Below are 72,089 nucleotides of genomic sequence, written 5' to 3' on the forward strand. Positions count from 1 at the left end.
AAATGGTGTGAAGGCAGGGGAGGAGTAGCCTCCCCCAGCCTCTGGAAATGCTTTCATGGGCACACATGGTGCCCATTTCTGCATAAGCCAGTCTACACCGGTTCAGGGACCCCTCAGCCCTGCTCTGGCGCGAAACTGGACAAAGGAAAGGGGAGTGACCACTCCCCTGACCTGCACCTCCCCTGGGAGGTGCCCAGAGCTCCTCCAGTGTGCTCCAGACCTCTGCCATCTTGTAAACAGAGGTGCTGCTGGCACACTGGACTGCTCTGAGTGGCCAGTGCCAGCAGGTGACGTCAGAGACTCCTTCTGATAGGCTCCTTCAGGTGTTGCTAGCCTATCCTCTCTCCTAAGTAGCCAAACCCTCTTTTCTGGCTATTTAGGGTCTCTGTCTTTGGGGATTCCTTAGATAACGAATGCAAGAGCTCATCCGAGTTCCTCTGCATCTCTCGCTTCACCTTCTGCCAAGGAATCGACTGCTGACCGCGCTGGAAGCCTGCAAAACTGCAACAAAGTAGCAAAGACGACTACTACAACTCTGTAACGCTGATCCTGCCGCCTTCTCGACTGCTTTCCTGGGGGTGCATGCTGTGGGGGTAGTCTGCCTCCTCTCTGCACTAGAAGCTCAGAAGAAATCTCCCGTGGGTCGACGGACTCGTCCCCCTGCAACCGCAGGCACCAAAGAACTGCATCACCGGTACCCTGGGTCTCCTCTCAGCACGACGAGCGAGGTCCCTTGAATCCAGCAACTCTGTCCAAATGACTCCCACAGTCCAGTGACTCTTCAGTCCAAGTTTGGTGAAGGTAAGTCCTTGCCTCCCCACGCCAGACTGCATTGCTGGGAACAGTGACTTTTGCAGCTACTCCGGCCTCCGTGCACTTCCGGCGGAAATCCTTTGTGCACAGTCCAGCCTGGGTCCACGGCACTCTAACCTGCATTGCACGACCTCCTAAGTTGTCCTCCGGCGGCGTGGGACTCCTTTGTGCAACTTCGGGTGAGCACCGTTTCACTCCACTTTGTAGTGCCTGTTCTGGCACTTCTGCGGGTGCTGCCTGCTTCTGAGAGGGCTCCTTGTCTTGCTCGATGCCCCCTCTGTCCCCAGACGCAATTGGCGACATCCTGGTCCCTCCTGGGCCACAGCAGCATCCAAAAACCTTAACCGCACGATTTGCAGCTAGCAAGGCTTGTTGGTAGTCTTTCTTCAGGAAAACACTTCTGCACGACTCTCCATGGCGTGGGGGATCCATCCTCCAAAGGGGAAGTCTCTAGCCCTTGTCGTTCCTGCAGAACCTTCAGCTTCTACTGTCCAGTAGCAGCTCCTTTGCATCCACAGCTGGCATTTCCTGGGCATCTGCCCATCTCCGACTTGCTTGTGACTTTTGGACTTGGTCCGCTTGTTCCACAGGTACCCTCAGCTGGAAATCCATCATTGTTGCATTGCTGGTTTGTGACTTTCCTGCAGAATTCCCCTATCACGACTTCTATGTCCTTTGGGGAACTTTAGTGCACTTTGCACTCACTTTTCAGGATCTTGGGGTGGGCTATTTTTCTAACCCTTATTATTTTCTAATAGTCCCAGCGACCCTCTACAAGGTCACATAGGTTTGGGGTCCATTCGTGGTTCGCATTCCACTTTTGGAGTATATGGTTTGTGTTGCCCCTATCCCTATGTGTCCCCATTGCATCCTATTGTAACTAAACATTGTTTGCACTGTTTTCTAATACTATACTGCATATTTTTGGTATTGTGTACATATATCTTGTGTATATTTGCTATCCTCATACTGAGGGTACTCACTGAGATACTTTTGGCATATTGTCATAAAAATAAAGTACCTTTATTTTTAGTATATCTGTGTATTGTGTTTTCTTATGATTTTGTGCATATGACACTAGTGGTACTGTAGGAGCTTCACTCGTCTCCTAGTTCAGCCTAAGCTGCTCTGCTAAGCTACCATTATCTATCAGCCTAAGCTGCTAGACACCCTATACACTAATAAGGGATAACTGGGCTTGGTGCAAGGTGCAAGTACCCCTAGGTACTCACTACAGGCCAGTCCAGCCTCCTACACGGACGATCGACTTACCTGGTCTGACGATCCTCCGGGAGGGGACGGGAGCCATGGGGGCTGCTCCGCCGACACCACACCGTCAACAGAACACCGCCACTCTCCGAATCACAGGACGTGATTTGGTGGGCACTGTTCTGTTGACGTGGTGGTGAAGCAACCTCCACTTCCCCGCCGCCCGCCAGTATGGCTGTTGGTGGCTCTCCGTCCGAAAAAGGACAGAGAGCTGCCAACAGTCATAATACGCCGAGCGGAAAACCGCCACCACTGGCAGTCGTCAGCACAGCGGTCCCTCGCCGGTCTTTGAAAAAGACCGCCGAGGTCAAAATGACCCCCAGTGTTACTTTACATTTAAATGTTTTTGGATGTAATCTGTGTTGCAATGGCATGCTGATATTTCCCACTCCTATGCCCACTTATTGTTCCCTCTGGCAATTCATTTTGCAGATGTTGGTGATATGACATATACTCCTGGTGTGATCACTACAGCCAGCTACAGGTCATTAATCTAAGCACATTCTATGTACAGTTCATTTTCAATGTGTGTACCTGTTTCAATCAATACATATTTGATATACATGACATACTCCAAATTGATTTTTTTTAAAGGGTGTTTATTGAAGTGCTAATATATAGAGGGAAAAATGCTATGGGATGGGGTGAGGATGGAGGAAAATCCAGGGTATTGATCCAATCTGTTTGTAGCACAGGTGCATTGTCCAAAGGGACATAGGAAGGGGAGCAATGGCAGCTCAAGGTGGACAGGGTGACTGAGTGGGACACAAGGGTGACAGTCAGGAGAGCCTAATTTCCAGACGGGGGTCTTGGCAAGTGTCTCTGGCTTCTGTCTGGATTGCAAGGAACGTTTTCGGGGTGGTTCACCTTCTGCAGGGGGAGGGGGTGTTGGTGACCTGTGAGTCCTGTGGTGGGGTCTCCTGGCTACTAGCGGCAGCGGAGGTGAAAGGCTGTTCGGATGTCTGGCTAGTGGCTGGGGCCCACTGGTGTGACACTGCCTCCCTCATAATGTTGGCCATGTCTGCCAGCACCCCTGCTATGGAGATCAGGGTGTTGTTGATGGCCTGCAAGTCCTCCCTGATCTCTTGGTACTGTCCCTCCTGCAGCTGCCTGTTCTCCTGCACATTGTCCAGGATCTGGCCCATCGTGTCCTGGAAATGTTGATAGGCTCCCAGGATCTCGGCAAGTGCCTCCTGGAGAGTTGGTTACCTGGGCCTCTCCTCCCTCTGACACATAGCAGTTGTCCCAGTTTCCCTGTTGGACTTTGCCTCTGTCCCCTGAACTGTGTGCCCACTGCCACTGACCCCAGGTCCCTGATTATCTTGGGTGAGAGGTGTGGCCTGGGGTCCCTGTAGAGGTGGACACACTGCTGATGACGTGTCCTTGGGGCAGAGGTGTGGGTACGCTCGGTGGGTGCTGTGATGGTGTTTCCAGATGGGTGTGTGACTGGGCCTGTGTAACTGGCTGTCCAGTGGTCTCTGATGGGCCAGGTAGGTCATCCAGATCCTAAAGACCATAGTTGCTGTCATCACTGTGTGCCTCTTCAGTTTGTGGGGCTAGATAGTGCTGGCACCTCTTCTCCGCTGACGTTGGCAGGGGTACTTGTGGGAATGTAAATGATGTGTTATGGTTTATGTGTCTGACATATTGTACATCCGTGGCTTCCCCTCTATGGTTGGATTTGCCCTGTCAGCTTTCACTTGTGTATGTTAGTGTATGGCGGGATTGTTAGTTCTCTCTGCTATGCATGCTTTAGTGATGAGTGTCCATGCAGGGCTGTGAGGGGTGTCCATGCATTGGTAGAGCATGCAGGGCTTTGCATTAGGATGAGTGAGATGAGATGGTGGGTGTGCGGGATGTAGTGGAGTGATGGGAGTGAGGGTGAGGGTATGTGATGGCATTCAGGTAGGGGGGTGATAATAGTAGAGAGTTGACTTACCAGAGTCCAGTCCTCCTCTGACTCCGGCCAGGACCTCAGGATGCAGTACTTCCAAGACTTGGTCCTCCCATGCTGATAGTTTTGGGGGAGAAGGTGGGGGTCCACTGCCAGTCCTCTATACAGCAAGCTGGTGTCTTGCTGCTATGGAACGTACCTTCCCCCGAAGGTTGTTCCACCTCTTCCTGATGTCATCCCTAGTTCTTGGGTGCTGTCCCACAGCTTCGATCCTGTCCATGATTCTCCACCATAGCTCCATCTTCCTGGCTATTGAAATCTGCTGCACCTGTGCTCCAAATAGCTGTGGCTCTACCCTGACAATTTCCTCCACCATGACCCTTAGCTCCTCCTCTGTGAAACGGGGTGTCTTTGTGGTGCCATGGGTGTTATGTGAGGTGTGTTGGTGAGGGTGTGTTGGGTATTGTGTTGGGGTATGTGATGTGGAGTGCGTGAGTGGTGTATAGGTGTGAGTAGTGTGTGGCTCTAGTTATTTCAGTGGTCTTGGTGTCTCTCTGTTGGCAATGCTTTGTAGTTGTAAAGGGTTGTGGGTAATGTGGGTGTGTGTTTTATAGCAGTGTGGGTGTGTGGGTTTGGTGTGTGTATGGGTGTCAGGTGTGTGTTGTTTGAATTGTCCAATGTGGTGTTGTTTTATATGTGGGTGTACATTGTGAGCGCGGCGGTATGTACCGCCAGTGGTTTACCGCCGTTGAATGTGTGCCGCGGTGATTCGTGGGTCATAATGTGATGGGCATTGTTCTGTTGGCGTAACAGTGTGGGTTTTGATGCCGCCAGTTTATCACTGACCTTTGGTCTGGCGGATTTGTGCATGTGGCTGAATTCTGTCGGATTGGTGTGTGTGTGTCATAATACGGATATCTGCCTCCGTGGTGGTAAGTTGGCGGCCGTTAGCGTGGCGGTAAGTGGGAGTTACCACCAATGCCATAATGAGGGCTATAGTACTTAGGTCTCATCCTGAGTGGACAGCAGGTATGCTTGTAAGGGTCCCCAAAAGTATTTGGGCCTCTAGGGCTCTGGTATTTCTTCAGCATACAGTTCCAACACAGATTGACAGTATGTCAAGTCTCGGACTCAGAGTTTCTTAGTGGGAATCACTCAAGCACCCCAATAAAATGCTACTCTTCGTTTGACCATCAACAGGGCTACTGCCACAAATCTCCAGTTTATTGATTGTAGTTCTTTAACCCATCCCAACAGATAGACCTTGGGTTCACACTCCACTCGGACATCTATCTATCATACTAGTAAGCGTATCTGCTATTTCGGCCCAGCATCATCGAACCAGGTCACATATCCTTGCTAAGTGCAAGAAATTACTGTCTGCCGTCCCACAATGTTTACAATTTGTATCTGTACTCACCCCAAATTTATGTGGCTTAATCAGTGTATAATACACTTGATGTAGGTACTTGAAAAGTATAATACGCAAAATTGATGTGAGGGTGTGCATCTGCGTACAACAAAACCTCCAATATCCGGGCTCCAGTGGTGTATCAAGAAGAGCATTCCATCTCTACAATGCCTTGCAGGGCAACTCTGAGCCGGTACTTTTTAAACGTTAATAGCAAAGTGTGCCGCTGTGTACTTGCGACTTCCGCGAGGGGCACAAATAAATTGTTTGTGAATGCATCCCCCACTGATGTGATGCCCACACTCATTAGTATCCACAGCGTAGTGTCTACCCTAGTCGCTGAGATTGCTGGATGATGGGGCAGCACCAGCAGCACAGGTGCATAAAGAGGGTTTTTCCCTGCTTTGGTCCCTAGTTCTCACCAGGCTGTTGTTGTGGTATGTACTGAATTAAACTCCATACGCTCCAGTCTCTCTCTCTTCTTTAGTAGTAATGCTTTGAGTGGAATGGGCTGAGCATCATCATGCTTCACTGTCACATGGTGGTGTAATTCTAGGGCGCATACCAGTAGTGGGCAAAATATGCCTAGGCACATAAATAGTAGAAGCAATCATTGGGGGCATTGAATCCCCCATATGTCTGCAGTAATGTTAGAGTGTCCCAACTAATTCTAGGTTTTTTCCCTTCCCACACCAATGACAACAGATGTGTCTGGAGCTTCTTGAAGGAATATTGTGATAATACAATTTGCATATTTATAAACAGGTATAGACACTTGGGTAAAATCACCATTTTTATGATTGCTATTCTGTCCACCAGGGACTGGGGCAGTCTTGCCCACCGAATGACCTGGTCCTCTATTGTTGTGATTGCCCACCATAGTTGGTTCTACCTACCAACTCGAGTTCCCTATGTGTCCATATCCCCAAGTATTTAACTGGAACAATGATCCACATCAGTGGAAACTCAAATCAGCACTCCTGAGTGGTTGGCACTAATGAAATGTGGGCCACTGGGTTTGTGTACAGCAGTCGTATCCACCATAGTAATGCATCAGACATTCATGTTCTTGCAAGCACTGTCAGCATGTGTCTCCATTCAATGGAGTTGAATGCCTTGGTAGTGTGCAATGGGACTACCACTGCCTGCAGGGAGGGATCCAAATAATTAAATAGTGCACAGAGTGTGCGCAGATTACGTGCGGTCGATGTGGATGGTATGAACAACGACTGATCGGGTAGAATCAGCTTATGGATTAGTGGCTGAAGCCTGGGTTGTTATGATTTTGGCAAGAATTTTGGCATTTATGGGGGAGAGCGATCTATATACCTCACAATTTTCAGCTGCTTTGTCCAGCTTTACCAGGCTCAGAATTAGGGCCTCACACAGAGTTGGTGGCTGCTGGCAGCTGCTGATTAATGAATGCTTCCTCATACATAGCATGCAAGTGCAGAGCTACCAGGTCTACAAATTCCTTGTAGAATTCCCCAGTAACCCCATCTGAGCCAACGGCCTTTACCATTTGGAAGCTTATAAATTGTGTCTTTGATCTCATGTATCGTTACATGGGGAACAGGGTCAAGACTGATTTGCATATGGCTGGGTCCAAACTGGAATTGCATGGCAAGCAAAAAGAACTGATGGATTAAACCCAGATCTGTGACTGGGGGATGAATGTTTGATTTGTTCTGCATTCTATCCATCATCTGTTGTTTTTGCATTCGTTATGAGTTGTAGCAGGTATTCCCGCTGTCCATTTAATAGCCATGCTGATGCTACATCATCCAAATAAGCATGGATCTTGGTTGCATGGGTGACACGTGAGTGCTATCTAGTCTGATAGTACTGTGTGAATGCCTCTAGAATGGAAGGTGTGTTACATCAAGTCAGGAGTGATTTTTGATAAGAACTGTATCCCTTGTTTGACAAGATCATCATAGGTAGTGAGATGTTCTCTAATCTCTGCCAGAGTGACTGGCTTTGGGTCATCAGTATATCTCTCTCAAGTGTACGTAATATAGCTTCAGTTTGGAGTAGGCCTCGGCACAGCACTCCACTCCGCTGGCAGAGTTTGCAATATTTGAGTTCTTTGCACTATGCAGAGTAGTGCAGAGTTCATGAATTCTGCACTCCGTCGTGGAGCGGAGTTTGCTCATGAGAATGAGTTTTGGCACTCTTTCGTGAGTGCGATGATACTCCTGGGCCTCTAGTGAGCGCATGCAAGACTTTGTGTTCACTTGCGTTGCTTCCAGCCATGCCGGTGGCAAAAAAAGGCCGCTGGCAAGGACAAGCTCACTTCTGAAGTAGATTTTCTACTCCAGAGCCACTAAATCTAGTCAAAAAGAGATTTTGACAATTGATTCAGATTGAGAAACCTTTTTTTTTCAAACAGGAAGGAAGTGTGCCGAAGACTCCAACTTCCTGTTCCTGTCCAGCAGGCTCCTCGCAGTGCTTTGCCCATCTCCTGGTCAATTTTCACTTGGATTTCTCTTTGTCTCCTGGATATACCTTTAACCCCTTCGCTGCCAGGCCTATTCCCCCTCAGGTGCCAAGCCTTTTTTTGGTTATTTGGGGCAGTTTGCGCTTAGGCCCTCATAACTTTTTGTCCACATAAGCTACCCACGCCAAATTTGCGTCCTTTTTTCCAACATCGTAGGGATTCTTGCGGTACCAAGACTTTGTGGGTTCCCCAGAAGGAGGCCAAGAAATTAGCCAAAATACAGTGAAAATTTAGTTTTTTTCAAAATAATGGGAAAAACGGGCTGCAGAAGAAGGCTTGTGTTTTTTTCCCTGAAAATGGCATCAACAAAGGGTTTGTGGTGCTAAAATCACCAGCTTCCCAGCTTTCAGGAACAGGCAGACTTGAATCAGAAAACCCAATTTTTTCAACAAGTTTGGCATTTTACTGGGTCATACCCCATTTTTACGATTTTTTGTGCTTTCAGCCTCCTTCCAGTCAGTGACAGAAATGGGTATGAAACCAATGCTGGATCCCAGAAACCGAAACATTTCTGAAAAGTAGACAAAACTCTAAATTCAGAAAGGGGTAATTTGTGTAGATCCTACAAGGGTTTCCTACAGAAAATAACAACTGAAAAAAATAAATATTGAAATTGAGGTTAAAAAATCTGCAATTTGTCTCTACGTTTTACTCTGTAACTTTTTCCTGCAATGTCAGATTTTTTAAAGCAATATACCCTTACGTCTGCTGGACTCTTCTGGTTGCAGGGATATATAGGGCTTGCAGGTTCATCAAGAACTCTAGGTACCCAGAGCCAATAAATGACCTGCACCCTGCAGTGGGTTTTCATTCTATACTGGGTATACAGCAATTCATTTGCTGAAATATAAAGAGTAAACTATAGCTATCAAGAAAACCTTTGTATTTCCGAAATGGGCACAAGATAAGGTGTTGAGGAGCAGTGGTTATTTGCACATCTCTGAATTCCGGGGTGCCCATACTGGCATGTGAATTACAGGGCATTTCTCAAAAATAAGTCTTTTTTACACACTCTCTTATATTTGGAAGGAGAAAAAGTAGAGAAAGACAAGGGGCAATAACACTTGTTTTGCTATTCTATGTTCCCCCAAGTCTCCCGATAAAAATGATACCTCACTTGTGTGGGTAGGTCTAGCACCTGTGACAGGAAATGCCCCAAAACACAACGTGGACACATCCCATTTTTTGACAGAAAACAGAGGTGTTTTTTGCAAAGTGACAACCTGTAGATTTTGGCCTCTAGCTCAGCTGCCACCTGGGGAAACCTAGCAAACCAGCACATTTCTGAAAACTAGACACCTAGGTGAATCCAAGATGGGGTGACTTGTGGGGCTCTGACCAGGTTCTGTTACCCAGAATCCTTTGCAAACCTCAAAATTTGGCCAAAAAAACACTTTTTCCTCTCATTTCGGTGACAGAAAGATCTGGAATCAGAGAGGAGCCACAAATGTCCTTCCACCCAGCGTTCCCCCAAGTCTCCCGATAAAAATGGTACCTCACTTGTGTGGGTGGGCCTAGCGCCCACGAAAGGAAATGGCCCAAAACACAATGTGGACACATCACATTTTTTCACAGAAAACAGAGGTGTTTTTTGCAAAGTGCCTACCTGTGGATTTTGGCCTCTAGCTCAGCCGGTCCCAGGGGGGGCAGACATGGCCTAAAATGAATTTGCCCCCCCCCCCGGGGAGCGACACTTGCATACGGGGTCGCTCCCCTTGCGTGACGGCGCAAAAAGAAGGATCCCCGTGCCTAGTGGTTTCTGCCCCCCTTGGGGGCAGATTCACCTAAAATTGGCCGATTTGGGGGCAGAAATGGTCTAAATACAATGTGCCCCTCCAGAGGAGCGACCCTTGCCTAAGGGGTCGCTCCCCATCTCTAAAAAAAAATTAAAAAAAAAAAAAAAGAAAATGAGCCCTGGCGCCTAGAGGTTTCTGCCCCCCCGGGGGCAGATCGGCCTAATAACAATAGACCGATCTGCCCCCAGGGGGGCAGAAATGGCCTAAAATAAATTTGCCCCCCCCACCCCCCTGGGGAGCGACCCTTGCCTACGGGTTTGCTCCCCTTGTGTGATGGCACAAAAAAAAAGATCCCTGGTGCCTAGTGGTTTCTGCTCCCCTTGGGGGCAGATTGACCTAAAATCGGGAGATCTGCCCCCAAAGCGGGCAGAAATGGCCTAAATACAATTTGCCCCTCCAGGGGAGTGACCCTTGCCTAAGGGGACGCTCCCCATCTGTAAAACAACAACAAAAATCCCCGGTGCCTAGTGGTTTCTGCAGATCGGCCTATTTAAAATAGGCTGATCTACCCCCCTGGGGGGCAGAAATGGCATAAAATAAATTTGCCCCCCAGGGGAACGACCCTTGCCTAAGGAGTCGCTCCCCTTACGTGAAATTCACAAACAAAAAAAAAAACTCCCTGGTGTCTAGTGGTTTCTGTCCCCCTTGGGGGCAGATTGGCCTCATAAAAATAGGCCAATCTCCCCCAAAGGGGGGGCAGAAATAGCCTAAATATAATTTGCCCCCTATGGGAGTGACCCTTGCCTAAGGGGTCACTCCCCACCTCTAAAACAAAAAAAATAATAATAATTATCCCTGGTAATAATAGGCCGATCTGCCCCCGGGGGGGGGAGGAAAAGGCCTTAAAAAAATGCCCCCCCTGGGAGCGACCCTTGCCCAAGGGGTCGCTCCCTTATGTCAATTTCATTTTTGAAATAAAATCCCTGGTGTCTAGTGTGCGTTTGACAGACGGATTGCTTTCAATCCGGCTGCCAAAACGCTTCGAGAAATAACTTTCCTTCCCTTTGAAGCCTCTCTCGGCCTCCCCCTTGTGATGGGAAGAGAAATGCAAAGCTGAGGCTGAGGCCCTGTGACAAACAGCGTGCGATCGTGCGTTGACGTCACAGGGGGGGTGGGGGGGTTGGTGGTGTAAGGGGAAGGGATTCCCCTTTCAGCCCTGGCCTGGGGGGGTAGCCCTCGGGGGAGCGCTAGCACTTCCCCCGAGGGCCGGTCCCAGGACGTAATGGTTACGTCCATGGCACCACACGGACGCAGCCATGGACGTAACCATTATGTCCTTGGTGACGAATGGGTTAAATAAGGACTTTGTTTTTGTTGAATCACACAAGTAAGTTCAAAACTATTGCATAAGGGTGTTGTGTTTGTTTGCTTGGGCATGCACCAATATTCCTTTTCACTTTAATTTGATATTTGATTTTAAAACTGTATAGTGTTGGGTGGGATGGAGTTTAAGTAAGGACATGGTTATTATTTATTTTTCAATTCGTTGATTTTTCACCTTTTATAAAGAAAAATTGTTGCACAGCTCAGTACTTTTTCTACATGTTTGCAACATTTGCAAAATTATTTTACTATGTGGCCTAGATTTCCAAAGGGCCATTTAGCCAGTTGGTCTAGTACTGGTAGTCATTGGTGCATCAAATACATATTTCAATGGTATATGTTTTTACAACTGTATTTAGGGCAGGAATGGCATTGTATTAAATTTAAAATGCTGGCTATTGTTTACATTTCATTCTTTTTTTGTAAAAAGCGTATATATTGTGGGATAATAATATTCGATGGCATAGGAGGCTGCTGTTTGACTATGTGGCTGACAGCCATTTTGTGCATGCAGTCAGTGTCCCTTTGCCATAGGCTTGCATGTGTTCCTTGTTTGCCATGCCTCTTTGCTTCTTCTTCTTGTTTGATCATGTGACTGACAACAATTTTGTGAATGCAGCGAGTGTACCTCCCTCTGCCATAGGCTTGCATGTATTCTTTGTTTGTCATGCCTCCTTGCTGCTGTTGTTTGACCATGTGGCTGGCTGGCAGCCATTTTGTCCGTCCAGCCAGTGTCTCTTGCCGCAGGCTTGAATGTGTTCTTTGTTCTCCATGCCTCCTCCTTGCTCTGTGTTGTTGCTGTTTGATTATGTGGCAACCATTTTGTGCATGCAGCCTCTGTCCCTCCCTTTGCTATAGGCTTGCATGTGATCTTTGTTTGCCGTGCCTCCTTGCTCCTTGTTGTTGTTGTTTGACCATGTGGCTGGCTGGCAGCCATTTTGTCCATTCAGCCAATGTGTCTTGCCATAGGCTTGAATGTGTTCCTTGTTTTCCATGCCTCCTCCTTTCTTATTGTTGTTGTAGCTTGTTGTTTGACCATGTGGCTCGCTGGCAGCCATTTTGTGCTCACAGCCAGTGTGTCTTTGACATAGGCTTACATATAAACATCATAATTATTGATCATTTTTATTTTTTCCTATTTTTATTTTTTACATTTTAATTTAGTTTTTTATGCCATTTTCATTTCTTTTTTATTCCTTTTTTATTTTAGGTTTTATATTTTAGTTTTATGTTTTATAATTTTAAAAAATGTTTTACTTTTTTATTTTTTCATTTTTATTTTTTATTTTAAATGTTTTAATTTCTTTATTTTTATTCTTATATTTTATTTTTTCTGTTTTTTTATTTTTATTTGTATTTAATTCAGGATTTTGCCTTGCTCCATCCATCCACATCTATCTGATCCATCCTGTGTCTCCATCCATCCATCCACCAAAGATGCACAGCTGCACTACATCATTCAGTTTCTTAGGTGTAATTCCATTTCCTCCAGGACACCCTGACTGCATAAACAGCGTAATTCATTTTGTTAATGATTATTCAGTTTCCCCTGGACCACTTTGCTGCCAAAGATTATTTAAAGGATTATTCCATCTACCCATGCACCTCTCTCTGACTACCCCAGGTGTCTCCTTTAAAACAGATTGAGATAAAGCAAAGGGCTAGATCATCCTCTTGTGCTGTCTGATTTGAAATGTAATTTTTTATAGTACAGTGGTGTGGTTTGCCTTTACAATGTTTGATTAAATAAGTATATTACATAAATAACCAACACACTAAGATAGCATTTCTCTGTACTATGTTCAACCTGCAGCAATGCCACATTTCACTGACTACATGTTTTTCTTGCTTGGCTGCTTTAAGGTGCACAGAGAAGAGACCCCACATCACTTACAGTACTGCCAAAGAGAAGGCCTTACAGTTACTTCGGTCCACAGGCACCAAACTCTTTTTCTTGTGCATCTTAGTACCACTGCAATCTAGTGCTTAAGCTGGCCCCAAGGAAAGTTGCTCCCAAGAAAGTGGCCAGTGAGAAGAAGCAGCTTTTCCCCAGTGGCATGCCAACCACAACCTCTTTCGGGAGATGTGTGTCTGCCACACCAGCCCACGGGGAGGAACTTGGCAGCAGCACTCCTGCATCAACAGCACCACCCCAACCGAAGCACAAAACCTTGTCTGTGTGTGAGGCAGCCACTCCAATTATGGTAACGTCGACGAGCAATGATATTGAATTGGATTTGTCCCTTGTACCCGATTGTTTCAGGAAACAGCAAAGTGGACAGCAGCCGCAGCGGGATCTTCTTAAAGTTGGAGCAGAACAAGAGGCCGATCTTCCTGCTGAGCAAAACCCTTTTCTTTTAGAATCAATGCCTTCCAAATCTCCAGAAAGAAACATATAAGGGTACTACTCTGCCATCTTCTCCAAGCACCAGTTCTGATGACGATGACAGGGACATGGAGTGGACCCCGACAGAGTCCGGGAGATGCCAGGAGAGGCAAGGGAAAAGAAACTTCCCAGAAAGACTTAGAATCATGGAAGGGGATGATGATGAGGAGAATGATGATTATGACGAGCTGGTCATTGTGGGAGCTGCCACAGAGAAGTCCACAATTACTATCCAACCTGCTTCGAGGGATGTGGCACAGGCAGCACCACCACCTCCCATATTTGTAAGGTCCCAGCAGAGACCTGCACCAACCTGTACCTCAGTAGAAGTATGCCTGGCAGAGAGGCAATCAACACACCCGCCTATATCTAATTCTTCTTCAGGCATTGGCAGTAGCCCAATAAGACAGTACTCCTCCCCAGTTTGGGACGTTTTTACAATTAGCAAACAGGAGGAGAACATTGACACATGCTCCATTTGACACATGAGTGTTTGTCGAGGTAAGCCTGGTTTACATTATGGTACTGGAGGCCAGAAGACCCATGTGAAAAACATTATGCAATCCGGTAGGAGGAGCACCTTAAAAAAATGGGTCAACATGGTCGCAGTGGTGAAGGTAAGGAGAGCCAGGAAACATCAGCTACAACTGGTCAAATCATGATGGAAGGTGAGGAAGAGGGTGATATCCTAATGCAAAGTAGCCCTGTCCCCAGAACACCAGAATCACCTGCCTCAGTGACCTCACAATGGCAGAAGAAGACTCAGAGTCAGATGGAGTCACCACAGTATACGGTGACAGCACTACAACGACACGCATTGAGTTTATCACCACCTACATCTCAAAAGTCACCTGTGTCAGTGGCCCCACCAAAGAAGAAAATCGAGGCTACAATTACGGGCATGTTTAGGCAGGAGGGGCCCTATGACCACAACCACCCAATGGCACATTTGTACAATGGGAAGCTAGCAAACATTTTAGAGCTGGGCCTCCTCCCTTTTTCTTTTGTGGAAGGAGTAGGATTCTTAGAGTTTGTGGCAGCTCAAAATGGAAGGTTCCAAGCCGGACCTATTTTGCCAGAGTTGCTGTTGCAGCACTGCATCAAGATGTGCTACAATTGTCATGACTTGAACGCGTCTTACCACAGTAATCTGCCAGTCTCTGTGCACCACCTGGTTTCTTGCTTGTTTTAGATTGACCAAGGTAGGGGTGACCCTTTCCAGTTGCCACAGTGTTGCTGATAATAAAACACCAATCAGGCTGTAACCTTGAGAAGGAGTCCCAGAGGAAAAAAATCGAGCAGGGAAAACCTCTATCAAGGAACTCCTGACAGATAAGAAAAGAAAAAATATTGAGGCACAAAAAGGACTTGAACAAAAACTGAAGTCAGGAAAAAAGGTAGAACCAATCACGGGATACAGGAGCGAGGAGCACAACTGGAACAGAAGTGTTTGCAACACAAGGAACAGAAGACAAACTGTGCTTTTACACAGACAAGACAGGAAGTGACACGCAGGAAGTAATGAAGACACCATCTTGGACTGGGAAAATCCACATAAAGGTAAATGGGAAAATGACGATAGTATAAGATAGGAAGCAAAGCATGTAGGGAAAGAATTCAGACTTCTGGGAAAGAGAAAATATGGCCAAAGAAGAAACAACAATAAAAAAGGGAAAAAGAAGAGAAGAAGAAAAAGAACAAAAAAAAGGTAAGAAAAATTAAGGGGGCCAAAGGTGGCTGCATTGAGAAACTGAGCCAAAAGAAAAGGTCTCAGGTAGCGCCTTAGCCTGAATAACAGGTTGTGAACTGAAAATCGGCCCGTGGCAGAAACGGCTGTCCGAGATGCGGACCGCAGATCTGACCACAGCCCACGAGTGGGGCACAGCTGGTCTGTGTGGCATCACAGCAATTGATTGGAAAAGCTTTGCAGTAAAGTGTTGTCCACACTAACCACCTGGCCGACAGACATGTGGACCACTTGTCAGGCGACTGTTTACATTTGCATCACTGCACACTGGATTTCTTTTCTGGGTGAAAAGCAAAAGCTATTTCCAGGTCTTGGTCCTGAAGAAATTTTTAAGAGCGTTCGGCGGATTGCAACAGTAGCCATGTTTGCCATGGCGAAATCACATACAGCTGCAAACATCTTAGAGGAATTTAATAGCGAGGTGACTGAATGGCTGCGACCCAAAGGTCTTCGAGTTGGATTTGTTGTCACAGACAATGGCAGTAACATAATTAAGGCCATGGCAGATGGTGGCTATTTCAAGGTCCTGTGTTTGGTGCACTGCATCAACCTGGTTGTGCAAGACTTTTTTAAAAAGGAAGACATAGGGGGTCATTACAACATTGGTGGTAAAAGCCGCTTACCGCTGTGCAGAAGACCGGCAACACACCGCTGCAGCCGCGGAATTCCGCCACAGCTATTATTACCCACATTTCGGAATCTGCCAAAATTCAGACACCCACACAAGTCTGCCACACCAAAGGTCAGTGATAAACTGGTAAAAACAAAACCAACACCGTCACGCCAACAGAAATATCCCCACACTATCACGACACACGAATCCATGCAGTGGTCTTTCAACTGCGGTATTCCATTGGCGGTACACACCGCTGCGCTCAAAATACGCACACTCTTCCAAAAAACAGCCACATTGGACAATTCAAAATATACACACCTGATACACATACACACACCACTCCCACACACCCAATACAATATAAAACACACACCCACATCACCCACAAACCCTTACGACCACAATTACAGAGAGAAGGCCAGAGAGAGAGCACCAGCAAGAACAACAGCATCCACAGGCACACAACACCATCACCCACAGAACTTCCACACACCTCACACAACACACCACTACATATCAGAACACATATCACCACACACTCCACCCCACACATCACCTACACCACCCCATGGCACGGCAAAGAAACCCCAGGTTCTCGGAGGAGGAGCTCAGGGTCATGGTGGAGGAAATCGTCCGGGTTGAGCCACAGCTATTTGGATCACAGGTGCAGCACACCTCCATTGCAAGGAAGATGGAGCTATTGCGAAGAATAGTGGACAAGGTCAACGCAGTGAGACAGCACCCAAGAAATCGGGAGGACATCAGGAAGCGGTGGAACGACCTACGGGGGAAGGTGCGTTCCGTGGTCTTAAGACACCACCTAGCGGTTCAGCGGACTGGCGGTGGGCCCCCACCTCCTCCCCCACAACTAACAACATGGGAGGAGCAGGTCTTGGCTATACTGCATCCTGAGGGCCTCGCAGGAGTAGGTGGAGATATGGACTTTGGTAAGTCAAATCTTAACTATTACAAGCCCCACCCTACCTGCATGCTATCACATAGCCCCACCCTCACCCCCCAACTCCTCACATATGTCCCAATATCACAAACCATCCATCCCAACACCAAGCCCTGCATGCAACAACAAAGCATGGACACCCATCACTAAAGTATGCCCACTGCACATACCAATACACCCCCCTAAACCATCCTCACACAAGGTCTCACACAGGAATGCAAGCACCGGGGTACACGGTCACCCATCCATTGCACACCATGACACACACAGATGTAATAACCAGCCTTTTAAACCCCTGCAGGACCCCTACCCAACGTCACCGGACAGGAGGGTCCACACATGCCCGCACCACCAACAGAAGAGGCCCACAGTGATGACAGTACCTCTGTCCAACTGGATCTAGATGACCAGCCCGGCCCATCGGGGACCTCGGGACAGTCGGTTCCCATCACCCAGTCACAGGCCACTACAGACCTTCCACCTTCTGGAAACACCAGCACAGCACCCACCCAGCGGGCCCATACCTCAGTCCCCAGGACACGTCAATCAGCTGTGTGTCCACCACTACAGGGAACCCAGGATAACCCACCACCCCAACAACAACAGGGACCTGGGGGCAGTGGTAGTGGGCACACGGTCCAGGGGACGGAGGACCAGGAACACAGGGGAACTGGGAGGACTGCTGTGCGACAGGGGGCAGACAGGCCAAGGGAACCCACTCTCCATGAGGCCCTCTCCTCCATCATGGGAGCCTACAACCACTCCCAGGAGACGATGGCAACGGTACAGGCCAAGTTTCAGGAGACCCAGCGCCTGCAGAAGGAACAGTATATGGGCTTCAGGGAGGAACTCAGAACCATCAGCTCCACCCTGGGCACCATCGTAGGGGTGCTGAAGGAACTTGTGAACACCAGGAGGGACACTGTGGCACTACAAGGGGCCCCTGACACTAGCATGGACAATGAACTGCCCACCACCTCCGCCGGCGCTAGTGGACAGGATGCCCCGCCACAGGACCACGACACCAGCACCCCACCCCCTGCAGAGGGAGAACCACCCTGCAAATGGTCCCTGAGATCCAGGACAAAGACAGAGCACGATGCCAAGACCCCCGCCAAGAAATGAGACCACCCTGATTGTCATCCTACTGTCCCACTTTGTCACCCTGTCCATACTGAAACTGCCCCAGCTCCACTTCCTATGCCCATATGGGCAATGCACCTGTGAGACTAATGGACTGGACTCTGCCATGGACATTCCTCTGCCGTCATCCCTCACCATTTCACTACCCCCTCCAATATTGAGCACTTAAATAAACACACTTAAAGCACAAAACAATCTGGAGTCTGTCTGTGATTTCGAAATAGTGTATTAGCAATTACAGTGACAAAATGCTCTTTCAAGTGTTATGTCAACATACCTATGTCACACAGCTCTAGTCCATGAGGAATCTAAGACAATGTCACACAGTGGGACCCATATCTGTGAAATCGTAAGGGAAAGTGACAATTCAGTGACCATACACTGGGTGAAAACGACACACAGTAGAGAGGTAGTAGTGTTAAAGTACATGTGATAGGCAGGTTTGTATTCTTACCTGTGTCTCACTGGAAATATTGCTGGATCATTGAGTCCCTGTTGTGCATGTCTTCTTCCCCTGCTTCCTTGTCTTCACTGTCCACAGGCTCCACAGCTGCAACAACACCACCATCTGGACCATCCTCCTGCGACAAAAGGCACCTGTCGTCGCAAAGCCAAGTTATGTAGCATACAGTAGGCCACAATGATCTGGCACACCTTCTTTAGTGAGTAGAATAGCGATCCACCTGTCATATCGAGGCACCTGAACCTGGCCTTTAGGAGGCCGAAGGTCCGCTCGATCACCCTCCTAGTTCGCCCATGGGCCTCATTGTAGCGTTCCTCTGCCCTTGTCCTGGGATTCCTCACTGGGGTCAGTAGCGATGACAGGTTGGGGTAACCAGAGTCTCCTGCAAATGGTGAGGGACAACTGTTAGACATGCACTAACCTGGAGGGATATCCTCAGACCCAGACAACCATTCCCACTGACTTGCTTCCAGGGGCTCACCTATTAGCCACTCACGGTGCCTCTGGAGTTGACCCATCACATAAGGGATGCTGCTATTCCATAGGATGCAGGCGTCATGCACTGAGCCAGGGAACTTGGCATTCACATGGGAGATGTACTGGTCTGCCAAACATACCATCTGTACATTCATAGAATGGTAACTCTTCCGGTTTATGTACACCTGTTCACTCCTGTGGGGGGGTACCAAAGCCACATGTGTCCCATTAATGGCACCTATGATGTTGGGGATGTGTCCCAGGGCATAGAAATCCCCTTTCACTGTAGGCAAATCCTTCACCTGAGGGAAAACAATGTAGCTCCGCATGTGTTTCAGAAGGGCAGACAGCACTCTGGACAATACGTTGGAAAACATAGGCTGGGACAGTCCTGATGCCATGGCCACTGTTGTCTGAAAGGAACCACTTGCAAGGAAATGGAGCACTGACAGCACCTGCACTTGAGGGGGGATTCCTGTGGGATGGCGGATTGCTGACATCAGGTCTGGCTCCAACTGGGTACACAGTTCCTGGATTGTGGCACGGTCAAGCCTGTAGGTGATAATCAAATGTCGCTCCTCCATTGTCGACAGGTCCACCAACGGTCGGTACACCGGAGGATGCCGCCATCTCCTCACATGTCCCAGCGGACGGTACCTATGAAGGACAACAGCGAGCACAGAGTCAAACAACTCAGAGGTACGTACCCATAGTTTACACAGAACACCTATCATACACAAAAGGTGGCCTGTATGTGTGTTGAGTCTAGGCCTAGGTATGAGTGACGCAGTTGGAAATGAAGCCATGTGGGCCCCTGAAATGGCGGCTGCCTGACCTGTAAAGTGGGACAATGGGATGTGAGGTAACTGCACTGGCGTTGTACACCGTCGCGGTCGGCGGTCGAAGACCGTGGCACAATGCTGCATTGGTTAACATTGGACCCTATGGGTCCCAGGAGCCAATGGCGATGTATACCGGCGGTGACGGTACGCACCTCTGCGGACGTGACCGCCATTTTCTATCACTTCAATCACTCGATACCTGATCTTTGACAGGATAGGACCTACACTGCAAGTGCTGCTGTGACCTCGGTCTGGAAGAGACAATGGCTCGAGTGTCTGGGGAAAGGGCCCCTGCCTTCACATCGGAGGAGTTGGAGAAACTCGTGGATGGGGTCCTCCCCCAGTACACGCTACTCTACAGTCCTCCAGACAAACAGGTAAGTACACTGGGAGCATGCTGTATGGGCTATGCCTGTGTGGAGAGGGCTGGATGTAAGAAGGAAGGGGGGAGAGTGCTGCGTGCATGAAAGACGGTGAATGCATGTGCCACATGGCAAGGGTAGGGATGGGGGCCAATCACTTCGACGGTGCAGTTGGTAATAACTTTTCTTTTTCCCCTGTACATTTCATGTAGGTCAGCGCCCACCAGAAGAATGATATTTGGCGTGCCATCGTCAAGGATGTCCGGATCCTGGGGGTCTACCACAGACGGAGCACCCACTGCCGTAAAAGATGGGAGGACATTCGCCGCTGGAGCAAGAAGACGCCGGAGGCTCAGCTGGGAATGGCCTCATAACGTGGGAGGGGTGCCCGTCGCACCATGACCCCCCCTGATGTTCAGGATCCTGGTGGTGGCCTACACGGAGTTGGATGGGTGCTTGAAGGCATCACAGCAGCCACAAGGGGGTGAGTACATTCTCATTCTGCTGACTTTGCGTGCAGTGGAGGTGTCTGGGTGGGGGAGGAGGGCTGTGGGTTTCCCTAGGCCAGGGCGAGTTCCGTAGGCAAGGCCCCTCCGTATGTCAGGCTATGTGGCGCCCCAGCCCACCTCTGTAGAGTGCCAAGTACAGCTAGTCATGCCCCTGTGTCATCTATGTGTGCAGATGTCATCCAAAGCCTTGTAGGCCATTTCCCAGAAATTGAACAGTGGAGCCCAAGAGCGCGGCGTAGTGCCGGGGGCTTCTGAGTCTGTTGTGTCCGCCAATGGTAGCGGTAATGCATGCAGTCAACATGTCTTTCTTCTGTCGTCCCCCCTTTTTGTGGCCTCCCTGTTCTTGTGTGCATTAGCATCATCTGGCGGAGGAGCAGTGGCAACGGAGCACGAGGGAGCTGCATCCAACATGGCCGTGGAGGGCGACACTACGGAGTCTGAATTCACCAGTGGGAGGGAGGGCGAGGGGAGCTCCACGGCGGGGACAGGAGCTGACACCAGCGACACGGACTCGTCCTCTGATGGGAGCTCCCTTGTGGTGGCAGCAACGTCTGTGCCCCCCGCATCTACAGGTACAGCCGCCACCCCCGCTACCAGCACCACCCTCCCAGCAGCCCCACAGCCTTTGCCCCATGCCCGCTCACCCAGGAGGGTGGACATCACCTTCGCCCCAGGCACCTCAGGCCCTGCCCCAGTCACCCCTGCTGCCCTCAGTGAGGAAGCCATTGACCGACTCAGGTCCCTCACTGTTGGGCAGTCTACCATTTTGAATGCCATCCAGGGTGTAGAGAGGCAGTTGCACCAAACCAATGCATTCCTGGAGGGCATTCATTCTGGTCAGACGGCCCTTCACCGAGCTTTTCAGGCTCTGGCCTCAGCACTGATGGCAGCCATTGTCCCCGTCTATAGCCTCCCCCTCCCCCTCCAACTTCCTCAACCCCGACCCAATCCCCTGTACCTCTGCCTATCCCAAGCACACCTACAGATCAACATGCACACACCTCAACACACAAGGGAAGCTCAGGCAAACATAAGCACCACACATCCCACAGGCACTCACCCAAGCATCACACACATGCAGACACACCAACATCCACTGCCTCCACTGTGACCCCCTCCTCCTCGTCTCCCTCCTCCCTCCCAGTCTCGTCTACACTCACACCTGCATGCAGTACCTCTACAGCCACTACGTCCCTCTCCAGCACACCCACCACCACACCCCGTTCACGTGCAGTCACCACCCTTACTACCATTCACAGGTCCCCTGTGTCCTCTCCCAGTGTGTCTGTGATGCCCCCTCCCAAGATACACAAACGCAGGCACACACCCACCCAACAGCCATCCACCTCACGACAGCCTCCTGCGCATGCACCTTCACCCAAAGTCACCAAATTTACACCTCCTACAACCACCACCTCTTTCTCCACTCCCAAACCCCCTCCAGCTACTCATCCCAGTGTGTCCAAAAAACATTTCCTGTCCAACCTTGACCTCTTTCCCACACTTCCCCCACCCCGTCCGTCTCATAGGTCCCGAACTAGCACCTAAGCCACAACATCTCCGGGACCAGTGGTGCCTGTAGTCACCGGAATGTGGAGTGCACCGGCCACCAGGGCAGCCAGTGTGGCACGGAGCCACAGCACAGACAGTCCCCCACCTGTGAAGCATCAGAAGTTGGCCAGTGCCCGGTGGGAGAGGGTGAAGACTCCAGCCACCAAAGCCGCTCCCAGGGGTCCCGTTGGGAGTGTGGAGTCAGCTGTGACACCTTCCAAGGTGGGGAAGGGCCACAAGAAACCCGGCAAGTCTGGGAAGAGCTGCACGGCGGAGAAGACCGCCATCATCCCATTTGCCCAGGAGGCCACCGTCAGCACCAGCCCTGCTGCCCAGGAGGCCACCGCCAGCACCAGCCCAGCTGCCCAGGAGGCCACCGCCAGCACCATCCCAGCTGCCCAGGAGGCCAGCACCAGCCTAGCTACCGAGGAGGCCACTGCCAGCACCAGCCCTGCTGCCCAGGAGGCCACTGTCAGCACCAGCCCAGCTGCCCAGGAGCCAACCGCCAGCACCAGCCCTGCCGCCCAGGAGGCCACCGCCAGCACCAACCCAGCTGGGCCATGAAGGACCGCCAGCAGCTGAGACCCTGCAATGGAGACCGTCATCTGAAGCACCGCTGAACAGGGCACCGCCTTCTGAAGCACCACTGAACAGGGCACCACCATCTGAAGCACCGCTGAACAGGGCACCGCCATCTCAAGCACCGCTGAACATGGCACCGCCATCTGAAGCACCGCTGAACAGGGCACCACCATCTCAAGCACCGCTAGCCCATGGATGGACGCAACTGAGTCCATCACGGGGTGAATGATGCACTCTGGGCACCATGCCCCCTCCAGAACCAGTGGAGACTGAAATCCACTACCTCTGTCCTTAACAGGATGAAGCACTCTGGGCACCATGCCCCCTCCAGAACCAGTGGAGACTGACATCCACTACCTCTGTCCTTAACAGGATGAAGCACTCTGGGCACCATGCCCCCTCCAGAACCAGTGGAGACTGATATCCACTTGTGAGACTGTGGCTTTGCACTCCCCAGGATTGAACAGTGGGCAGACCACCCACTGTAGAGACTTGAGAGACTGTGGCTTTGCAATCCCCAGGATTGAACAATGGGTAAACCACCCACTGTAGAGACATGAAAGACTGTGGCTTTGCACTCCCCAGGATTGAACAGTGGGCAGACCACCCACTGTAGAGACTTGAGAGACTGTGGCTTTGCACTCCCCAGGATTGCACAGTGGGCAGACCACCCACAGTAGTGACTTGAGAGACTGCGGCTTTGCACTCCCCAGGATTGAACAGTGGGCAGACCTCCCACTGTAGAGACTTGAGAGACTGTGGCTTTGCACTCCCCAGGATTGAAAAGTGGGCAGACCACCCACTGTAGATACTTGAGAGACTGTGGCTTTGCACTCTCCAGGATGTAACAGTGGGCATGTGGCCCCCTCGTGGATTTGGCGTTGTGCACTCAAGCGGCTGAGGTGTCCCCCCTTTTCCTCCCCCTGAGGTGCCTGTTTTCTTGGTATCTGATGCCCCTGCAGTGTTCTCTCCGTCATGGTCGGGGATCTTGTGTGGGCCTCGCCCATACCGTGTGATCCCAGTGTTCCACGGACTATCTTAGTGCACTACCTGGGCTACTATGCTTGGTATATATTTTGCACATGGTGTATATATATATATTTCTGCCTACTTGTTTTTAATATATTACAATGGTTACACTAATTTTCTACTGTCTTTGCATTCTTCTGGGGGGTTTGGGGGGGTGTTACGGTGAGGGTGGGGGTGTTGCGTGTGTGTGTCCCTGTTTTTTTCCTCCCCCCTCCCCTGTGTCGTAGGTGCAGTACTCACCGTGGTGTTCGCCTCCAGCGTTCGTGCTCCTGGTAGAGGAGCAGGAAGACTATCGCAGGTAGAATTTGGAGTTCCGGGCCCATGGTGTCCTCATTCCTCGTGGGGTGTGTAGAGGTGAGCGTTTTCCCTTCGAAATTCCTGTTTCCGCCGTGTTTTTATCCGCAGTGAATCCGCCCTGGAAAAGGTGGCGGATTGGCCTGTCATAATAGTGTGGGCGGTACATTGTCTCCCGCCTGTCTGTTGGCCGTGACCGCCACGCTGTTTGTTTGTACCGCCGTGGCGGTCGGAGTGTTAAAGTGGCTGTTAAAGTCTTTGTTGGCGGTTTCCGCCACGTCGTAATTGCAATTTTTTTACTGCCGGCCTGTTGGCGGTTTTACCGCCGCTTTAACACCGTCCGCCAGGGTTGTAATGACCACCATAGTCTGCGACATACTGACCACCTGCAGAGGTGTCTGCACTCATTTCACCCACTTTTTTAAAGCCTGGAAACAGTTGTGAATTATTCAGCGTGATAACAGAGTAACAGTTAAAGCCCTGATACAAGAGGTGCCAACACGTTGGAACTTAACCTATTATATGTTGCAATGTCTGTTTGAGCAATACAAACAGATCAATGATTGTGTCATTGATGATGCAATTGGGAAAGCTATGACCATGGATGTGGACAAATGGGGCCTAGTCACATGCTTCACACAGATGCTGCTCTCTTTTGAGGTTTTCATGTTGAAAGTTAAGAAGGAGGACAGTACAATGGGCCAAGCTATCCCGTAATTGCATCTGCTACAGGATCAGCTAAAGAAGGAGTCTGAAAGGTTTGCCTTCGGGGGTGCAAACAAAAACCAAGACACGCATGCCTTGGTTAATAGCTTTATCGTTCGACTTGTAATGCAAGGTTGCAAAATGACATGATCACATCCGAAGAGTACATCTGTGCCAGACTACTTGATCCACGCTACAAAAAAATCTTTCTGCTATCATTCCTTTTTCAGAAGGGGATGTTTCACAATACTAGAGCTGGATTATTGAGCATGCAGGAGAACTGGAAGAAGAATGGCTGGAACTTAGAGTCCCACTCCACAGTTCTGGGGTGCCGCCTTCAACTTTGAAAGAGGGCAATCTTGTCTTACATCTGCCAACCCCACCAAAAAGAAAACCAGTGACAACAGAAACAGAAGAATTAGACCCAACCTCTGCATTGGCTTGGTTTCAAGTGGCAGGTCTTAAGTCCAGTGCAGAGGTGAAGGAAAAAGCAGCCGAGCAGGTGGCAGTACCGATGACCATTGAGAGGATGTTCCAGAAGTATCTGGATGACCCGAAAGAGGTGTATGTTGATCAAAACCCATTCGTGTATTGGTATTGCACCTTGCACAATGACTAGAGCTCAGCAGGCTGGCAATAAAGTTTCTGGCTTGTCCTGTAGCCAGAGTGTCTGCTGAACATGTGTTCAGTGCAGCTGGTGCAGTTTTTACGTTTTCGCTTCAAAACATGGAGAGATTGACCATGATCAAAATGAACAAGCATTTTACATCACCTGAATACACTATTCCTGAATCACCACAGGATGAGAAAGAGGATGATTGGTCAGAACCAAGCGTGTAAGCTGACTAACTTATGGGAGAACCACCAGAGTTTGAGAACGAACTCTAATTCCCAGTTTGAGTATGCCAGTGCCACCATAGAACTTTTTAATTATTTCTCATTCAACTTATTTTTCTCTTTCTTTCTCTGCAAAAAACAAATGAAAATATGCTAGTCCAACATTATATTTGTGTTGGATTTAGGCTTCCCCGCCATTGATTTTACAGTCACAAATAAGCCTAGATTTGAGTGGATCCATGTGCAGTGAAGACGCCCCCACATACCCTTCAAGACATTGGAAATGATGCCTGCCTCCCTCAAATGCCATTGCCTATCCTATTTCTATATCACATAGTGGTGCTGCCCTAGGAGATCATTGATTAAAAGACTGCCAGCGCCGGTGCCTAGTTCCAATTTGTGGATACCATCAAAGAGGATTTGTTTTGTTCAACCACTGTGCTTGAATTTGAAGAGGTAACTAACCAACTATTGCATCAGTGAATGGTGGTATATTGATTGATTGCAATTGTGAATTTGTCAGTGATGACTGATGTATGTGGTGGCTGACAGTGAGGGGGGGAGTTCAACAAATTTGCAAACTTGTTTCCGATGATTTGCAATGTTTAGGGGTGATGGGTGACCATTTTTTCCAGAAAGTGATTGGCCTAAGCTATAGGGTATACTCCTTTTTTTCTGGTTCCTCATAACAAACCAGCTACTTTAGTTACCAAACACAAATCTACACAAAAAATACTCTGGCTCTGTTTTTGTTTTTGTTCTTCAACAACAGTACCCCTCGCAGGTCTGCCTTGCTCGGTTTGTGACTGGGACGGAGTTACTCTGAATCTGGAGGAGGAAGATGGAAGGACACAGGGCGGGACTACATCAACAGGTAAAAAAGAGATACTTTTCGACTTCAAAGAGAGCCCTTGACAATGGTGAGTACTAGGACTCACTCAGCTCTGTGAACTGGAGAGAGGTGTGTTGATTTGGAAATGCTGCTGAGTATGTGTTTGCTGCATTGCTAGCTCAACTGTGAAACTCCTCTTATTTTCTTGCTCTGTCTCTGAGTATTCTTGGTACACTCCTGGCTCCTCATGAAGCTTATCTTGCTTTCTTTTGTCCTTTTCTTTTACTCTATAATACAGCTACTGTTTTTTTTTAATGCACGGGCCTTCACCTAGTCCTCTCCTGTCCAAACTAAACTTGGAAAGCTTAAGACTCCATCTTACCTACTGGACAGGTTCAGACAGGCACCAGAGTGAATAACCCCCTCCCCAAAAAGTCCTATGAAAAGTCCAAAGTCCAACCCCCAAACCAAATCCCTCCCCACCTACCAGTCCCTCCCACCAAAAAAAAAAACAATATGGGTCCAGAGCTGGTGGAGGCTCTGCTCAATGCCAGCGAGCCAGCTCTCCATCCAGTTCATCCATTGCAGGATGTGTCATAGCAATGCTTTGGTGGAGCAGGAGGGTGCAACAACAGATGCAGTCAGGGACCCTGACTACTGGCTGCAGTGCTGGTAATGTACTGGCTGGGAGGCTGGAGCCCAGTGTGCTGCTTTGCTGGGTTCTGGGTCTGAGAAAGCTGTTTCAGCCTCTTCATCCTCCAGGATCACTGGGCACTGATATTGTGCCTGAATGTTCCCCAGCCTGTGCTGCCGCAGATGGGCCACTATCTCCTGCCTGGTTGGTGGGGATCGGGCAGGAGTAGCTATATCGAGAAAAAGAAGAATAACAAAAAACAAGTTGTAAACAATTCCCTGAACAAATACTTCTTCAAATGATAGAAAGTGGGTGGCACAGTAGCACTACATTTCTGGTCCTCTAGGGACATTGGCATTTGATGTGATTATTTATGATTAGTAGAGTCACAGGGCCAATGTTGTATTTATTCACTTACACATGCCTCACATGAGAAGCACTTACTATCTGGTAGAAAAGAATTAAAGCAGAATAAGATGAGATTTTAAAAAATTGTGATTTCATTTTTTTTCTTTTAAAGGCTTTTCTAGTAACTAAGCAGACACATTTAGTAGAAAAATAAAAAATCATTTCACTCATTAGGATGAGTAAGGCATTATGCACTACGGAGTACAAGTTGCTGTGCCAAATAATTGGACACATGCAAGCCAGTGCTTTAAGTACATTGCTACTGTCTGCAGCTTCGGCAGCTGTAGCTAACAATTATCTATCTTTAATACCAATGGACCTGCTCTTTCCCACATGCCTTTCACTTAATTTAGTTTCTACCATGACTCCAAAGAGTTACATGAATAAATAAGACATGTCACACATCCAGATATATTTATCCTGTCTGATGTAAGTAGACGGGAGAAAAATGATGCACTGCACTACAGGGAAAGGGATGGGCTATATAAATTGTATTTGGCACGTTCATCACAGAGTATCTCCTATGCCAAACCTGAAATCAATCGGGCAAAAATATCACTCGTGTATTTTGTCAGAATGTTAGAAAGGCCAGGTAGTCAAGCTTTGCGTAATAGGGTGGCAAACCTATAGCCAATGATTGACGTTGAATTGGAATCATTGAAGAGCAATGAAGGGGTGGATGGTCAATGAAAGACAGAAAACAAAATAATGCAGGGATAACAGGAATTTGAACTAAACTTGGATAGGGGAGTTGGAAAAAAGGGAGACAGTCTAAAAAAGTAAACAAGGCAAAATAAAAAGTAATATGAAAGTGGGGAGAGGTAAAAGTTAGGAAAATAAAAATAATAATATTAAATAATAGGACTTAGTGGGATGAGCAGAGCCATCAGCATTTGTGCTGATGGTCGGCGCCTCACAAGCTACTGCTGGACTCGCTGCTGCAGTGCCCCTCTTTTTGCCCTTGGGTACTGATGTAAAATTAGAAAGAAGATTAAAAAAATGCAGTAGTGGTACCGTAAATCTCCAACAATTATTATATAACAGGCAAAAACTATAACATTATACTTAAATCCGATCTCCTGTGGTACTATAATAGTATGATCAACTGTTGTTGAGTTGGCTATACTCCTAATATCCCTATTCCAAATTTCCTTAACAAAAACTGCATTTGGAACTAATGCATTGCATTTGCAATGAATGATCTTTAATTCTATCCTCATTTCTCAAGCCCCTTGATGGACCAATTCAGTCTCCATTTTTTGCAATGCATGCATACTTGCAGCACTGTGAAATTGCTTGGGACTGAGCTACCTAAAGTCACAGAGAACGCTAAATCACTGATGTCACTAGGGGTAGGGTGAAGAAGAGAAGAAAAGAAACAGGAGGAAAAGGAAGGAAGAACTAAGGGTAAAGTAAACAAAAAAACAAAAAGTCACAAAAAGCACAAAAATTTTACGTAAAAAAGCGACGCAAATGGGTGCAACAGAGAACTCCGACTGCTCCCCAAATTCGGCGTAGCACGATGGAGTTTTTAAGCCATTTTGCGTAGTTCCGCACAGTGCTACTCTGCCCAAGTCTAGTTTGGACTAATTGATTTCGGATGGATTCCAGCTTTCGTGCTAATATACATGCCCCGATTATGACATTGAAGGCCTCCCAAAGGACACCCTTGCTTTCCTCTGAACCCACATTAGTTGCAAAATATTTTATGAGAGCTGCTTTTACCCCCTCCCGGAAGGCAGCGTCTAAAAGAGATAATGGCTGAAATCTCCATGTATATGGAGTGGGTAGTGTGGAGGTTAGGCCTAGTTTCAACTTCACTGGGGTGTGGCCTGATAGTGTCTTGGGCATATGTGAGATCTCATCCACTCATGTGCTCAGTTCCTGCATAAGCAACCGATAATCCAAACTGGACCATGACCCATGCACTGTCAAGGAGAATGTGCTCTCACAACGTAATGGCAGGTGTAGCCTCTATATATCTATTAGAATATATTCCTACAGCCTCTCCCTTATGTCCCCGGCTGCCAAGTCTGGTGTGGAAGATTCATCTAATGTGGAGTCTAAATATTTATTGAGGTCTGCAATCCATAATATATTTTTGTGGCTTCAAAGTGTGGACCTACCAGACAGTCTCATAAATTCCTGGATTATCAACGTTATGGCCATAGGTAGTGATCAACTTTACTGGCGTGTTGCATATATACACCTATGCAATGGCAAATCTTTCTTGCTCACCCACTACTGTACGGATCAATATAAACTGCACTCCTCGTTTAACCAGTATCATTATCCACATGGAATATGACAAATATAATGACATAATTCAATAGATTGCTCATCTGTTTCCAATGGCATGTTCAGTGCTGTGTGTCAGATGGGTCTCTTGTAAAAAGGCAATTTTTACCCTTTGTCTATCTAGGTATGCAAGGACCATTCTGTTTTTTGTTTTTTTGAGCTCTCTTACACCCCATCCAACAATTTTACGTGCTCCTCATGCTTAGACATTTAGCTGGGATATGTGCATCCTCTCGTTCACCATCAGAGATGACTGATTGTCAGAGTCAATCATCTTTTCCCCGTACACCTCCATTTTCCCTGTGTTGGTTGACTCTGGGACCCCGATGATGCACAGATTATTGCAGCATGGTCAGACTTCAACATATTCATTTTTTGCTTGGCTCACTGCTAGGACTTTCTCTATGATGAGACAGTTTGTTCTCATGGATTGAAGTTCATCTTCAGAGGTAGACATTGTATGTTCCCCAGCTGCGATATGTGATGCCTGTTTGTCCATTTGTGACGCCATGTGGTCAATGCAAATGTTCAAGGAGTCTATTTTCCAATTGACCAATTGGAGATAGTATTGCATGGGCAGCAAGGTAGTTTCCAGAGTGGTTGCGCTCTGTGTCTCTGTATCTTGCACTGGATCTGGCTGAGACTCATAGTTCGCTCTTGCCATGCACCCAGCTTAAAAACTGAGGCGTGATTGAGTTTTGTCAGCCCCCCCCCATATTGATTATAATACAGGTGCTAATCATCTCTTGGAGGCTAACAGCAATGGGAAGGTACAGTACATCACCCAATTGGTCCATGACTGATGTAGGGCAGTCAAATAAGATACTTAGTGCTATCTGTGTGGTTACTTTATATTACAGTATATGCTGTTCGTTCCAGTCTGTGGGTACCCTACAATAGCAGTTCTCCTGCATCGAAGACAACCCCCACTCATGTGGGTATTAAGTCAGGGCATTTATCAGTACCTGATGCATCTCCAGTCCATCAAACTCTGCTGTCCAACCAGCAATGTCCCAAACCATAACCCACCAGGACTATCACTGCACAGCAAAGTTCCCTGTTCAGGGTGATTCTACCGTCAGATGCATTCCAGCATTGCTAGCCTTTTTCCAGATTACCAAAGCATACCTTAGTTGCAGCAATGTCTGACCAGGCTCTCTCTCCTGCGTTTGGCCCTCCGAGAAACAGCAAAATGGTTAATGCTTGCTGCATATGGTCATTTCCTGTTGTGTTGGTCAGACGATCCAATTTGCACTGCCTCCAACCTCGGACTCTCACAGCGGTCACTCAGCTCCAGCATCATCCTTATTGGCTTCTTTGCCCGCCTGTCACCCGCAGACACCACATTCAATTAATTGGCCTCACGGGCCTCTTCAGCACCCCAGGGCAATCTTTGCTCCCGTCCAATACTGGCCAGCTCTCTTGCCCGACAGCAATTATTCTCTGTGCTGAGGGGATACTATGAAAACAGGATCGCTCGGTCTCCCAGCCATTCCCCGTGCACTACACAGCCTGCTGGCAGACAGCAGGCGCCGGTGTCAATTACTTGGGTTGCAGGCCTCTTCTGTGCCCGGGCGCGTTTCCCTCACCAAATCCAATATCATCCTGGAGTCTTCTACAGTAGAAATTACTCACTGTTTGGGGGGAAATTGCTAATTACAGGAGTACCCGGACTTTAGTCTTTTGCATTGTTACCGGGTTCCAGCACTGCCATGCAGTGCGGTCCAGGGCATCTCTGCCTATGCCACCCGGGTCACAGGCTCAATCCCCACCTTCTTGTGTCAGCACCAGGGTCGGTGCTAAATTCTGTTGCAGTGGGTCAGTGGCTTACCAGTGGCCACCCTGATGTCTCTGCTACTTTTATATGTACAAATTGTAGGCAGATGGCAGGATACTTGATGGATTATTGATCCTGACTGACAAAGCTGCACTATAGTGTGGCCATCTTGCCATAGGCTCTCTGGTGCCCCCCCTATATTTTGTGGACAAAGTTAAATTTGCTATGGTAATTACAGCTGTTTGTACTTGCATGTCACGTAGTTACACAAATAGCTTTGTGAATCTTGTGCTCACTGTTTGCAATGACACTCAGCAGTTTATGATTCCTCCTAAACCACTGATTATAGTGAATCAGATATGCTTGTATTCCTTTAGGAAGCTATGATATTGTGAAGTGATCTGATCTTCCAGGAGAACATCCCAAATACCTAACACGTTAACTAATCAGAACTTCCCAGTGGTTTATTTCAGAGTCTCAAGACAAAAGGGGGAGTAGCAGTGGAGAGTCCCGGCCTTACCCTCCTCAGTGACTATGTAGCATAACATAAAAGCCCAGCAGAAAAAGAGAGTCTCCACCAGAAAAAAGCAGGAAAAAGTTATACATTTTCCTGTAAAAACCCTCACCCACCTGGGTTACCTCTTGTTGGCATGCTTTACCATTTGGTTCTTCCTGTTCTGCTACAAGGTGGGGCGTCCTGTGGGAGTGCTTTGGAATCTATAAACTATATCACTAGGATGGAAGAAGAGATAAGATGGGGGGTCTTAAAGTGGTTAAAAATACCTGCCTACTAGGGACCTACCCTAGTGGCGGTATGATTAAAAATGGGTATAAGGAAGTCGGATAGTCTTCCAGTTCTACATGTTTCAAAGCCTACCCCGAGGCTTATTATCACGACCAAGGAGATCGCCTTGGTTCGACTCCTTAAATAGGGTATAGGAAAATGGCCCTTGTTGCAGTCACCCCCCCACTTTTTGCCTGATATTGATGCTGACTTGACTGAGAGTGTGCTAGGACCCTGCTAACCAGGCCCAAGCACCAGTGTTCTTTCACTGAAAATGTACCATTGTTTCCACAATTGGCACACCCCTGGCACACAGATAAGTCCCTTGTAAAACGTACCATGGGTACCAAGGGCCCTGTGACCAGGGAATGTCCTTAAAGGCTGCAGCATATGTTGTGCCACCCTAAGGGACCCCTCACCTAACACATGCACACTGCCATTGCAGATTGTGTGTGTTGGTGGGGAGAAAAAGGCTTAACACACCAAAATCCTCATGATACGGTAAATACTGTATGCTTTACCCCTGTTAAATTTCAGCAGGCTTGACCTGCCAAAATTTATCAAGCCTTGAGGTATGTTATTTTAAATACATTTTTTAGTTTGGAAATGCTTTCTTAAGTAAAGAATAAACTAACATGGGTCTACAGCAATTGATAAGAACATGTAAGAGCAGAGAGTACAGAGAAGTAGTCAAAACATGTTGCGTTATTGAAAAATTCAAACAAACAACTTAGCATTTTATATTTTGTTTTTGTTTTTGGGAGACAAGGGAAATAGAAGAGGAGAAAGGAGAGAGAAGGGGAAGGAAAGAAGAGAAGAAGAGAAATAATGGATCCTCATTAAGGCACATACAAGCAAATGTAAATAAGAGATACATGATACATAATATACCAAGTATATTAATAATGATATTTATGGGTCATGGAAGGTCAAAATGAGTAATTGTGGTTGGAGGAACAACAGATTGTCTAGGAAAGAAGGACATAAACCCCATCACAGCAAATCCAGCCAGACCATCTGGTGCATGGAAAAAGCATTTGCTCTATTAATTAAGTCTATGATTGTGACAGATCACACTCTATCACCCAACAAACAAGATTTTAGTAGTGTCTTTTCAATTATACATAATATTCTGTAATGCAATGAATATGTCAACAGGTGTTCCAGCATTTGCTTGAGAATGCCACATATGTAATGAACCTCCCAGAAAAATGAGTTTTTTGTCAAAAGGTATATTTATAGAACAGATATCAGATATATTGTGCCAAACTTGTAACCAAAAAGCATGTACATGGCGGCACTTGAAGGACATATGGAAAATGCTGGTTTCCCCCTTTCTGACAAATCCCACAATTGATATTAGTGGAAAGTTTACACGTTAAGATATGTAGAAGTTAAAAATAATCTGTTGTGGACAAAGAATAATGTTTGTGTTGTACAAATGGAATGACATGTAGAATTAATTTTGGACTAACTTTTTTACCACATTGGAAGAGAGAAGGCTTGATGAAGATCATTCTCCTAGTATAAATCTACTTTAGTCTTTCACCTAGCATCCTGGTAATTTTCAAAGTTTTATATATGTAGGAGGCATGTACTTCTGAGGAAAAATTAAAAACTGGAATAGTTGTATGGCATTCAGATGATGTAATTGATGATGAAGAGAAAATGCATCAAATAATTACTTTGAAGCTTTCATATTGGGTGGCATGATTGGATAGAAGGCTGTATTTAAATTGTAGGACTTGGAAGGTAAGCTGGTTATAATCCCTTTTTGAACCCAATCTTTCCATATGAGCACTCTGTTGTGTAACTGGATATGTTCATTATACAGGAGATTATATAGGAGAAGATTTAAAATGAACTAAAAAAGGAAAAATGGGTAAGTATGAGGTTGGTCAACTTAACCGAATTGGTAAGTATTGGTGTGAAAAGTGACTTGGAGTATTGTTAAGTGCAAACAAAATCTTGTATGGAAAACAGCATGATAAGAGAGTGTTCCAATTGATGCCAAATGGTTGGAATAGGTTGTGAATCTTTTGCAAGTGAAAACCAAATTTAAGTGTAAAAGCAGAGTGGTTTTTCTTAATGTTTGGAAAATTGATACCACCAGTATCCTTAGATTGTTGTAACTTGACTAATGTTTGTAGGAGGCTGGCCTGGTTTGTAGTGGGTATCCTAGGTACTTACACCTTATACCAGGTCCAGTTATCCCTTGTTAGTGAAGTGTAGGCAGTGTCTACCAGCTTAGGCTGTCTAGGGGTAGCTGTAGCAGAGCAGCCAAGGCTGAACGAGGAGACATGCAAAGCTATTGAGATACCATTATAGTCACACAGTACTTAAACACAATAAAAGACAATACCCAGTGTTACCAAAAATAAAGGTACTTTATTTTAGTGACAGAAGGCCAAAAATATCTTAGAGGCAATACTCCTTCTTGAGGTAAGAATTATACACAATATACACAAGTAACCAAAATCAGGTAAGTCATAGAATAGTGCAAACAGTGAAAAACACAATAGATTGTAATGGGCTTAGGGGCAACACAAACCATGTACTAAAATAGTGGAATGTGAAGGTCAGATTCCCCCCTAGGGAAGTGTAGTGTGTAGAGGGGCGCTGGAGTGTAAGAAAACACCAAAGGTAAGAACAGTACCCTACCCCAGAGCCCAGGAAAGCAGGAGTAAAGTACAGCAACTTTCCTAAGTCGTGATGACGAATTATGCAAGAACCAACCAAGACTGCAAGCAACCAACGATGGATTCCTGTACCTGAAGACCTGTGGAGAGAGGAGACCAAGTCCAGAAGTCAATGAAGAGTCCAGGAAGAACAGGAGCCCCTGCCCACCTGGACGAAGGTGCAAAAGTACAGAAATTTACCAAAGAAGATAGCTGTGGGTTCATGCTTGGTACAAAAGATGTCCCACATCGAGTTGTTGGATGTAGGCTGTTTGCATCACTGGATTCCACCAACAAGCCTTGGTTCATGCAAGAACACGTTTTGCATCAAGGAGAAGCTGCCCGGACCCAGAAGGGACCTGGGGTCGCAAATCAGACTGAGGCAACAGAGGGGGGTGTCAGCACTTCAGAAAGCCCTCAGAAGACCAGGCAGCACCCATTGGAGTCCCAGGACACGGGGACAGGGGAGTTGCAAAGTGCGGTTGTTGCAGCCCTACACGGAAGGATCCCACACTGCCAGAGAACGACTCAGAGAGCTGTGCATCATAGGATAGAGTGCTGGGGATCTGGGCTACGCTGTGCATGAAGAACTTTTGAAAGAAGTGAACAGAAGCCCATGGAGCTGCAGAGGACGTGATGCACATGGGTACTGTCTGGCGTGGGAAGGCAAGCCCTTACCTCCACCAAATTTGGACAGCTGGACCTTTGGACAGTCAGGGTCACTTCAGTCCACCACCTGTGTTCCAGGGATCGTGCTCGTCGACAGGAGAGGAGTCTCAGTGTACCAGTCGTCATCACAGAGAGGTGCCTGCTGAAGCATGGAGGTGACTCCATCCCTCCACAGGAGATTCCTTTGGTTTTTCTGGTGCAGGGTGAAGACAGGCAGTCCTCAGAGTGTGCACCCCTTGGAAACTGTTGCAGTTGCTGGCTGGAGATGTAGTTGCAGGCCACAGTAGCCTTCCTGGATACTTTGTTGCAGTTACAGCAGTTCCTAGAGCAGTCTCTGGTTGATCTGATGGTCTGAAGCTGAAGTAGAGGATGCAGAGGAGTCCTGGTGGCATCTTGCAAACCGAATCTGAGGAAACACCCAGAGGAGAGCCCCTAAATATCCCTGAGAGGGGGATTGGCTACCTACCCAGGTATGCACCTATCAGAAGGGGTCTCTGATGTCACCTGCTGGCACTGGCCACTCAGATGCTCCCAGAGAGTCCCCACACCTTGGAATCCAAGATGGCTAACGCCAGGGACACTCTGAAAGAGCTCTGGGTACCACCCCTGGGGTGGTGAAGGACAGGGGAGTGGTCACTCCCCTTTCCTTTGTCCAGTTTTGTGCCTCAGCAGGGACTAGGGTATCCCTGAACCGATGTAGACTCATTTATGCAAGGAGGGCACTGTTTGTGCCCTTCAAAGCATTTCCAGAGGCTCTGAGAGGATACCCCTCCCATGCCTGTAACACCTATTTCCAATGGGAGAGGGTGTAACACCCCTCTGCTAAAGGAAATGCATTGTTCTGCCTTCCTGGGAATGAGCTGCTCATTCCTCAGGATGGCATAAACATGTCTGTGAGGTGGCAGCAGCTGAGGCTGCAGTGAAAACCTAAGAGAGCTTGTTTGGCAGTACTGGGGGTCCATGGTGGAGCCCACAGGATATATGGAATTGGCCTCCCGATACCAGATTTGGATTGGGTGTTCACTTTCACAAGCTTAGACACCTCGCATGGCCGTACTAGGAGTTACCATTGTGAAGCTACAGATATATATTGACCTACATGTAGTGCACGCTTATAATGGTGTCCCCGCACTCACAAAGTCCGGGGAATTGGCCCTGGACAATGTGGGGACACCTTTGCTAGTACACAGTAACTTTGCACCTAGCCTTCAGTAACTAAAGGTTAGACATATAGGTGACTTTTAAGTTACCTGTGCAGTGAAAATGGCTGTGAAATAGTGTGTGCACTATTGCACTCAGGTTGCAGTGGCAGTCCTGAAGGAGTGCTTGTATGAGCTCTTTATGGGTGGCAAAAGAAATGTTGCAGCTCATGAGGTTCTCCTGGTACCCCAGTGCCCTGGGTACCTAGGTACTATATACTAGGGACTTATAAGGGGATTCAAGTATGCCAATCAGAATTGGAATATGAAATCACTAAACAATAATGACACATTTGGTAAATGGAGAGAGCATAAGCATTGTAGTTTTGGTTAGCAGAACTCCAGTGACACAGTCAAGCATACTGATAACACATATAGGCCACAAACTATGAGCACTGGGGTCCTGGCTAGCATGATCCCAGTGGGACAGTAAGAACACACTGACAAACAGGCCAAGAATGGGGGTAACCATGCTAGAAAGATGCTACTTTCTCACACTGCTATACATGCCTTCCGGTTATTCCATAAAAACTGTGTCAATAAAGTGTTAAAGGGTTTATAAAATGTCTGTGGAAGGGTAACAGGTAGCATGGAGAATTACAAATTACCAATTGGTAATAGCACCATTTTAATGGCAGCTAATCTACCCCACCAGAATAGAAATAATGGAGACCATTGTTTAGATAACGACACTATTTTTAATTGATTGCATCAAGATTAACTTGGATAGTGTCCTTAATAGAATTGGAATATAGGATGCCCACGTATTTGATATTGTTAGTGTTCCATGAAACACATGGGCCTCAGAACACTTCTGGGAGAATATATTTGTTTAAAGGCATAACTTCAGATTTATTGATATTTAGTTTATAACCCGATACTTCAGAATATTCATGGAAGAGATGGGAAAATTCAGGGATGGCACATTGGGGGTTTTAGAGTCATAAAGCAGAATGTCATCTGAATAGGTGGGTAATTTAACTTCCACATAATTATGTTTGTAACCAGAAAAGGCAAAAGATCTGCGGATATTTTTCCAAAAATGGCTCCAAAGATAAAATAAATAGAAGAGGGGAGAATGGGCATCCCTGTCGAGTACCCCAGTGCAATAGAAAATATTGGGATTACTTACCATTCATATAAACAGAAGTAGAGGGTGCAGAGTATAATAAATTCATATATTTAAGTATATGAAGACTAAAGCCATGCCATTGTAATGCTTCTATCATAAAATCGCAATCAACACAATTCTATGCTTTTTCTGCATCTAATGTTATTGCGTCCAAAGGTGAAGTAGACATGGAGGTGAGGTGGAGAATTTTGAGAAAGGTTCTAGAGTTATCTGAGATATATATCCCCATTACAAACCCTGGTTGTGCTATAGCAATACAATCTAGAATGGCCTGGTTAATAAGTAAGTCTAATACTTTTGCAAACATTTTACAGTCAGTATTAATTAAAGAGATAGGACTATAATTCATGATCCGTATGTTAGGAAAGAAAATATTGGATGAGAAGAAGTGATGTTGCTATTAAACTATGGAGAAATGAGAATAAAACTTGACAGAAAATCTGTCTAGACCAGGGGTCTTATCTCCTGGAAGTTTGGTACAAGCTGCCATAAGCTTTGCTGTCGAGACTTCAGCATCTATGGAAGAGAAGTTCTCTTGACGTTCTATTTTTTTTAGGGATTGATTTAAAGAAAGCACCCAAAACCTCCTTAGTGGAGGATGACTCTGAAGTATATAACTGATTATAGTATTCCGTGAAGCACTATGACTCGTTGATTCAGTAATAGATCTATTGCCATGATTATCAGTAATAACTGTAATCTCAGATTTTTGCTTCCTATTTTTTTAGATAATTGGCAAGTAGTCTGCCAGCCTTATTACACGCTCCATAGTATTTGGCATTTATTTTTTATAAAGAGCCACAAGCATTCTCAATACAAGTTTTTGTTATACTTTAATTTTGTCAGAATCTCACCTTGTTTTCTGCAGGAGCGAGCGGAGGACACAATGCTGGCTCCCAACTTCATCTTTGACCAAGGTAGCCCAACAGTAGTTAAAGATAATCAAGGAGGACAGGGAAGAGGGGAAGGGAAGAGAAAAGAAACAAGTTTCCCATGGAATAGAAAATAAAGACAAAGAGGGAGTCAGTGACGTCGCCTTTTTTGGTGAGTGTTAATGTACATATACTTTTCTAAGTGTAACTAAATACCTGAACAATTCCCCTCTTCCGTTTAGCAGTGGAAAATGAAAATGGCAGCTAAAATGATGGTTTATGTGTATCTAAGGGAAAAAAGAGGGAAAGCACTTGTATTTATGGTAAGGAGCAACAGACAGGATTAGTAAAGCATGCCTCTGGTTTTACTGTTCCTTTTGAAGAAAGGCTTAAAAATACTGATTAGCAATTTCAACAAAAGAAAGAAATGAAAAGAAAGGAGAGGACATATATACCTACATGTATTTTCATTTTTTTATCATAAGTCAAAAAAGCAAAAATAAAGAGCCTTAAAAAGTGCACAGATATGTAACCAATGTGTAAATTATTTCAATCCATAGAGACCATCATATTCATAGTATCTTTGTACTTTTAGGTAAGCCATCAGAGACTAGAGTTCATAATACAGAATCCACAGACAAGATGCAAGTTCAGATCAGTATAGTTCTGTTATCTCTTTTTAAACATTTGAGGGCACAGAGTGCATTACCCCCGGCTTGGTATCTACAGAGCGTCAAGGATATAACAAGTTTCATCTTTTGCTTTTCAGGATATCCAGGATTGAACAGTGGGAGCAACCGAGAGAGAAATTCGACGAAGCAGACAAAAGAACTCACAGCATGAGAGGTACCTGACAAGAAGCCGCTGAGATCACCAAAGCAGCATGCAGGGAACATGGAAGCAGGAAAAGTGAAACCGACTGCAGGGAGCTGCAGGCAGGGAACAAATAGAATGCCAAGCAACTTCCTATCTGTCTGCTCCTGTTTATAGTAGATGTGCTCCACCCCTGCTGAACCTGGAGAATGGATTGCAACAGGCATGACAATTTTGTCTGCAGTCAATTGAGCTAGGGTATTTTCTATTTTGGAGGAGTAATATTCATGGCCCAGTGTTTTAATTTCTTTTAATAGGATTGCGGAGTCATTAAAAGCCTACTTCATATTTTAGCAACAGAGTCTCTAATAAGCCTCTAGCGGTCACTTTGAAAGTGTCTCAGATAAAATGCATCAGGGTTACTTTAGGGAGGTTAAGTTAAAAAACTGTTGGTAGAGTAGCAGTTAGTATGTCTAGGTCAACTAAAACAGGAGCGTGATCTGAAATGAGGACACAACTGATGTTTGCATGTATCATATAGTGAAGCTCATTTGAGTTGAGAAAATTAGTATATTCTATGTTTAGAATGTACAGGGGAATAGAAAGTGTGATGTAGAACATTAAAGTGGGAGGATCTCCAAGCATAAATTAAACCTCTGGATACAATAGAATTTTTTAAGGTTTTCTGCATTTTGGTAGGGATGTATCTAGTCTGAGAACTTCTATCAAAGAAAGATCCATTAACTGGTTGCAACCCTACCTACAAAACGATTGCCTGATGGACAAGATAGTAACTGGCTAGAGAAGATTTACCAAAATTACGGATCGATTCCTGTGAGACCATCGAGTTTTCAGATAGAAGTTGAATGTTATGCATCTTAAGGTATAGAAAAAAACATTTACCCTTGACGTCTCTAACCTTCCTTTCGACCTGAAAAGGTAAATTCTCATGTGTGAGAATCACAACTCCATTTTTATTGTTGGTAGCAGGAGAACAAAAAGTAGGACCAACCCAGTTTTGACAAAGAGAGGAATCATCATGCTCAATAAGGGGAGTGTCTTGCAGAAGTGAAATCAGACATTTTAATTTGGATAGGTGCATAAGAACTCATTGTTTTTGACAGGGTTTCGAAGACTCTTAACATTCCAGGATATAATATGCAAATTACTCATTGTAAATGGGAGTATGGGAATGTATTACAACAGTTGTAGAAAAAAACATTATTGAGAATTGTTATTAAAACATAGGGAACATGTAAAGCATGTATGAATAAAATAGCAACATTAAGAAGCAGCGGAAAGAAGGATATGTAGCATGGAGAAATAAGAAAAAAAGTGCAGAAGAGAGAGTTTTAGAAGCCTGCACACACAATCAAGCACTAACCTGGTGTCCTGGGCCAGCGTGGGCAATGGTGAGAAGTCAGTCCTCTCCATTTAGGGAACAGATGGTACTATTCACCAAGCAGCTCAACCAAGTGAATGGGGGTATGGATAAAATAATAAAGACAGCCTACTGTTGATGTTCTGTGGTTGGGGGAACCTCCCTTTTTGTATCATCTGGAGAGATGATGTTGGCCTATTCTGATCCCTCATGAATGCCAATTGCCAATTCAAGTTGTTGCATCTGTTGTCTCCTGTCTGTTTCTTCAGGAGAATACCTTAGGTGGACAAGGATGCCACTTTAACCATAATGTCCTGTGCATCACTAATTCGCTGTTCAACTTCTGTGAGCCTGGAATCCAAATGAGACCAGCTGTCTTTGATTCTTTGATGAGCTGCATTACTTTCCAAAACATTTGGCTTGATATTTTTTAGTTTATCCATAATATCCTCCATTGTTAAAGGTAGTGGCAACCTCATTGGAGAAGTCTGGGACCTTTGTAGCTTATTAACATTGCCCAAGTTTATTTTTGAGATTTGGTAAAGGGTGAGGGGAAGTGAAAGGTCTTGATGAAGATGAAATTTGAACATTCATTGTAGAAATAAATAGTAAGAAATTGAAGAAAAGCGTAGATTCTGAGACGCCTAGGGCAGAGGACCATTGAAAAGGACAGAGGGAGTTGCGAGCAAAAGACAGTCCTATTGAATAAGGATAGACAGATAACCAGAGTAATGTGGTGGTATAAATACCCAAGAAGCCAGTGAGAGTCCCAGTCTTTTGATGAGATGTGTATGGCAAAACTGTATATGCCTCAAAGGACAGCCTATGGAAGGGCAAGGATTTAGCACTCGTTAAAAGTGCCTGAAAATTAAAGCAGAAATTTTGCACTGGAATCTTCAAATATGTAGGAAATGAGGGTGAGTAAGCACCCTCGATAACCATCATGTGGGTGTGGAATATGGCGGCCGAGACCGCAGGAGACAGGGATAAAACAAGCGGCATTTAACAACAAGCCTTTGAAATGCAATAGGTCTCGCATTTGCAAGAGTTAGAGCTATGGCATTGTAAATGGCAATTTCTTTTACCCATGTGTTCTGGTTTGGAGTGTGATTATGTGGGTTAAGTTGGAATTGTTAGTTGTGAAATGGGTGGAATTGTGTGGTGTTTAGTGTATTTGTGTACTGGAATTATGTGGCCGGGTGAATAGATAGGGGTTAGAGCTGAAGAGATAGAAAGGAAGACAGAAAGGGATAGGTAGTTTGTGCATGAAGTGGTGAATGAAGTCTGGCAGAGGAGCAGAAAGTGTCTGAGAAAAAGAAAGAAGGGAAGAGCAGGCCTCAGATACATAAAGAGAGAGCGCCTGTGTATGCATTAGACACCAGTGGTGTAGCTTGGTCAGTAAGACTGGGGAGGGGTATGAGCTTCAGATTTTCCGACAATCAGACTGGCATATAATATAAAAATACACTATACGACAAGCAGTGTGCATGGGAGAGGAGTGAAAGGCAGTGGAAAGAGGAATAATGCAGATTGGTAGGGGTACCAAGAGAGAGAAAACACAATATCTTGTAAAATTACCAATAAATTTGACAACTTTAAAACTGAGAGAGAGAGGGAGAGAGTGTGGGTGTGCTTTTGTGTGAATGAATGTGAAAATTCCTGGCAAAATCCAACAGACATCTCCCCATACCTGACTGAAAACACCTGTACCCAACTATTTATCAGAAAATTCATTTATTAGGGAGGAGTACCTCACCCCACCTAAGCTAAGCTGCGTCCCTGAAAGAGACCCCAAAAAGAGGAGGAGAGCATGGATTTGAGGGGTGGAAAAGCTGAAAATGCACAGGAAAGAAACTGTGCTCAAAGACTTGAAGTGAACCAATATGATAGAGGTGATAAGAGTGTGTGCCAGAGAGAGGTGTGGGAGACACACAAGTTGGTGGGGCACCCGAAGGGGAGGGGGTAAAGGAGAGGTAGACCAGTGCACAGTACAAAGAGGTACAGGAAGGTAGCAGGTGTGATCAAGCAGTATAGAGAGGAGACAGGAAGAGTGAGGGAGGGATGAGAAGGGGCAGGGGAATTGTGAGATGAGAGGGGGTACTGGGAGTGTGAGGGAGAGATGAGAGATGAGAGGGGCAGTGGTATGTGGGGGAGAGGTGACAATGGTGGAAGTGAGAGGTAGAGATGGTTGGTATTGGAATTGTTTGTGGTGGAATTGTGTGGTGTGGTGTGGGGTTGTGTAGTTGAAATACGTGGCATGGTGTGCTTTGGAATTAAGTGCATAGTAATTAAGTGGTATTAACTGTAGTGGAATTATGTAGAGTGAGATTGTGTGTTATGGAGTTAATAATGTGTGCTATGAAATGGCATATTGTGGAGTTGAATTAAGTGGTGTGCTGTTAAATGTTGTGGCCTGATGTGGAAATTTGTTGTGTGTAGGCACTTCTGGATGGGCTGGCATGACAGGTCAGTCTGTTAACTAGCTTTTTAAATATTTTAGACATGTCTTTGAGCCTAGTAATCCACTTTAAAAAAAATTAAATGGCAAGTGGTACTGCTGATGATGTGTTCCTGTATAATAACGTAAGCGTAAAACATTTGAGCAGCCTCTTCAGCCCTAGGGCCTCACTCCCATCATATTTACCTCAAGGTTTCTAGGATACACAATAACATTTAAAAGTTCCTTCCACGGGTTATTCCTTTAAAATAAAAATATTACCCTTCTTCAAAAGAAGCTGCTGAGAAAACAACATATCCTGGAGTAGGTTTTTTGAAAAATGATTAATCCTTTGACCAACCTCAATAAACCTGACCTACATGCCAAAATAATAAATAAAGCACAGTACCTGAGAGACGGATGCTATGTAAAGTAAGAAATTTAAAGCTCAAACCCTGTAGTAGTGGTCCATTTGGGACATATTAAAGTATTATGCTTCTTTACTCTGAATGAAGTCTTTCCTGTAAAGAGCAACAACAAAGCAAAGAAACCATGGGCAATAACTAACCAACAAAATAACTTATGTATTAAAAAAAAAAAAAAAAGAACAGAGAAAGGGGTGAAGTACTGCTACCCCATAACATAGGTAGTTGGAGCAGAGTAATGCATGCACAGACACATACTAATGTTGTCCTTGAGGCGTGCATGGGGAGTATAAATAATAAGGTATAGAGTAACACATAAGAAGCACAATTAAAAAAGTGTTCAGTTTGTAATTCACTAAGGTGCACGTGATAAAAAAAAAAGGTTTTCACTTCATGGAAAAGATAACGGTTTAGTTTCACCTTCCTTACACTCTTTACTTTAGACTGGAAATCGACTCACTGCAATATAATCGGCGGGGCAGCTTCTTTGAAAGATCTAAAGATGTGCAGGGTTTCAAGCATAGGGATCCACACCTCCAGTACATGCAAAGCAAAATCAATCAGCCCACAAAGGATATGAGGGAAATGGCTATTGGCACATCAATCACAGGGGAGCAATGAGCGTACTTTTGCTCCCATCCTAAGGGGTCTCCTTAACCAATGGGCACCATCTTATACATTATAAATTGTATACATAGGCCCTCATTATGACCCTGGCGGTGTTGCACCACCAGGGCCAACGGGGCGGGAGCACCGCCGACAGGCCGGCGGTGCTCCCTTGGGCATTCTGACCGTGGCGCTTTGGCCGCGGTCAGAAATGGAAAACCGGCGGTCTCCCGCCGGTTTTCCGTTGCCCATTTGAATCCCTCATGGCGGCGCAGCTCGCTGCGCCGCCATGGGGGATTCTGACACCCCCTACCGCCATCCTGTTCCTGGCGGTTCGCCCGCCAGGAACAGGATGGCGGTAGGGGGTGTCGCGGGGCCCCTGGGGGCCCCTGCAGTGCCCATGCCAATGGCATGGGCACTGCAGGGGCCCCCGTAAGAGGGCCCCGCTAGTATTTCACTGTCTGCATAGCAGACAGTGAAATACGCGACGGGTGCAGTAGCACCCGTCGCACCTTCCCACTCCGCCGGCTCGATTACGAGCCGGCTTCATGGTGGGAAGGTCGTTTTCCCCTGGGCTGGCGGGCGGCCTTTCGGCGGCCGCCCGTCAGCCCAGGGGAAAAGTCAAAATACCCGCCGCGGTCTTGCGACCGTGGTACGGTATTGCGACCGCGGTACGGTATTTTGACGGCGGGACTTTGGCGGGCGGCCTCCGCCGCCCGCCAAGGTCCGAATGAGGGCCAAAGCCTTCTAAACTCCAGAAGGCTTAGCAAAGAGAAGTCAAAGCGATGACTTAATGCTGGCCCTATCGCACACCTGAAGCAGTGTTTTACCATCTGGGGAAGGGAAATACTGAGCTGATATATTTCAGTCTCTGTCTTGTAGAATGGAGGCTACACCCCGCCGAAAACCTGTAGTTGGCATAACTAGCCTATGTGCAGCACATCCCACTGGCAGTATAAAAACAACACTTGGGCCCATATTTATACTTTTTTAGCGCCGCCTATGCATCATTTTTTGACGCACAAATGGTGCAAACTTGCAAAATACGATTGTAGCCATTTTTGCGTTCAAAAGCGGCGCAAATGCGGCGCTAAAAAAGTATAAATACGGGCCTTGCTCTTTAGTGCACAATGACAGGTTGCCATGAGCTGGAGTAAGAACCCGTCCCCAAAGATCCAAGAGTGACTCAAGGGTCTTACATGCTACAATGACATGACTGACAACTATGCTGCTTATCTTCTACAATCGACCAGGGCAAAGTGCATTAGGGGCCCACTAAGGTTGTACCTGCATGCCTGCAACCTTCTGCAGCAAATCTGGCATGAAGTGGGGAGCCAGGAAATGAGCTGTTATACTCATGGCCTTCCATGAGTCTCAAACATGAACAAATCTTAAACAAGACTCTATGGCCAAATATCTTTTGTTTTAAAATTACAAAAATGTTCAAATAAAAACTCAGACTGTTCGGATCTTGTAACATTAATATGCCTATCATGCAGTGCATTAAAAAATAAACGTTTGTGCAGAACACCGAGCTAAGCTGCAGAGGTTGTTCTGCCTCTTAGCTCTCACGTTCTGTTCATCTCCCAGAAAGCTGATTTATGAAGGAGGTTATAAACCATACTGGGCAGCAGATGTGAGTGGAGAAGAGGGTCCAGTCTCTGGCTGGTGCACAGATGCTTTGTCACAGGTATGTGCTATGCAGCTTCCCACTTCCTTGCACTGGAAAGAGTTGTATGCATGCGAAAAGTCAACGTTCTTAAAACTTAAAGTGCACGAGTTTTTGTGTGAGTTGGAAATGATAATTACATTGTGATGTTACAGTTAGCCTGCAAGGAGAACTGTGAGTCTAACAGTAAGATCACAATATAATTAGCATTTATTCTGACCTCAACAGTTGGATCGAGCTTTTGTTGTTGTTTTTGTTTTCATATTTTGTACATTGGTGCATGGTGGTGGCATGCTTTGGGGGGGTTGGTTAGGAGGGAATTTTAAAAGCGGGTGCCATGAATGGAAGTGAATGAGGCTTATGTGAAGAATCCTGAACAGGCCTGTGCCTCTGGGGGACTAGCAAAAGTTAGTCAACTTTCACATGTCAAGCAAAGAAGCCCTTTTAAAACTACAATCCAATCTGCCCTAAAATGTAATGGTTTGGACTGCAGAGGGACAATGCAGACCCTTTAAATAAACAACTACGAGCTCTAATTCAATGCCTATACTTAAAAAAAAGACCATTACCCAACTGTGGCAGGACAAAATATTTAACTTCGAGAAAAGTGTCACGCCTCATTTGAAATGTGAGCACAGCGGGAAAGATGTACCATGCAAGTGTGAGGCGGCATGGAGTGGAATAGCTGCAGAAACAAAATAAACCAGCATGGTACAGAGAAGCCCGGAAGGCTTTTAGCAGACATCAATAACTTGAGGCTTAGTGTGTGGATAAATGAAAGAAATCAGGTGTGATGAATTCAAGTGAATTACATGCAGAAAGACATGAGGAGACCGCCAGAGAAGGACAGTGCCGTAAGAGGTGTATTTATACAAACAGAAAGAGCACACAATCCTAAAAACACTCGAGGCACTGATGTTAGCACCTTCTGGGCTTGAGGTAACATGACACAGGAGCCCATGGGGGAGTGTTTCTTTGTAACATGACAAATTAAAGTGAAAGCAGTGAGGGCCGAGCGTGAAGTTCCCTGTCCGCATCATGTCTTACATGCAGACACTTATACAGTGAGGATGGAACAGAAAAATAAAGAAAACGAGCCACAAACATTACAGCAAAAACATAGTTGTAGTGCAATGGGGCCTCGGGGGGGAGGACGAGGAACGAGGAGTTCCCCCCGGGGTTTTTGGGTGAGGTGGCACGACCCGCAACGCGGTTGGGCGTCCGGGGTGCCAGTTAGGGGAGGGGTGGGGGTTTTATTTAATCGGACATTTTGTTGTCCCAGCCACCATTTTGTAAAAGGTGACCTGGTGGCTGGGACGTTAGTCTGGCTCCGTGTGGTTTCTTTTTTGAGGTGGTTGAAAGATTTGGTTTCAACAATTAGTCATTTCGGGTAGTTTTCCAGGTGGTGTAGTAGTTATTGTCGGAGAGAAAGTAGGCGAGGTCAGTGCAGTTAGTTGGAGGGAGTAGGTTTTGAGCGCTCTTACCGGTGTGAGTTAGTCAGTCGTTTTCCTTCGACGATGGATCCCAAGGTACAAGAAGCGCTGGCACTGCTGCGGCAGGCTGGACGTTTGGACTTGGTGAATGTGGGGGCCTTGGCGCCCGGCCGCCTGGCACGCCATGCCTCGGCCGGTGTGGCCGCAGCGGTTGCGGTGTGCTCTTCGCCGCGCCCATCTGACGGAGCCCAGGTGAGGATGTCGAAAGGGAGGGCGTTACGAGAGGCGGGGTTGGGAGCATCGAGGGCGGTTCGTGGGCGGGTAGTACGGGGCGGTCTAGCCTGGGGTGTCGCGCCGCGCAGCGCGTTCTCAGGACGCGGCGCGCCCCGAGTCTTCTTTGTACAGCGCGAGGCCCCAGATATTATTTTGGGCCTCGCTCTGCCTTCTGTGGTGTCCCTGTTCTCCCCTGACCCCTCCTTACCTGTTTCTTTTTCTTTCTTCTTCTACTTTTTCTTCTTTACCTTTTCGAGGCATTTTTTGTCCTTTCTTTATGTCTTTCCCCCTTCCCATGTTACCTTTTTCTTCCCAGCATTCCTTGGTCCCTATTTTCTATGGTTCCTGTTCTATTCTATCCTATGTACTTTTTCCCTATCTAAAATGGTGTATTTTTACTTCCTGTTGGTCACTTCCTGTTTCTTGGTATATAAGGGCTCTGTTTTCTCCCTTTCCTTGCGCTGCATCACTTTCTGCTCAGATTGTGTCTTCGCTCCTGATTCTTAGCCTTCGGTTCTGAATCTTTTCAATTTTGCATTTACCTGCATTTTGTTCCTGTTTGATTCCTGGTTTTGTTTTCGTTTCAGGAATCCATTTTTTGGAGGTTTTTTCCCCTTTATTGGGGTTTTTTCCCTCTGGCACTAATTCTAAAGGGCACGGTCTGTTCTTGGCGTTTCCACTGCCTGCAGCACCGTGGCTACTAGAAAGAGTCGCCCCTTTCTGGGCCAAAGCCGAACCCTCAAGACCTACGCCACTAGATCTGCGGTTTCCAGGCGCCAGCAGCACGTGAGTCGTGACACGGGGATCCCCGAGGGCTTCCCCAGTGGAAGGTCGGTGCGGTGGGCTGCGCGCAGGTGGGAAAAACGCCCAGCGCGGCCCTGTGGTGAAGCAATACGGGCCTCGGCACGGCGCCAGGACCGAAACAGGGGCTGAGGTGTCCCGCGACCGCCACGCGGCCTGCGTCAAGAGTGCGGGGGACCAGTGGGGGCAGAGTCCCAGAATATCAGAGGCAGCAGTGTGGGGGCAGCGGGAGAGCATAATCTCCCCCCATCAGGTGTGGGAGACAGGGACCAGGCAGATACAGCGGGGTTAGAGGAGCAACGGGACCCTATGGTTCCGGTTTCAAGAAAATGGCCTTCCATGCTAGTGTGGAGTAGTAGTGAGGAGGAAGGGGTGTCTGGAGAGTCAGGTGATTCTGGGTCAGCCGGGGAGGGCCCTTCAACATCAGGGGCGACAGGGGCCCCCGGGTTGGCTTATGGGTCTCGGGGAGGGGGTACGTCAGGGGAAGACGAAGATAGCAGTGGGGAGGGAAGAGATTTCGTTGGGGATATAGGTAAACGGCGCGAGGAGAAAGGGGATTTTTGTGCCCTAGTACAACAGACCTTTTTGGGCAGGGCCCGTTGGATTTCGGCGAGGAGGACCCAGGAGAGCAAGGGGCGGCTCTGGTACCCTGGGAGGAAGTGAAGGCTGGCCGTTGAGCGGCTAGCCGGATGGCATCGTCAGGACGGCGTGGTCGACGGCAGAGGGCTGCAGACGCTTCTTCTGGGTAGTGTGGAGGAGTGGGTGATGCGCCCCCGACGCCACAGTTTGGGAGGAGCAACGTCCGGGCTCGGCAAAGCAATGGGTTGTTAAAAAAGGGGAGTATGCGGCTTGTGCTCGGTGTGTTGGTCATGGTGAGCAGGGAGTGCAGAAAGGGTCGGCCTGGGATGAAAGGATGCCCGGTGTGAGTCTCGAGGAGGGAGCACTGCGTACTAGTGGAAGTGAGACTGAGTGGTGGGAACGGCAGGGGTGGGGAGTGTCTAACCCTGTCCGTAAGTCGTTGCAGGTATTGCAGGCTGGTCGGCGGTCTAAGGGCGTTTCTCTGGAGAGAAGGAAGGGAGAACAGCGGAAGGTACAGGAGCGGCCCCCGCTTTTGTCTCCAGGTAAGGTTTCGTCAGTCTCAATGGTATCTGTAGCGTCGGAAGCAAGAGAGGAGTCAGTGCGATTGGTGAAAGGGGTATATGTGCAGGACATGGGGGTGTCCACGGACAGCGCCGGGGATCGGAAGGTGGATACTGGTAAAGAGGGAGAGGGAGGTGCAGAGGACAAAGCGGGGAAGGCTAAAGAAGAGAAGGAGAAGGAGCCGGTGTCGAAAAAGGTCAAGCTGCCCTACATGGGAACGGCAAAACCGCTTGGGGTGCATTTAACGTCGGCCACAAAGGAGAAGATCTGGAAGGGAGAATATATTGATATACTTAAATTGTTGCACAGGGAGGTCAGGGCGAAGGAAGGCTCTAAAGAAGAAGAGTGGGAGCTTTCCAAGCGGCCGAAAGTGCCGGTAACTATAGAGAACTGGACGGCAGCTTTTCTGATTTTGGCTAGTGTTTATTGCGAGCGGTTTCCAGAAAGGTCGGTCGCGTTGTTTAAATATATGGATATCATACGTAAGGCACAACTTAACTATGGTGGTTATGCCTGGCGGCAGTATGATGAAGAATTTAGGGCGCGATTGTCGGCGGATTCTGAGGTGCAGTGGGGAGAAATTGACGCTGATCTGTGGCAGCATACCATGGGTCCCGCAAAGTTTGGTAAGACCGTTTTTACGGCCAGCGGCTTGCCTATAATATATCGGCCCTTTCAGGAGCGCCCCAGCCAAGGGGTGGGATCCGGGGGCTCCAGCCCAAGTAGGTCCAACAGCGTCGGGTCCGGTCGAACGGGTGCTTGCTGGGACTATAATAAGGGACTTTGTACCAGAGAGTACTGCAAGTTCCGGCACGAGTGCTCCAAATGCGCGGGTAGACATCCGTCACTTTATGTGGCGGCCAGCAAAATGCAACTGGCTCGGGGGGATCCCAGAGTGGGGGCCCGAGCACTAGCTATGGTGCGCGAGACGGGCAGCGTCAGCGACAAGGAGTGGCAAATAAGGGCTCGTACGCGGGTTAAAGTGGATATTTTGGAGAGGTATTTGGCGGTGTATGACAGGCCGGGGGAAGCGCAGTTTTTGGTGAAGGGCTTTTGGGTCGGTTTTCGGTTGGGGTATCAAGGTCCACGGGAGCGGCGCTGGGCGGAAAATTTGAGATCAGTGCGTGGTAAGGAGGAGCTGGTGCAAGAGAAGTTGGACAAGGAAGTTCGGGAGGGTCACATGGTGGGCCCCTTCTCGGATTGGGCGTTGGAGAATCTTATTGTGTCCCCCATTGGGATAGTGCCCAAAAAAGAAAAAGGGCAGTTTCGGTTGATTCATCATTTGTCGTGGCCGAAGGAACGTCAGTTAATGATTTCATACCGGAGGAGGTCACTAGAGTGTCTTATGCGTCGGTGGATGTGGCGATTGAGATGATTGAGCAGTTGGGCTCGGGGGCTCTGATGGCGAAAACAGATGTGAAGTCAGCATTTCGGTTACTCCCGGTTCATCCGGATGATTTCGAGTTGTTGGGCATCCAGTTTCGAGGAACTTGGTATGTGGAAAAGGCATTGCCCATGGGATGCTCCAGCTCGTGTGCGCTGTTTGAGCGTTTTAGTACGGCTCTACAGTGGATTTTCCAGAGGATGACGGGTCACAAATGGGTGACACACTATTTGGATGACTTTTTCTTTGCAGCGCCGGCGGACAGCACGCTTTGTGCGGCGGTGCTGAGCGGCTTCGTGGAGATAATGGGAGACCTGGGAGTGCCCCTGGCTCCCGAAAAGACAGTGGGGCCAAGTACGGCGCTGTCTTTTTTGGGGATCGAGCTGGACACGGTTGAAGGGATGGCCAGATTGCCAGCCGACAAAAAAGCAGACATGATTGAGCGGATTCGTGGAATGCTGGGCAGGAACAAGGTCACAGTGAAGGAGGTTCAGGTGCTGTTGGGCCATCTGAATTTTGCGTGCAGAGTTGTGCGCGCGGGCAGTACATTTTGCAGGCGACTTTCGTTGGCACTATCAGGGCACGCACTTCTGCATCATCATGTGCGGTTGAAGGTGGGGGTGCGTGAGGATTTGCGCCTGTGGGCAATGTTCTTGGAATCTTTTAACGGCATTCCTTTGAGGGTGTGGCAGGATTGCGATTGGGATGTCCAGCTGTTTTCAGATGCGGCGGGAGCTTATGGTTTTGGTTTGTACTGGGAGGGACGGTGGTGTGCGGAGGAATGGCCGAGTGAATGGAAGCACGGGGGTCGCAGCATTGCGTTTTTGGAGCTTTTCCCGCTGATAGTGGCGGTTTGTCTTTGGGGTACGGAGCTTCGGCATTCGCTGGTGCTTTTCAGGGTGGATAATATGGCGGTGGTGCAGATGGTTAATCAACAGTCGGCGCGTGAAGCGGGGGTTTTGCAGTTGATGCGTGTATTTGTTCTTCAGTGTCTGCGGCATGATATACATTTTAGAGCGTGACATGTGCCGGGGGCGAATAATGACATAGCGGATGCTTTGTCTCATTCGCAGTGGCAGCGTTTCCATGGATTGACCACGGGTGTCGCACGGAGAAGAATTTGCATGCCGGAAGGGCTTTGGACAGTAGACAATCACGGATGCTACAGCTGGTTATGAACTCCTTGGCTCCGTCTACACGGCGAGCGTATGCGCAAGCGTGGAGAGAGTTCATAGAATCAGGGGCCCGTCGACGGGTAAGGCAGGAGGAGGTAATCGAGGATGTGGTGCAATTTATTATGGATTTAATTGGGAAAGGGCAGTCCAGAGTTACGATTTCGGGTAAGTTGTCGGCGCTGGGGTTTATGGGGAAGTTAATTTGGGGTTACCCCCCTTCGGCAGGGGAACTTGGTTTCCGGATCCTACAGGGTTGGGAGAAATCGTTGGGGGCGTCGGAACGTGTGCGGCAGCCAATATCTATAGCAATTTTTAAATTATTGCTACCGGTGTTGGGGGAGATCTGTTATGATGATTATGAGACGTTAATCTTCAGAACCTTGATGGCGTGGCTGTTTTTTGGGGCATTTCGGGTGTCGGAGTTGCTGGGGTTGCAAGGGAGATCGGGGATCAGATGGAGTGATGTGCAGAGAGGTCAGGAAAGTTTGGCGTTGCGAGTACGGCATTCGAAGACGGATCAAAAAGGGTTGGGTGTTACGGTATACCTTAGGCCGTATCCGGTATGGTATGTTTGTCCAGTTTTTTGGGGGGGCTGTTTGCGGGAGGGGGCTACCTCTTTGGACGGGCAGGTTTTTTGCCATGCGGATGGCAGGAGGGTGTCCGCGGCACAGCTTTTGGCAGTTTTGCGAAAAGGTTTGGCCAGGATCGGCCTGGACCCTGTGAAGTTTGGCACGCACTCCTTTAGGATTGGGGTGGCCACCGAGGCGGGGAACAAGGGATGGAATAGAGAGGAATTGATGGCCCTGGGGTGGTGGAAATCAGATTGCTTTAGGCGTTACGTGAGGGGATGGGACGGTTAAAGTGCTGGGAACGGCTTCATACTTGTTTTTCTTTTTCAGGTGTTGTACTGGGGCCGGAAGTGGATTACCTGGAAATCTGGGTCATTGGACACTCATTTATAAAGTGGGCGCAACGGCAGGCTCGGAGGACATCCATTGGATACAGCTTGGGTTTAGATTCGGCCCGCTACCGGTTTAGGTGGTTAGGAAAAGGGGGTATGTTATGGGAGGAGCTGTTGCCGCGCCTTCAAGCTGCAAAGGGCAGGGCACACTGAAGGACGTGCTAATTATTCATTTAGGGGAAAATGATTTAGTGCGAACAACAGGTTTAAACCTATTGAAAATGATGAAAGGAGACTTGCAGATTGTGCTAGAACAGTGGAAAGGTTGTTACATAGTTTTTACAGCATTTGTTCCGCGTTGGGTATGGAGAGGGGCGAGGAAGCCTGGGGCGATCGAGAGGGCCAGGCGTAAGGTGAACAAAGAAATGAAAGGTTTTTGCGTGGGTCGAGGTGTAACCTTTTTAGAACATTTGGATTTAAAATTCGAGGGTGTCGAATTTTTTTAGGGATGAGGGGGTACACTTATCGTTCATAGGGATGGAGTTGTACCTATTGTAGGTTAAGGAGCAGTTGAAGAAGTTGTTCAAGGAGCCCTGGGGGGGGGGCAGAAAAGTTGTGGCCTTTTCTGGTGGCGGGGACAGCTGCAGGGCAGCTAGTTAAAACTCGGGTGGAGGACAGAGTTGGCAGGGCGCTTCAGATATCAGGACGGGAAGGAGTATTAATTAGACAGGGACAGGCAGGGGACTGCTCATTAGCGGACAGGTTAAAAGAAGCGGATGGAACGGGGAAAAGAAAGGAGACAAGAGGAAGGAGGAGACAGGATGAGAAGAAGGGGGGGAGGGATCGGGGTAGGGGAGGGGGAGGGGTGGGGACAGGTAAATTGATGTCTAGTGAGGCTTTAGTTTTGTAAGGCAAAGGCCAGGTGGGGTAGGTCTAAGGGCACCTGTTCCAATAAAGCGGCTTTTTACACACATAAAGAACGCGTGTTGGTCTGGTCACTCTCTCCCAATGGGGCCTCGGGGGGAGGACGAGGAACGAGGAGTTCCCCCCCCGGGGTTTTTGGGTGAGGTGGCACGACCCGTGACGCGGTTGGGCGTCTGGGGTGCCAGTTAGGGGAGGGGTGGGGGTTTTATTTAATCGGACATTTTGTTGTCCCAGCAACCATTTTGTAAAAGGTGACCTGGTGGCTGGGACGTTAGTCTGGCTCCGTGTGGTTTCTTTTCCCGCCCTCCCTCCCAATTCAGGTTGGTTTTTGTGGAGCAGGTGTCCTTTTTTGGGGTAGGTTGTCGCTTTGGACAGGTGCGGGCTGCGACGGGGACAGCTGCAGGGCAGCTAGTTAAAACTCGGGTGGAGGACGGAGTTGGCAGGGCATTTCAGGTATTAGGACGGGAAGGAGTATTAATTAGACAGGGACAGGCAGGGGACTGCTCATTAGCGGACAGGTTCAAAGAAGCGGATGGAACGGGGAAAAGAAAGGAGACAAGAGGAAGGAGGAGACAGGATGAGAAGAGGGGGGGGAGGGATTGGGGTAGGGGAGGGGGAGGGGTGGGGACAGGTAAATTGATGTCTAGTGAGGCTTTAGTTTTGTAAGGCAAAGGCCAGGTGGGGTAGGTCTAAGGGCACCTGTTCCAATAAAGCGGCCTTTTACACACATAAAGAACGCGTGTTGGTCTGGTCACTCTCTCCCAAACAAACACGGGCTGCAGTCTCCAAGGCACGGAGAGCGAACGGAGCCTAACGCTCAGCCAGAGCCTTGGTAAAAAAACAAACAAAAAAAACGAAATGGCGGGCGAATAAAAAAAAACAAAAGCAACAAAATTAAATCACAACAGTCTGCCATTTGCGCTCGCTTACCGTAGCTGCACATTTCACCTCACCTCTTGAGCAGTCTCCTACCCCACTAGCCCTGCAGTATGCTTCCTCGATCTTCATTGCTCATACCTATGGAATTGTCCCGGGAAGGGGCTCACCAGAGAATGGATGGCTGCTCAGAAAGAGAGTGCCTCCTCTCAGTCTGGGACTGTTACAAGTTGGGAGCTGGAACTGTGCATAGGAGACGCACTTCCTGAGCGGCAGTGCGCCGCTCTAGAGGTCTAGATTGCAAAATAAATTCAACCCATTCTACAAACAAGTTATCGTCTGAAAGGGTGTGGCATAACTTACAGAGCTGCCGACTTTGAGACTGGAGCACTCAGTTCGAGTCTCAGTGTTGGCTCTTTAGGTACCTACAAAAACATGCAGATCGGAAAAAATAAAACTAAAGAATGCCCACTGGGAAAAAAATATTAGAAAAATGGAAACAAAATTTCAAATGCGGCTCCAGTGGATGAATGGGTACAGGATCATCTGAATGAATGCTTACAGGACCCTACAACACGGACAGAAACAATATAAAACAGCCAATAAATGGCCTGGGACTGCAGTACAACTACAAACACATAAAAACGAACAATTTAAAGCTTAAACATTGTAGGTTGTGTGTTTGCAACCATAGGAAGGTAGTCTTCATTGGTCGCTGCAGTGCGACTGCAAGAATAAACAAAAAAAGTTTCACAAAGATAACCAGTGGAACGAGATTGAACACCTCCTCCAAAGTTGTAATCAGGCCCATAGTAATGTGTTTTATATGTCCTGACAGTGAAATATTGCTAAATTCGTTTTTCACTGTTGCAAGGCCTGTCCCTCTCATAGGTTAACATGGGGGCTACCTTTACATTTGATTAAAGTGTAGATGCGCTTTGGGAGTGGATGGACATGTGGAGTTTGGGGTCTCTGAGTGCACAGTATAAAAATACATCTTTTAGTAAAGTTGATTTTGAGATTGTGTTTTGAAAATGACACTTTTAGAAAGTGGGCATTTTCTTGCTTATACCATTTCTGTGACTGCCTGTTTGTGGATTCCCTGTCTGGGTCAGTTTGACAGTTGGGCTGGTTGCACCTCACACTAGACAGTGACACAAAGGGAGCTGGGGTGTAGCCTGCATATCCTGATGAACCATCTGAGCTAGGAGGGAGGGGAGGAGTGGTCACTCACACCTGAAAGGACTGTGTCTGCCCTCACACAATGCAGTCTCCACACCCCTGGTGAGTTTCTGGGGCCTGGCCTGGGCAAGGCAGGATTTCACATTCAAAAGAGACTTTACTTTGAAGTAGGCCTACTTCAAAGGAGAAATTGGGTATAAGAAAGGCACCCAACACCACAGACTTTAGAAACCCTTCTGGAAACAAGAGGGATCTCTGCCTGGAGAAGAGCTGAGGAAGAAAAGCTGCCCAGCCTGTGACTGTGCTTTGTGGAGCTATCCTGCAGTTGCTGCTTCTGCCAGAGTAAGAGGGCAAAGGCTGAACTTTGTGTGCCTTCCATCTTGAGAAGAAATCTCCAAGGGCTTGATTTAGAGCTTGCCTCCTGTTGTTTGAAGTCTCAGGGACAGCAAAGACATCTCTCTGCCAGCATCTGGAGTCTCTGGAGAGACTCCTACTCTGCCCTGTGGTGCCCATCCAATTCCTGGGACCCTGAAAGGAGAAGCTGGCAGCCGAAAGACAAGTAAATCCACGCACAAAGCGCGTGCGGGGAAAAGATCGACGCAACTCCAATCTGCGGCTGAATACACAACGCGCTGCCGGCTCCGCAGCTGATAAACGACGCTTGCAGGGAACGCGACCAAAGAATCGATGCACGGAGCAGGAGAAACGACGCTCAGCATTGCTGACGGAGGCTGGGAGATCACAACCCGCACTGCGGGGTTTTCGGATCATCGTGTGGCTGGATTTCCGACTCAAGTACCAATGTGCGTGGAAAAACAACACAAGGCCTGTGCGGACCCAAGAGTGCTGACTAGATCGACGCATTGCTCTCCTGCAGAGAGAAGAAATGACGCGCCCGACCCGGTAAGAGGAGAAACCAAGCACCGTCCTGCTCGTGAGTGGAACCAACGCCTCGCAAGCCCTTTTTGACGTGCACTCGCCGTGCGGGGTTATTTTTGACGCGCCCAAGGTACTTTTTCACGCTGACAGCATTAGTGTGTGTTTAAAACTACTTGAAGACTCTTTTTGATTTTTAATTGATAACTTGACTTGTGTATTGTGGATTTTTGTTGTTTTGGTCTTGTTTTGATAAATATTTCCTATTTTTCTAAACCTTTGTTGTGTCATTTTGTAGTGTTTTCATTTAAGTTGCTGTGTGTGTTGGTACAAATACTTTACACCTAGCACTCTGAAGTTAAGCCTACTGCAGTGCCAAGCTACCAAGTGGGTAAGCAGGGGTTAGCTGAGAGTGATTCTCTTTTACCCTAACTAGAGTGAGGGTCCTTTCTTGAACAGGGGGTAACCTGACTGTCAACCAAAGACCCCATTCCTAACACCCACATACTGCCACACACTAATGATAACACCTAACTCCTATTAGTTCAATATGCCACAAAGAAACTGTAGTTAATGCATGCAGTGGTTTCCTTGAGAGCACAAGACTAATCCCACTAACTAACAATAACACTGGATTAACCACTAACTTTGGGGCCAGGATAACCTTGCAGGTGATAGTATGCTTTACAGATACACACAACTTAACAATAACGCCTCGTTAGGAGTAATAAGCACTATATAAATGCAATTATCATAAAATACAATACAATTGGGTTTGGCGGGCCATTGCCTAATGTTTAAAACAGATCTTTGTCCGGCACAAATCACATGAGGAAGGAGCAGCATGGAGGGCAGGAGAGAAGCATATGAAGGAAAGAACAGCACAGGGTTGTTGGGAGAAGCACATGAAGGAGAAAGCAACTCAGACAGAAAGGTGAAGCACAAAGGCAAGAGAGAGCAACACAGAGTGTGACTTGAAAGCACATGCGGGAGGCAGCTGGGAAAATTATGCTCTCTCATGGGGTGCTTATCCAAAAAGAAAAAGTAGTTCCCTAAAAGTGCGCAGTGGAAGGGCACAAGTCAGCAAATCAAGAGGATGGCAAAGAGGGAAAGCCCAAACAAAAGATGGATCAAGACGGGCAAGTAAAGCAACTGAATAAAAGAGTTGCATTGGAAAAGCCAATAGGTCTCACCTCTAGAAGAGCTTTTTGCTTTGGCAATGTGTTTTGCCATGTTGTACACCAGTTTAGCTGCTGCTTAGCATCACTAAAGGTTAGAGCTTAGAGTGTCTTTTAGTGGAATGGGGGGAGTAGAGTGTAGGAGACATGATTTGTTGGAGTAAAGTATTGCAGATTAGAGTAGGGGGAGTAGAGTGTCGTAGAGTTCAGTGGTGCAGTGGCAAAGAGTGTCATAGAGTGCAGTGTTGTAAAGTGCAGTGTCATAGAGTGGAGTGGTGCAGAGCAAAGTTGGGCCGAGTGGAGTGGTGTAGAGTAGAGTGGGGTGGAATAGGGTGGAGTGGATTGAGCTAGGGGGTGGATTGGTTTGGAGTAGATTGGGGTGGGGTGGATCGGAGTGGGTGGACTGGATTCAAGCAGGGTGGATTGAGATAGTGTGTGGTGGATTAGATTGGAATAGATTGGAGTGGGGCGGATTAGATTAGTTTGGGGTGAGTGGATTGAGTTGGAGTGATAGGACTGGGTTAAGGGGATTGGGGTGAACTGGATTAGAGTAGGGTGGTTTGAATTGGGGTGAATTAGATTGGAGTGGGATGAATCAGACCAGATTGGAGTAGGGTGGAGTGGAATGGACTGGAGGGGTGCTAATTGGATTGGAGTGGGGTAGAAAGGATAAGAGTGGGGTGGATTGGATTGGAGTGGAATGGAGTGAACCGGACTAGAGTGGGGTAGACTGGACTCGGGTGGGGTAGATTGGATTGGAGTGGGGTGGATTGGAATGGTGTGGGGTGGATTGGACTGTAGGAGGGGCTGGATGCATTGGACTGAGTGGAGTGGGGTGGACTGGGGTGGAGTAGGATAGAATAAAGTAGAGTGGAGTAAATTGGAGTTGGGTGTGTTGGATTGGATTGGAATGAAGTAGGGTGGGCTGGATTAAGGTGGAGTGGAGTGGAGTGGGGAGGTTTGCACTGAAGTGGATTGGGTTGTAGAGGTGTGAAATGGATCAAGTGTGATGGATTGGATGGGAGTGGGGTTCACTAGAGTAGGGTAGAATGCAGTGGAATGATCTGCAGTGTGGTGAACTGGAGTGGGGTGGATTTTATTGGCATGGGGTAGGGAGGATTGGAGTGGAATAAATTGGATTGCAGTGGGATGGATTGCATTAAAGCGATGTGAATTGGGGTGAGTGCGGTGGATTAGGGTGGAACTGGATTTGTTTAGACTGGGATGGGTAAACTGGATAGGGAAGGGGTGGATTGGATTGAAGTGGGTTGGGGTGGGATGGAGTGGAGTGGGGTAGATTGGATTTGGCTGGATTGGATTGGATTGGTGTGGGGGTAGACTGGATTGTAGTGGGATTGATTGGATTCGAGTGAGGTGGATTGGATTGGGATTAGGTGGATTGGATTGGAATAGGGTAGATTGGAGTGGAGCGGATTGTTTTAGATTGTAGTGAGGCAGATTGTTTTGGACTGGAGTGGGGCAGATTGTTTTGGATTGTAGTGGGGTAGATTGTTTTGGATTGGAGTGGGGCAAATAGTTGTGGATTGAGTGGTGCAGATTATTCTAGACTGGAGTGGGGTGGATTGATTTGAATTGGAGTAGGGCAGATTTTTGGGATTGGAGTGGGGCAGTTTGTTTTGGATTGGAGTGAGGAAAATTGATTGGGATTGGAGTGGGGCAGATTGGTGTGAGGCAGATTGTTCTGGATTGGAGTGGGGTGGACTGTGGTGGATTGGCTTGGATTGGGGTGGATTACAGGAAAGTGGAGTAGATTGGGGGTGATTGGATTGGAGTGAGGTAGATTGGATTGGACTGTATTGGAGTCGACTGGATCAGAGTGGGGTCAATTGTGGTAGAATGGAGTGGGGTGAATTGGGTTGCATTGGGTGGACTGGGGTGAGGTGGATTGGATTGGAGTGAGGCGGATTGGAGTGGGGCAGATTGGAGTGGGGCAGATTGGAGTGGGGAAGATTGTTTAGGATTGAAGTGGGTAAGATTGGAGCAGGATGGATTGGAGTGGGGCTGATTGTTTTGGAATAGAGTAGGACACACTGGAGTGGGACGGATTGGAGTAGGCAGATTGTTTGGTACTGGAGTGGGGCAATTTGGAGAGGGACGGATTGGAGTGAAGCAGATTGGAGTGGGGTAGATTGTTTTGAATTTGATTGGGGCAGATTGGAGTGGGGTCAATTAGTGTGGGGCAGATTGTTTTGGATTGGAGTGGGGCAGATTGGAGTTGGGCGGGTTGGAGTGGGGCAGATTGTTTTGAATTGGGGTGGGGCAGATTGTTTTGGATTGGAGTGGGGCAGAATGGAGTGGGGTGGATTAGAGTAGAGCAGATTAGAGTGGGGCAGATTGTTTTGGACTGTAGTGGGGTGGATTGGTGAGGCAAATTGGAGTGGGGCAGATTGTTTTGGATTGAATGGGGCAGATTGATTTGGACTGGAGTGGGGCAGATTGGAGTAGGGCAAATTGTTTTGGATTGGAGTGGAGCAAATTAGAGTAGGGCAGATTAGAGTGGGACAGAGTGTTTTCAACTGTACTGAGGCAGATTAGAGTGGGGCAGACTGTTTTAGATTGGAGTTGAGCGGATTGGAATGTGACAGTGTAGGGAAGTGCCTATTTTGACGTGGTTTGCCCCCAATGTTTGCTTGGTATTTGATGTGGTTTCAAAGTTGTTAGTGTCCATGGCCCCTGCTAACCAGGTTCCCTGGGTCAGATCTCTTTCCCTAAACTGTTGGGATGCATTGGCACAATTGGAAACACCTTTAGGTGCCCCATAAGTTCCTAGTAAATGGTACGAAGGTACCCAGAGCAGTAGGTACTTAGGATAGGCCCCTGAGGGCAGCAGCACAGCTTGCACCACCCTCAGGGACAATGTATCCAAGTACATCCTGCACTGCCATTGCAGGCTGAGTGTCCTGGTGCAATCCTAAATTGCAAAACTGACATGCCACAGTCTTTGTGCCCTGTTCACTACATACTGCATGCAATATAGGTAACTCACCCCTCTGGCAGGCCTCCCAGCCATAAGGCAGAGTGCACTATACTGCATGTGTGGGCATAAATGCATGAGCAATATGCCCCTACTGTGTCTGCAAACACCAAACCTAGGGAAAAATTCCTTCAAAAGCACCTTCGCTGTGGTAATGGCAGTATTATCCTTTGTGGGGTACGCCTCTATCCATTTACTGAAGGCACATACCACCACCAAGACATACTTTAAATTGTTGCAGCGTTCAAGCTGAATATAATCCATTTGTAGAACTTCGAAAGGTGCAGTTGGTGTAGCAAACCCTCCCGCCGGAGTTCGTGTCCCTTTTCCAGGATTGTATTGTAAACAGATCAAACAAGACTGTACTACTCTCTTAGCTGTACTGGAAATTTCTGGATGCTCCCAAACTTGCGTAAGCAACTTTGTTATTGTTGAAGCTCCAACATGTGCCAGCCCATGTGCCATCTGAACCATAGTTTGTACAAAAGCTATCTTTAGTCAAAAGTGCTAGCAAAGGTTTGAAAATGTGTGAAAACCCTAATATCCATTGCCTACAAAAAGAAGTAAGACCAAGGAATGTCCGAACATCTTTCTGAGTAGAGGGTACTGGTGTGTCTAAAATTGCTTGAATACAATCTGATGTAAGTGCACGGCCCTCCTTAGACAAAAGGTGACCTAAATAGGTTACCTTTGGTCTACAATATTGCAATTTCTTTCGTGACACTTTATGATGGTGTGAAGCAAGAAAATAAAGTAAGGACAAAGTGCACTTTTCACATTGCTCAGGGGTATCAGCTGCCAACAAAATATCATCGACATATTGTATGAGAGCCACACCTTCAGGCAAAACAAAAGAATCAAGTTGTCATTTTAACGCTTGACTATAAATACTTGGACTCTCCGTATAGCCTTGAGGAACTCTGCAAAATCTATATGATCATTTATTCAAAGTAAAACCAAACAAATATCGGCTGTCAGGATGAATAGGGATTGAAAAGAAAGCATTCTTCAAGACTATCACAGAGAACGTAGTTGCTGTCAGGGGAACCAAAGTAAGAAGTGTTGTGATGTCCGATACCACAGGATATTGTTGTATCACAATCTTATTGACTTCTCGTAAATCAATAATGAATCGGTAAATCCTAGTATCAGTATCCTTTTTCAGAATAGGAAGAATCGGACTGTTACAAACATTATACACAACTTCCTCAACAACTCCAACTGCAATAAGATCATGCACAATTCGTGTGAGTGCTTCTTCGCCCTCCTGTGAAATTTTGTATTGAGGCAAACGTGGCAATACAGCTCCCTCCTTAACACTAATATGTACCAGTGGAATAATCATTTGTCCCACATCAGTATCTGAAGTAGCCCACAAAGTACTAGGGAGTGAAGCTAATGCAATATCCTCTTTAACAAGACAAACTCTTTCCATCACAGGATGATTATCATTTAAAATAACACGCACCCCTTCAGGAGAGCATCGTATTGTAGCCCTGAAATACTTGAGCATATCAAGGCCCACAATATTGTCTGGTGTATTTGGAGAAAGCAAAAATGGACATGGAGCAGTAAATTTATTAACATGGAATGCAAGTGGTTGTGACAATGGGCTAGGGGAAGGTGTTCCATCGAAACCTATCGATGTAATGATTAAGCCAGACAGGGGAGCCCTTGGAATCAATTGTTTAGACAAGGCGATACGAGTAGCTCCTGTATCAACCATAAACTGATCAGTAGAACCCAAAACATGTGCTGTAACATAGGGACCCCTCTGATCTACTGGAACTTCAACTGATTCCTTACCCCATCCTAGGCAATCCTATGCATAAGAATAATCTTGGAAATCAGGCTGCACATAGTTAGACATCTGGTATTGGTTCCGTCTATCAAAAGTGTTAAACCCATCCTGCCCTCGTAAATTAGCATCAACCCTAGCATGCTCATTCGTGCTTCTTCTAGGTCCTGAATATCCTGAGCGATTTCTCATTTGTCCCCGACCATGTGAACACTGCTGAACATGTAGTGCTGGACAATCGGCAGCCCAATGCCCAAATTTCTTACAATACGCACACTGATCAACAGACAAATTCAAACGAGTGTAAGAAGAACCATAAGATCCACGTCCACCTCTATCACTACCTCTAAAAGGCGGACCATAAGCTTGAGCCAACATAACCTTCGTCTTTAATTCTTTAATCTTTTTGTCCTCGCTACCTTTTGCTTCTAATTCCTGACGTTCATAATACTGAGCCATAGTCAAAAGAGAAACCGGAGTAGAGGTAGTCCATGAACTTTCACTAGCTTTTAGACGACTAGCTATTCCTGGTAACAGATTTGCAACATATTTATCGACAAACAAATGTCTGCCCGTATCATCTGACAATAACTGACCGCTAAAATCATGAAATGCTTCTTCAAAACGTGTAAAGAAATCAGAGACTGATTCATCTGCCTTTTGCTTACAAGACTCTAAAACAGTCCAATCTTTTTAGGGGGAATAATCGTTTTTAACTTAACTAATATGGCTGCAGGAAGATCTAAAATCAACTGATATGGCTTTTTCGCAGGTTCCCTATCCCCGTCCATTTGTTCTAATTCTTTAGATGACGCCTCAAAAACTGCACGATCATCAATTTTACGCACAGTTCTCCACATATCTGGCGGTAATATCAATCCCAAAAATAAATCAATGTCAGCCAAAGTCATAGTGCAAGAACTAATTGCTCCCTCAACTTCCTCATAAAAGGCGGCTGGATTTTTCCACGGGTCAGGTAATGCTGTTTTAAGTGCCATTACATCTGCCCTATTCCAAGGAGTATACACCCAATTATAAATAAAATAACCCTTAGCATCAACAGAAGTTTTATCATCACTTGTACCCAATCCTTCAGGAGGAACATACAAAGGCGCGGCCTCCCGCATTGGTTTCGCGTGAACTATCATAATCTTATCTGTTCCAAAGATGGAAGCTTGCACCCCGCCGGTCTGAGATGTCCGTGCAACTACGTCCACGGCCCTTTTCTCCTCTCGCAAACGGACTGCTGCAACACATAATTTCACCAAACGCCTGATTGCATCAGCCACCTGGGAGAAAACAAAAAGACCATCACGCATTTGCTTATGATCAGCTGCTACATCATCGGGCTCTAACTCATCAGAATATTTCTGAAATAGTTCAATAACTTCTGTGCCTAATGCCTCAGTAAAATATAGCTGCTCCTTTTCCGTCCGCCCTTTCATGTTATCTAAAAGTTCAGAAGCAGAGACATCGCTACAAATTGTTTTACGAGCAATAGATCTAAGCTCAGACGCACGGTCAGCAGGCAACATAGAGCGACTGTCACGTATCTTCTGTTGCTCCGAACCAGAGGTCTTAGCTAACTCATGAGGGGCAGAAGGAACGACATACGGAGGTGGAGGGCGATCTAGTAACAAAAAATCATTGTATGGTTTATTAAGGATAGGATAGAGAGGTTGTCTAACGGTGTATTGGCCAGTTACCTGTAATTTACGTTCTTTCTCTTCTAGCTCCTTTAAGTCATTTCTTTCTTTCTTTCTCATTTCCAATGCTTTCACATATACATTTTTCCGCTGCTCTTTCTCAAGCAAGGCTTGCTCACGCTTCACTCGTCCACGCACTTCTTTCTCCCACATTCGTACACAGTCAAACATATCTTGCCTAGACTTTCGCTTACACATACATTGTTCCACAGACTCAATCTTTCGCAAATCAAATGACCCATGCATAGGCCAACGTAACTCAGGATCCGCACGAGTGTATTTATTCCATAATATGCTGTATATTATAGAAGAAAGACCATGTTTAACATACATATCTCTATTGGGCGTCCCCTCTGGGGGTGCCGGTTGCAATTCTTCCAATCTCAAATTGGTACCATTACAAAAGCAACACATCCTACTAAGTGCGCTAAAAACAGGCATGCCAAAAATAGTGCAAAATATGCAATATTATAATCAAAGTAGCACTTAAGGTGCCGTTCAAATCAAAATTAAATTGGAGAAAATTCTCCTAATTACCTGCCTATATAAATTGTAATTTATATATCAATTCAAAAGACACAAATTGACTAGTCACCCAAAACACGAGAGCCACAGTAAGTAGTGCTAAACTTCATTACCAAACAAAGGCATCAAAACCCACGGCAAGTGCCGTAAAACGGCTCTTACCAATCACAGTGTGTCCAGGTTCCAACTGCCAAGTTCCAAAATCGACCAAATGGTCAGTGCACGATGAATGAACAAAAAGGATCTCAGTCGAGGACCGGCGCCACCTGGATGGTCAAGTCAGAAGGAAGGGAAAAACGTTGTGGTTGCCAAGACTCGATTCTCCTCAGGCATTGATTGTCCGCAGCGAGATCCCAATCCTTCATCACGACCAATCCGTCGGGCGTCCGAGTCTCCGATGAGTCCCTGTTCAGGTGCCAATTTGTTGAAGTAAGCCTCAGCAAGGCCTACTAGTGCAAGGGGTTCACCTTTCTCTGCACAAAGTCCTCAGACCATGTAGGAAGAAGTTGGCACAGGAACTGAAATAAAAGACAAAGGGCCAGATGTAGCAAAATTGCAAATTGCGACTTGCAATTTGCGAGTCCTTCCGACTCGCAAATTGCAAGTCGCAATTTGCAATGCAGAACGGTGTCTCAGACACCGTCTGCGAGTCGCTATGGGGTCGCAAAGACCCACCTCATTAATATTAATGAGGTGGGTCGCAAATTGTGGCCCCATAGCGACTATGGGCACTCGCAAACATGGAGGCCTGCTGTCGTCAGCAGACCTCCATGTTCGTGACTGCTTATAAATAAAGCAGTTTTTTTTTTTTTAAGTGTAGCCCGTTTTCCTTAAAGGAAAACGAGCTGCACTTAAAAAAAAATCCGAAACCTTTAGTTACGGTATTTTTTCAGGGCAGGTAGTGCTCCCTTGGACCACTACCTGCCCTGAAAAAATAATTTGTGGTCCATTCACAAAGGGGAAGGGGTCCCATAGGGACCCCTTCCAATTTGCGAGTGGGTTACCATCCACTTCAAGTGGATGGTAACTGCGACACCATTTGCGACCGCATGTGCGGTCGCAAATGGTATTACATACAACTGCGAATCGCAAATAGGAAGGGAACACCCCTTCCTATTTGCGATTCGGAAATGCATTTTGCGAGTCGGTCCCGACTCGCAAAATGCATTTCTGCATAGGAAACTGAAATTTGCGACTCGCAAACGGCATTTTTTGCCTTTTGTGACTCGCAAATTGTTTCCTACATCTGGCCCAAAGTTTATTAAACCTCATGAGGTGGTACTACAGTTCAAACAGCACCCTTAGGTAATGTCTGAAGTAGCACACGGAACTGAGAGAGCATGGTCCTTTTATACCCACGCAGGGGCTAAAAGGAGGTGGTACAATTATAGAAGCAAGACTTCTATACATATAAGGTCATGTGGAAAATGCACAGTCGACAGGTAGGAGGAGCTAACAGTTTTCAAGGACTAACAGCTGCAGACCTTACTGAGCATGTGCAAAAGTGGGAGATGCTAAATATAACTTGTCACTAGGCAGATTTCAAGAGTAGTTAACAGAAAGGTAGGAAAGAGCACATGGTGAGCACATGGCAGCATGTGGCAGAGAAAATGGCTGCCATGAATACAAAATTGATTCCGCGAAATGTTCACAATAATTGCTAAATACAAGATGTCTTCTGCTAATGCTTAATCTAATCGCTGCTAAACTTCAACAGGGATACATAGCAACAACATTCCCATCCTAAATTGATATGCTTCTTTGAAAGGGCAACACTGTTTAGGAATAGCGAGAATATATTTATGCTGCTGAAAACTTTCAAAACTAATAAATCTGAAAAATTAATGCACTGCAAAATGCTGTGAAAAGCAAAATTGTGTGCCTCAAAATTTCCTTTATCGTGCTGCAAAATTGGCAAATGCATGCCGCATAATGCTGGGAGGTCTGATAAGAGTTGCACATAAATGAGAGAGGCAGGCATCTAGCATGATAAGCATTTCTTCGATTAATATAATACAGGTGAATGAGTACAGGAATTAAGTAATGTGTAGGTGCTCCATTAGTACCTGCTTTTTAAGACTGTTGAGGTCTGTAGGTTACAAAAGATCTATTGCGGGCTTACCCAGAACTTACAGTGGGTTTAAAGCCCACCCATTCATTACCACCAGTTGCCTTTATTATTACTTCCATTTCCTTTTTAGAGTCAAGCCTGTGATAGCATGTGCTAATGCATGTGTCTCTCTTGCGAGACACTGTTACAATATGGGGACTTGGAGCCTACCCGTTGCTTATCATTTGTTAGCTGGCCTGGTACCCTTCTTTTCACTTTCGTAATTTATCATGGAAGGCCTAGCATCATTTCCGCTCCTCTCTGTGAAGCAGGGACCAAGCAGTGATTGAGCCAACTTAATCAGTGTCCATCTGCTGCTCCCTATGTGATTGAGGTACTATTTTGTTCTTTTTAGCTTTTTAGCGCCATGCAAACAGAAATATTGTGAGTGGCAAAAACATGCCCAGTAGGACAAACAACATTGCAGAGGATTATTTTCCATAGTTAACTTTCTTTTATTTTGTTAAGTCTTCTTTTCTCACGTTGCACTCATGTTGTATTTTGTTTTTGCTTGTGGGCGCTGCCCTTTACCACTTCACTGCCAGGCCTTTCCCCCCTCCTGTGCCATGCATTTTTTGGCTATTTGGGGTAGTTTGTGCTTAGGCCCTCATAACTTTTCGTCCACATAAGCTATCCCCACCAAATTTACATCCTTTTTTCCAACATCCTATGGAATTTAAAGGTACCCAGAGTTTGTGGGTTCCCCTTGAGGAGACCAAGAAATTAGCCAAATACAGCTAAAATCTGAATTTTTGGGGAAAAATGAAAAAACAAAGTTCTGCAGAAGAAAGCACATGCTTTATTACCTGCAAATGGCAACAACAAAGAGTTTGTGATGCTAAAATCTTCCCAGCTTTCAGGAAAAGGCAGACTTGAATCAGGAAACCAAATTTTTCAACCCAGTTTTGACATTTTACTGGGACATTCCCCATTTTAACAATTTTTTGTGCTTTCAGCCACCTTCCACTTAGTGACAGCAACTAATTTAGTTTTTTTTAGCGAACAGACATTTTTTTAAAATTAGTTAGTGACAGAAATGGGTATGAAACCATGGTGGATCCTGGACAGCTAAACATTTCTGAAAACTAGAGAGAATTCTGAATTCAGCAATGGGTCATTAGTGTAGATCCTTCAAGTTTTTCCTATAGTAAGTAACAGTTGAAATAAAAAAATATTGAAATTGAGTGAAAAAACAGCCTTTTCTGTCTATGTTTTCTTCTATTACTTTTTCCAGCTATATCAGATTTTTGAAAGCGATATACTGTTACGTCTTCTGGATCCTTCTGGTTGTGAGGATACATAGGGCTTATATGTTCATCAAGAACCCAAGGTACCCAGAGTCAGTAAATGAGCTGCATCTTGCAATGGTTTTTCGTTGTATACCGGGTATACAGCAATTCATTTGGTAAAATATAAAGAGTGAAAAATAGGTATCAAGGAAACAGTTGTATTTCCATAATGGGAACAAGATAAGGAGTTTAGAAGCAGTGGTTATTTGCACATCTCTGAATTCGGGGGTCCCCATATCAGCATCTGAATTACAGGGCATTTCTCAAAATGACTTCTTTCTTACACACTGTCTTACATTTGGAAGAAAAAAAAATGTAGAGAAAGACAATTGGCAATAGCACGTGTTCTTCTATTCTGTGTTGCCCCAAGTCTCCCAATAATAATGGCATATGGTCTTTGGACTTGTACAAAGGAATGTGGGTCTGCATGGGGTTGTAGGCTAAAAATATATTTTTATTTATGGAAGGGAGCATTCTGTACTGTGTAGGGCAGAACATAGAGAATGCATAACAAGATGACAACATCAGCTCAAGATAAACACAGTGTAATACAACTTTTTTTAAAAATGTCTGTTCGCTAAAAAAACAAATTTAGTTGCTTTTCCTCTGCTCCAGTGAATCGTATTTCCCTATTTTTATTCATGCCCCGCATTTTGTGCTCACCAAGAATAGAAAATTAACATTTATTTTCCTGTTCGACATCCTAACAGAAATCGGACCTGTACAACTGTTTACTGTATGCATCTTACCCTGGAGAGCCCTGGAGCTTAGATGTCACAATAAAAAACACAAGCATTTGGAATGCACTAGGTCTCGCATATTTTCAACAAGTTAATTGTCATCTTTGGACAACAGCGCCAACGAGCATAAACAAAAGAAAACATGAGAAGAAACTGAGAAAGGAGGACTTGGCAAAATAAAATAAAGTTAGCTTTCAAAAATACAACTTTGCAATTTTGTGCCTGCTGGGCAAGTTTTTGCCAGTTACAAGCCTTCTGTTTGCAGGGCACTCGAAGTAAGAACAAAATAGTACCTTTATCATGTCGGGAGCAGCGGACGGCCACTAATTAAGTTGCATCAATCAGTGCTTGATGTCTGATCCATACAGCGAAACGGAACTGATGCCAGGCATGCCTTGAGAAATTCCAAGGCTGTAAAGAAGAGTGCCTAGCAAACCAACAAATGGTGAGCAACAGGTGGGCTCCCAGCCCTGTATTGAACAAAGCAGAGTCTCACAAGCGAGTCTCGATCCTAAAAACATTATTGTCGCTGCCTCTGTCTCCCTGGAACAGGTATGACCGTTGAGAGGAGGAGTGAGTGAGGAGAGGCTAGGTCTCGGAAGCACCTCTAGTGATGACGCAGAAAAAGAAGGACCAACATATATTCATATATCATGTAACCAAAATTGTATAATGTAGTGTGATTTTAGTAAAGAAAATAATGTACGAGGGAAATTGTGCCCTCGGAGTAGTTCGCCATTATTATAAACGAGCTTTATTAATCATGAAGAATTGAAAAATGTAGTAATCCGTCATAATTGCAAATATGTGCTATGATTTCTTGTTGGAACTGTTTTATGCTTAGCTTAAATTTAGTAGAGGCTTTGGCCTAGTTGCCTGGTCTCAAATTCTAACTGCGTGGCTTTTGCTCGAATTAATAAAACGTATATTTTACTTTAAGGTTGTATTTTTCCAGTAGAGATGACTAATACATTTATCTCCAAGGTTTCGTGCTAGGCCGGTCTCATCCCCTTGATACAAGGTCAGTCTCTGCAGGTGCGGACAATAAAAGTACTGATACTGAAATAATTGGCAAACTTTGTTGCAACTTTTGTTCCAAGGCTCCAAGGACAATGTATGCATAAATGAGTACTAGGAGAAAGACACTATTCATTGGTCAATTTGAAGCCACCCTATGAACCCTCCAATGGAAGACCCTGCAGAATTTGGAATGTTTCTTACTTAAACCCACTGGACAAAGAGAAGTCAGCCATTTTTCCTTGATGCCATCTTTGAAGCCAAATGCCAGACACCATCTTGGACGACATCTTGATGCCCTTTTCTCTATTACAGAGAAAGAGGCTTTAAGAATTCTCACCCTAGAGACTTTAACTTTGATTTGCCCCGTCTTGCCTATGCAGTAACTTTGCCCCATTCTCCTTGCTGCTGCAAGGAAACTTGCCCTTAACTTTGCCCCCTTGATATCTGCACCATGCTGATCGAACCGGTACCTGAAGGACGAAGACTTTCCTTGTATGCTGATTGTATTTGGTAATTATGAAAGGATAATTGTGTTATGCATTGTGTTTTTCCTTTTAGGTACCAACTGCTATTTTGATAGGGTCCAAGCTAGAAGTTTTCCAAATTTGTGTTGACTAAATTAGTTTTGCATGAAGCCCCACATGCCAATGCTAATTAGAGGTTAGTCGAGGTATGCACTTGACGCACCAAGCTGAATTGAAATCTTGTTATGCTGACCGATGTATGCAATTAGTCAAATTCAATTACTCATATTAGTGATTTTTCATTGCCGTAACCGTGTGCATTATAATTCAGATTTTGCGTAGATTGCGTTTCTTCCGCCGTTATGGACAGCTAGTAATGTTCGTATACATATATCATTTCATTTTGAGACTCATATATATTGTTTTAGCTTTGTTAATATAGTGTGGTTATTCATGACTGAAAGGTCATGTTGCGTCGAAATACCAACTGTTATTGATTCCTAATGTTTATTCTGATCTAGAAATAGAGTATTGAGTACCGATCACAATAGATATTGATTATTGATTTAAGTGACCCGACTATTCTAGGATGAGGAGAGCCCAACTCGGCTAAAAGGTTCACCGACCTCCAACGTGTCCAGGTACAGGTAATTTATAAGGGCTGGACGCGTTATCACTAGGTCAACAAGGGGTTAAGCATCATACCATGCCCTGATTTACTCTGCTAGTGCCGAGTGATGGCTGTTTCTCCAACTTACACGTTTACTGAAAAGTCTGAAGGCAGCATGCTTGACAACCTGACATGGAGCTTGTACAGCCCATTGCATAAAAGCAGCATTTAAAAAAAATTATGAAACCACAGTGTAAAACAACACTGTTGCAGTCATTTTATCAGATTTTTCGGGCATAGCGCTTTTTAGTTTATTTTGTGAAAAAATCACAATAAGTGACATCGCAATATCTTGGAAGGTCTGTATTCAACCTGAACTAATGTCTTCCACCTCATAGCCAGGTAGGTACCTAGTCTACTAGATCTTATTGCTGGATAGGTATAGAACTAGGAGTTTCATAGTGCTCCGCCTTATATTTACTTTCCCTGGACAGTCTAATAACAATTGTCATCATTGTTGCTCCACATCTCACTTAATAATGTTAGCTGTAACTTCTCATACATACTT

Source organism: Pleurodeles waltl, chromosome 12 (assembly GCF_031143425.1).
Source record: "Pleurodeles waltl isolate 20211129_DDA chromosome 12, aPleWal1.hap1.20221129, whole genome shotgun sequence".
NCBI classification, from domain to species: domain Eukaryota; kingdom Metazoa; phylum Chordata; class Amphibia; order Caudata; family Salamandridae; genus Pleurodeles; species Pleurodeles waltl.